This window comes from Polyodon spathula, chromosome 21, assembly GCF_017654505.1.
Source record: "Polyodon spathula isolate WHYD16114869_AA chromosome 21, ASM1765450v1, whole genome shotgun sequence".
NCBI lineage: Eukaryota > Metazoa > Chordata > Actinopteri > Acipenseriformes > Polyodontidae > Polyodon > Polyodon spathula.
The window spans coordinates 17,216,295-17,288,383 of NC_054554.1; the positions used below are offsets into that span (position 1 = coordinate 17,216,295).

A 72,089-nucleotide genomic window follows, 5' to 3' on the forward strand; every position below is an offset into this window, starting at 1 on the left:
TTTAGTCTTTACTTTTGGGGTTTTAAAAAACACTTCAAATGAGACCAGGTTGTGGTCTGAGTTTGCCAGTTGTTCTCTGACCTCTGTTTTAGTTATTCTGTCTTCGTTATTTGAAAAGACTAAATCAAGGCATGCCTCCCCTCTAGTCGGTGCCTTGACAAATTGTGTTAGGAAGCAGTCATTTGTCATTTCCACCATTTCAATTTCATCCTTCGTGCTACCCACCGGGTTTTCCCATTTTATATGGGGGAAGTTGAAATTAGTATGGCTTCTCCTTTGCTACACACATTTCTAATGTCATTGTATAACAGATTATTTTGCTCACCGTCTGAATCTGGCGGTCTATAGCATGCTCCTATTATTATGCCCTTTGAATTTTTGTCTGTTATTCTGACCCATATTGATTCGGCTTTATTTTCTTTGTCCAGGTTTAACTCCTGGTCTTCAAGACTGTTTCTTATGTATAGCGCTACCCCTCCTCCTCTTCTGTCCTGCCTGTCTTTCCTATACAGTGTATACCCACAAATATTATACTCGTCCCCATCACTCTCAGAAAACAAGTTTCTGTAACACCTATCACATCATAATTACTTGTTAGTGCAGTAGCTTCAAGTTCTTTAATAAAGGCTTTGCTCTCATCAAGAGTTTTTTTCTGGACTCTCTTTTTCATGTCTGCAGAGAGACTAGCTGAGGATATTTCTGTTCTGTGCACAGATACGGGAGTTTTCAGAATGATGTACCTCACTGCAGGTTTCTCCATCCTTGAGGGGTTAGGGCTGGCAATCGAGAGAGCAAAGCTTGGATTGTTCCTGATCTTTGCTTGATTGTAGATGAATTTAGTGAAGAAAGAGAATGGAGGGAAGGAGACACCATTTTCTTCCTTGTACCTAGAGCCTTGTGAAATCCACTTTTCTTGGAGACCGTAGGGAAGCTTCTCTACTACAGGGCTGATGCCACGAGCGGTGTCCAGGTAGGCAAGTCCAGGTAGGTATCAGTCTTCCTTTGCAGCCTGTAGCTCCATCAAAAGGTCTCCAAGATCCCTTAGGTTTAGATTATTTTTGATGGAGATCCTGGCGATTCTCTTTCGATGATTTCAGCTGTATCATTATTTCAGTCTGTCCCAGACCATTCTTGTGCTGTGGTAGGTTCATTCACATGCTCTGACCTGATCCTCCTTACATACGCAGATGATTCTCTGTCAAGCCATTTTGCTAGAAGATCCAGCTCCTCACTAGCAGTTAGATCAAGGTATCTGATTGAGTTAGTGAAAATTGACCTCCGCACGCGCTGCTTCTGCTCTGGCCCGAGCTCTGGCTGCTGCACCTACTGATAACCTACTTGATTTACATGAACTAGAGCAGAGAGAGCTGGTCTCAGATATTTGGTGAATTCAACGCGAAAACAAGGCTGGGTGGCAGATTGCAGATGTCAACAGCTCAACAACTAAACAACAATCAGAATGTGCTTCCCTGTGTTAATTAAGTGGAGGACTTCCTGTTGGGTTCAAAGGAAAAGCATTAGCCAATAAGCTTAAAACTGCCAGAAAGGCAATCTAAAAATCGGCCACCAGGGGGCTTTTCAAAAATATGAGCCAGAACAATAACAATAATATGAATTTACGATTGTAAAGTAAACTCAGGGATAGTATGTGCCTCCATGATACATCAACAGTCGCTTACACAGTTTGCATTTTTTTTTTTTTTTTGGCCGTCTGGGAATTTAACAAAGAAAATCCCAAGACCAGGAAGATTACAGTACGCAATGAGATTTGTCGTGTTAGTCTTACACAATGGACACAATTAATTCACCTCCTGCAGGACAATCCCAAGTTTCCTGCTTGCGTCCATCGGTTATTACTTGAATGTCGCACGTCTTTCCGGTTTCAAAGGGAAAAGCACATTTTTAGCCGGTGGCCCTAAAAGTGATGCAACTACGCGCGACCGATGGGAGCCCTTGTCAAAAATGATTGAGATTCTACTAAATGATGAACATTTCATTGTAAGTAAACTCAGGATACGTACTCCCATGAGCTTACTATGTAGTACCACATCTTGCGTTTTATCTTTTTCTTTTTTCAAAAGACAATCCCAAGGACACAGAGGGGGGGGGGTGTTTGTGGAGCCCAGTCCGCTCATACACTTACTTTAAGGTCCGGGTCCAGCTGCCGACCCCCCTGCGCCTTTACCGAGGCAAAAAAGCTCTCGTTCGTTGTTGTCGAGATGGTGAATGAAGAAATGTGCCCCCAGCTAACGAGCTGGAGCGGGGACGGACTGTGCTCAGTTTTTTCGAAATTCAAATTTAGTGTTAGCATATATATTTTGTATGTTTCAAACATATTCTACCATAGCACTTCTCTTACACTGTATTGTAGGACCTACACTAGGTATTCAGTACATATTTTACTGAAGCACTACAACCGCTATAGGTACCGCCCCAGTGCTTTGGATAATATACCCTGCTAGAGTTGCTACGTATAAGGATTTGGTTGGATTATAATACAACTTTTGTTTAAGTAATATTATACAAATAAAAAGATTGAATTGTGCATACAAGTGACATTTAATGTACAACATTTAATGGTATTCACACACTGCCAAACGATTTCTGTTAACAGAATAAAAAAGAAAAACATAGGCCTACTTTGCATGAGTGGCATCTGACAACCTTCGAAGGTTTAAAACAATCTTCGAATTCCTGGCTAGCGAACATTAGGTTATTACCATAACCCTGGTTCCCTGAAAGAGAAAGACAATAATTACCAAATGGGAAAGAGCCCTCTCTGCCCTTCAATCACTGAGCATATATAAAAAAGCTGCCCTATCAGGGCCCTGCTGTGAGAGGGAAGTCCCTCCCACCTCCTGCTGAAGAGGGATGACCTCGCAGTAACATATCACCATTTTCTTTCAAAATCAGAGGTCAGCCTGGGACACAACCTCGAAGGGTAATGGTTGTCATTCTCTTTCAGGGAACCAGGGTTATGGTACTAACCTAACATTCCCTTTCAATGGAATGACAACCATTACCGAATGGGAAGCTGTACCAAAGCTGTCGTGGCTCCAGATTACCGACAGTACAGCCCCATGGCGATAGCCACAGAGCCCACATGATGCCTAAGGACATGCTGCCTGCAACACCCTAGAGCCCAGAGAGGGTCTCTCTCGGTTTGCCACATCAAGGCTATAAAAACGCGCAAATGTCTGACTACCTGTTCATTTAGCAGCATTGCATAGCTCATCTAAGGAGGCGCCATGATGGAAAGCCCATGAAGTTGCCTGGCCCCTGGTAGAATGGGCCGTAATGTCCCCTGGTAAGGGGGAGTCCATCTGTTCATACACCAAGGGTATAGCATCTGCCACCAAGCGCCCTAGACGTTGCTTCGATAGGTACTGACCTCTAGAGAGGGACCCATAGCAGACAAACAGCTGGTTGGACTGTCTCCAGGACGCCATCCTATCCAGGTAACAGTGCAGAGCCCGAACTGGGCAGAGCGTGTGCAGTCTACGGTCCTCCTCTGACTGTGCGGGTGAGATCTGAAAGTTTTCAAAACCACTGATTGGTTAATAAATGGAATGGAGATACCACCTTTGGCAAAAAGGCTGGATTTGTTCTTAATGTTACCTGCAAGTCATTTCCAGTGAAAGACATACATGTGTCATCGATGGACAGCGCATGAAGCTCATTTACTCATCTGGCAGATGTAATGGCTATTAAAAACGTTACCTTCAAGGAGACATGGCACAGTATTGCTGATGCCATGGGCTCGAATGGGTGACCCATAAAGACCTGCAGTACCAGTTCTAGATCCCACTTGGGGACCATACTTTTACAAAAGCCCCTGTGGCCAGGGGAGAGCTAGCATGTCTACTCCCAGGGGGCCCCTGTCTCTCTCCATGGAGAACCATAGGGGGCAATGAGTGGACTCGGCTTTGGCAATGAGATCTACACGTGTAATACGGAATCTCTCCCAAATCTGTTGCACCTCTTGAATATACAGTCTCCATTCTAAGCCGTCTGGAGCTTTTCTGGACAGGAGGTCTGCTGCCTTGTTGTTCACATTGGGGAGGTGAACTGCCCTGATGGAACGCAAGTTTCTGTGCGTCCAGGACAAGAGTCTGTGTATTGCGTGGTGAAGGCTCGGCGAACACAGGTCGCCTTTGTGGTTTATGTAGGCTACCACAGTAGTATTGTCCGTCCGGACCAGTACGTGTTTTTGCGCTAATTGCTGGCGAAGATAAGATAACGCCAGGTTCACTGCTTGCAGCTCTTGCGCATTATGCCAATGTCCCTTCCACTGACCTCTTATTCCTCTCCCATTCCACACCGCTCACCAGCCGAGGCTGGAGGCGTCTGTAGTGATCACTTTCCTTCTGTGAGGGGATCCAAGGAGCAGATTGCCAGGACTGAGCCACCACTCCAATGTCTTCCGACATTGTCTGGACACTCTAACCAGCTGGTACCGATCTAAGACCGGGTGCACCTTGAGCGTATTTACCTAGGCTTAAAGTGGGTGCATTCTCAGCAGCCCTAGTGGAAGGATTGTCGAGGTGGCTGCCATCAGCCCCAACAACCTTTGATATATTTTGACCTGTAGGAGAGTGTCCTCGCTGAATAGGGAGAGTGTGGTCTCCAACGACCAAATCCTGCCTTCCGGCAGTGAGGCAAGCATGCTCAGAGTTCAGTTTGATCCCCAGGAACACTGTGGACTGAGACGGTACAAAGTTGCTCTTCTGTTGATGTATCGAGTGCCTTAACTTTGTCACATGATCTATGACCTGTTTTGTGTGCGCCTCTGCGCATGCTTTGGAATGCGCGCAAACTAGACAATCGTCCAGATAGTTCAGGACCCCCCAGCCTGAGTGGAGCCAGTGCTGCATCCTTGCACTTTGAAAATGCGAGGGGCGCCAGGAGGGGCCAAATGGCAGCGCACAGAATTTGTACACGTTGCCTTGAAAGGCGAAGAGCAGATATTTTTTGTGCGTGGGACGGATCGGGACATGGAAATAGGTGTCTTCCAGGTCGATCGAGTTGAACCAGTCATCCGGCTGCCGTCCTTCTTGGGCACCAGGAAATACCTGGAGTAAAAGCCACTAAGGGCATCGATTGAACTTACCAAGCGTACAGCGTTCTTCTGTTGAACATTGGCAATCTCCTGTTGAAGTATCATGCTCGCTTGTTCGATGGTGGTGAGGAGCACACCCTTGAACGGTGGCGGACCTAAGCGGAATTGTAGCGCGTATCCGTGTCTCATTGTTGATAGTACCCAGGAGTCCTGAGTGCAGCCTTGCCATGGGTAGTTGCCATTGGTCAGTCCAGTTGTGGGGGGGGGGGCAGCCGGGGCCCCTCAGGGGCAGTCTCACTTGGGCTTGGGCAGAGGTGGGTCTTTCTTAGGCCCCGGCCTTGTTTACCTCCTGGCCGCCGATGGTCCCTTGCTGCCAGCTCTTCCTCTGCCTGCTTGTCTGCTCTGGGGTGGAAGGCGTTGTTCAGGCCCTTTTGTGAATGCCACATTGGTTGATGACGGTAAGCCAGAAGGCGCAAGAATTTGGAGGCGACCTCCATGGCCATGTGGGACCTCTCAAGGCTCACATAAATGGTCTCCCCAAATGTCTGTCCCGGTGTAACAGGGACATCCAGTAACGCACCTTCTCGGTCTCCGCGACTTTTGTTTGAATCAACCACAAATGCTTTCTCCAGGAGGAGTGCACCAATTCCTGGAAGTCCTGGCACAAAGGGAGGGCTTGCTTTGGTTCCCTTTCTCTGGATCAAGTGGTTCTCCTTTCCCTCCCGTTCTGCTGGCCAGGGAACATCCGTGCCTGGAGTTGCATTCTGCATTATCGCCTGGAACTCTTCCCTCTGTGACACATGCGGCAGGGGCGGTATAGATCCCCCTGCTGTGGACTGCCTGAAGAAGGTGGCAGGGTCCGAGACGTCTGACCTTGACGCCGTGAAGGACAGCTCGTCTGGGCTAGGAGGTCTAGGTGCTGGGGATGGGGAATGAGAGTGTGGAAGTCGGGGCTGCCAGGTGGTAGGGGGCAGTCTGCCCTGCGACTTGAGTAGGGTCTAGCATCGTCTGCTGAGCCCTTGCAGTCTCCGTTAGCTCTGCAAAGTGCCACTCGGCTGAGCTTGGGCGCCTCCAAGGCGCCTCCTATGGGGATCATCTGTGCCTGCGCGGGGAAGGGGAGCAGTACCTGCGCGGTGACCGCCTGTCCCCTGGTGAGTGCCCAGCTGGGGATAGGGCTGCTCTCCTGCGCTTAGTTCTTTTGGAGAACTTCCTTCATGGAGAGCAGCGCAATATTCACCCGCCAGTGCTTTGGCCGCATGGTCTGGCCCTAAGCATCTGGTGCAGGATATGCGCTCGTCCTGTCTGGGCAGCTTCGCCGCGCACTGGTTGCACTGATGGAAACCAGCGGAGGACCCAGTTGACTACACTGACATGGCATCATAGGTGGGACTGCTGCGCTCGGTGCCGAGAACGAGTGGTCGGTGCCGAGTCAATCGGTGCCGAGGTTGGTGCCGATGAGTAGCTTGGACAGTGCTGGGCTGTAGATGGATCTGAAGCTGTTTACCGGTGCCGGGATCGGTGCCAAGGAGAGCTCTGTCAGTGCCGATCGTAGACGTGGTTGGCGTCGGGCTGTAGGGGGCACCGAAGATGGTTACACTGGTGCCGAGTCAATCGGTGCCAGGTAGGCGCTGATCCAAGCCTGTAGGCACGGCGGGAGAACATCGGTCGATGCTGGGGTATGCAACCGATTCAGTCAGAGTAGTCACCGAGGACAAGCGCAGTCGCGTTAGGTGAGCACGAGGCTTGACAGGGGCACTAGGCCCCAGCTGTTTTTTTTTCGGTCCTGTGGCTGATTAAATCGGTGTAGTGGACTACGTTTCTAGTCCGCTGGGTCTCCTTACAGCACCAGAGCAGCTCTCCACACAGTATCTGAAACTACACGAGCTTCGTGCAGTAGAAAAGAGTAATGGCCGCACGGCAATCTCGTAAGAGGGGTCGAAACCAGCTCTAGTCAGTAAACTGATGGGAGAATCAGGCAAGAGCACTCTTAATAACGCTTGAAAGCATGATTTTACCTTGGATGTCAAAAAATTTGAAGGTATAAACCAGCAGGGCCCTGATAGGGCAACATTTTTACAAACGAGAGGAGGCCATTCGGCCCATCTTGCTCGTTTGGTTGTTAGTAGCTTATTGATCCCAAAATCTCATCAAGCAGCTTCTTGAAGGATCCCAGGGTGTCACTCAAAACATTACTGGGGAGTTGATTCCAGATCAATTCTCTGTGTAAAAGAGTGTCTCTTATTTTTCTGCTCTGAAAGCCCCTTTTTCTAACTCCATTTGTGACCCTGGTCCTTGTTTCTTTTGTCAGGCTGAAAAATTTGAAGGTATAAACCTAGCAGGGCCCTGATAGGGCACGTACTTCTTTATATATGCTTAGTGATTGATGGTCAGAGAGGGCTTTCCCATCCGGTAGTGGTTGTTATTCCATTGATAGGGAACGAACCATTGAACCTTCTAATACAGTCCTAATAGAATTTACATTGTGCAGTTTGCAATGATTAGACTTCTAGAATCACTGTATATCGTAACTGCAGTTTAAGATCAACAGACTATAACTAGTTTTATTAGTGTTCTAAATGCAAAGGGAACATTTTAGATTTTTTTTCTTCTGTTTCCATTTGTGTTTTTCTTCCCTGAGCTGAAACAGAGCTCACTGTATATACCGCGTTCCTGTCATATCCCCCCCACCCCCCAGGTCACAGAAGGATGGATGACTGCCTGTCTGTCTGTCGGTCTAGTTCTCATTACACCGACATAAAGCTTCAAGGAGGAAGGAATCGCGTGTGCCTGCTTACAGTTAAAACTACCTGAGGGAATGGTAACAAACTGGAAAGCCAACGATGTATTTTCCAATAAAGCAGAGTGCACCTACAAAAAGCTAACCGAATTTCAGCTTCCAACCAGGAAATATGTCGTAAAGTTTGGGAGAAATCAAACATGATATTTTAGCGTTAAGACTTCTAAATTAACATAATGGGTTAATAAATAAATAAATAAATAAATAAATAAATAAAACATTGTACACCTTAGGGCGGCAACGGCACTGAGTAGGGTTGCCACCTGGCCCCATAATTCCGGAACACTTTGGGAGGGGGCATGGTTTTTAAGTTGCCCTTAAACTGAAAGCAATAAACACGTGAACTGAGCACTAAGCACTTGCTTAATTTATACTGCTTCTTAATTATCCAAATCATTGTGATAATGCAAATCTTACAAAATAAAAAAGCATCTTGAATAAACATGTGTGTAGGTTTATTCAAGATATTTATTTTTATTTTGTAGAAAATAATATTTCAGTTCTCAATATTTAAAAGATGCTATTTATATCCTATTAATTAGTAATATATAGCCCTAATCTACACTGACTCTCCCAATTAAATAGCAACACTGATCCAGTGTTCACGCTGTCTGGTGTCAGGAATAGTGAACAGCTGCCCAGTATAAATGATTTCGGTGGGAGAAGGTTATATACTATTACAAACTATAAAGAAACTTTAAAATATATATTTTTAAAACTATTAATAAAATAAATAAATATTGATGATGTACTTATTTATTTGTTTCATTGTATTTTCCTGCTGCCTATTATAAATAATAACTAGAATCAATTTAGCAAAGGTTTAGGGCTCAATTCACATGTTGATTTCCTTCAGTTTAAAGGCAACTTCAAAATCCTGTTCTGTCTCATAGTGTTCCAGAATTATGGGGCCAGGTGGCAACCCTAGCACTGAGTGAATTTCTGAAGAAAACATGACCGCATGTTTTGCTGTAATTTCCAGGAAGTAATTAAGTACACTTCCCAGCAATGGAGACGCCCATCAGTTTGTTTTACACTGAGCAAAAACGAAACTAAATTCACAGAACGCCATCTTAAATTTCCATAAACAACGTACAAAGGGCAGTGGTGAGGGGCAGCGAGGCCAACCAAATGTGTCGTCGGATTTTTTTTTAATCTTTTTTTTTTTTTTTTTTTAAGACAACCGAGATATAATTCAAACCCATTTTGTCTCTTTTCCGTGGTTGTGTAAAAACTCTGTCGAAACCTCTGATTTCTTTATATATATATATATATATATATATATATATATATATATATATATATATATATATATATATATATATATATATGTATGTATGTGACACACACACACAGACACACACACACCCCTAAGTAAAAAAAAAAAAAAAAAAAAGTAGCCTGTCGTGCGAGCAACATTATTAATTCAATCAAAATATAGATTTGACACAGATACAAAGTACCGGGTTATCTGTAATATATGACGCGTGACACTGAGTATCTTCTATCCGGGGCGGTAGACTTTGGAGTACTGGACCGGAATTTTTTATTTTTATTTTTATTTTTATGTCACCATGAAAGAATGCTGGATTAATAGGACGATACCACGTTTGAGATTACGGTGCTGATTTACAATCACTAGGAGGAAATACCCGTAAGTAGCTGTAACAAGAGTAATAGACAATATTTAAATTGTAAATAAATGTTAAAAAATGGCCGTATATTTACTTCCTTCTAATTCAGAAGTGTCAAAATATTAGCTGGTATTGTGCCAGATACTTGAGAAATGTATAGTTTTTTTTTTTTTTTTTTTTTTTTTTAAATTAGTTTTTATGTTTTTATTTTGTTTCAATATTTATGTATAACAATTTAATAGATTGATTTTAAGGTTTTTTTTTTTTTTCCGTTTTTCCTGCACTATACTCGCCAATACTGCAAGTCGTAGCAGGTTTATACCTGTTCTAGTCTTCTAATGAGCTCACAAGAGTGACTTACATACATCTGGGACAATATAAGCAAACTGCACTGTCAGAATTTTTCACTTTCTAATGGAATGTAAACAAACTGGAACGTGAAAGGGGTGTGTTTTGTCTGAAAGGTAGGCAGAATGTAGTAAACTAACACCAGGAAGAAATTATGTTATGGTGTCAAATTGAACTGGATCATTGTGGGGTACTGTCTGTTTGTCTGTCTGTCTGCAGCTTTAATGAAACGACCTCTGGAAGGATGTTGTAAACAGACCTGTGATACCCCCAGATGGGTGCATAGCCCTGCTAGGATATTGTGGAGATGAGTGTATGGGACACGTGTCTCTGGAGAATCGCTTGTTCAATTGGAATAACACTTACAAGTTATTAAGTCTCATAATCCATGTGGGTAGCATGTCTGTGTATGTGACTGGCTGTGCTGCATGTCCCCCAGACATTTGCACAACTATCCAGGGAACTGCTTATCTGATTTTGACGAAACTTGCTAAGGACATTCTGTAGTACAAAATATTGAGAATTTCAGTCTGGGTTTATATGGAGCTGTCCTGACTTAATGTATACAAGCATATTACTTATTTCTTTCTTTCATGTATGTATGTATGTATGGATGGATGGCTATTGCCAAAAGTTTTGCATCACCTAGAAGTTTAGGATTGAGTCATAATTTAAAAAAAACAAAACAAAAAAAACAAAACAATAACTATACAAACATAATTGAGCTCTTTTATTTAACATCATGTAATTTAAAAAAAACTACAAAATGAAATTGCAAAAGTCTACCGGAAACCATAATAGTAGAACAGTATGTCATGTTAAATTTCAAAATGTCACATTTCTCAATTTTGGTTAGTTTTGGAAAATTATAAAGTGGTGTGTAATTCAATATGTTAAGGTAACATTATTCAGTAGGTTTCATTCGACTTTATGAAGCTAAATTAGTTAAATCTATCGGGTGATGCTAAACCTTTGGCCAGAGCTGTATGTAGGTATGCATGTATGTACAGTCCTAGCGACAGTACAGTATGTTTGTGTGTTACTAACAGACTCCTTGTTTTTTTATTTTATTATTAATTAGCCCCCAGCAGACAAGTTTTTGTCTTGAAATGGATCCTTCGACATTGCCTTGTTGAGGCTGAAGTGTCTTGATCAACTACATCCTATCTGCCTCCCAGCCTCTCCCTCCTTCCCTCGCTCCCTCCCAGCCTCCATGATGTTTCGCTGTTTATCCATTCAGCTTTGCCTGTGGTTTTGGATTCTACTTGTAACTGAGGCAGCTCCTGGGCTGGTGAGTTGTAAATGAACCTGCAGGCTGCTGTCTGGCTCGAAGTGTAGATGCACGCACAGGTGTAGGTCCTGGCACAGAACAGGCCACGGGGAACAACAGTGACACAATAAAAACAGACTCTGCCCATAGGGGGTGCCCAGACTGAAGCTCATATCAGCTGATTAATGACCTCTGAGTGATATCAGTGAGCTGAGAACTCTCTCACACAACTTCAGAGCTGCTCACGGTTCATTAACCAGCGGATGATATTAATACGAGGGCTTCAACAGGCAGTGCCCTCTATGGGCAGTGCTTAGGTTTTATTTTTGCAAGAAAATTGCAGTTCACCAAGTGATTCTTGAATGATGAATAACTGTGTTGTAGCTGGTATGAATACATACTCTCCCTAACTCATTATATTTGTCTTTTAACAAAAAACAGTCCCATCGTTAAATGCTTGTTTGATCTTGTCATACGTGATACAAGCAGCCCATCAGGACGTCACGTGTATCGTGATGCATATCGTATCGTGACATTAGTGTGCTGTGACACCCCTACTATTTGGTTGTGTTGTCTGCTAAGCATTTCAAACTGTTCTAATTGAGAATCCAGTTTCAGCATTTTTCCATTTTGTTTGTGTTGCAGATTTTTCCGTATGTTCCAGAAAATGGTTATTGTACAGATTCCAGAACAGAATATCTCTCTGGTGGGGTTTGCTGCCAGAGGTGCCCTCCAGGTACTTGGTGTCATTCTTTAAACATTAAGTGTCGGGAAGAGAGAGGAGAGGATAGAAAGAAAGGAGGGCAGAGAGAAGAACAGTGGAGAGAAAGAAGAGATGAGAGAATAGAAAGAAAGTGGAGAGGACAGAAGAGGAAAATGGGAGTGAGGAGGAGAAAGAGAAGAGAAGAGTATATAAAAAAGGGGAGGGGAAGAGGAGAACAGGGGAGCGAGTAGGGGAAAGAGAGGAGATGATATAAAGAAGGGGGAAAGAGGAGGGGAAGAGAGAGGAGAGAATAGAGTGAAAGGGGAGGTGGAGAGCAGTGAAGAGGAGATCAGGGGAACAATGAGGGGAAAGAGGAGAGGACATAAAGAAAGGGGAGGGGGAAAGAAGAGGAGAACGGGAGCGAGGAGGGTAAGAGAGGGGAGGATAGAATGAAAGGGGAGGGGGAGGGCAGAACGATAGAGGAGAGAGGAATAATCATAGTGTTTTTGATCTTGATAAAAAAAATTGCTATTATTATTATTATTATTATACTTTTTACATACATCTAGACAACCACATATCTGATAGTGATGACATTTGCTAAGGACTTTCTTAAGCGCAAGTGTGACAGGGATGGCTGAAGTGGTGACGTCAGGCCAGGTGCTGGTGCCGTTTACTTAAACAAATAACAAAAATAAAATAAAAGGTTTTAACAAAAAAAAAACCACTTTGCTCAAAATTAAGAGATAAAGAAAAACAAATCTCACACACTAAAACAGTAGGTCAGGGTGGGCAGATTGCTTTCACTGATTCTATGTTTTTACTTGTTAAACTTGTTAATGTTGTTAAACTCACTCTGCTCTCTCTCTCTCTCTCTCTCTCTCTCTCTCTCTCTCTCTCTCTCTGTCTCTGACAGTATCTAGAGGACTAATCGTGTTCAATTAGTGATTAAGCCGGGATATGGCCCCTGTGTGACAAGTTTCAAAAGAGGCCGACGGAGAGTAGATGGGACTTCCCCATCCACGCTGCCAAACAATACAAAAATACACGGCTTTCGCCATCATATATACATTTTAAACTAAGTACCAAAACAAACAGTAACACGGCTGTGCTTTCATATTTAAAAATACAGTACATAAATTATAATAAAACAGATACAAAATAAAACTACACAAAACACAGGGGAGGAGGGGTACACCATTCTAAAATAACAGTACATTTTAAATCCTAATACAAAACAAATACATTTTATAGCAGGGCTTTGCCCCACCCGCTTTTAGCCCTGTCACCAATGTTTGCTCCAGGACTTACGGACTGAGGATCAATGTTGCCCTGTAACAGGGGAGACCTGTACTGACTGTCTGGTGCATGCATGGTACTGCATGTGGGGGTAGCAGTCTCATAGATCCGCTTGTCAGGCATGGCAGTGACAAGGAGAGGTGGGGAAAAGGGTGTGTGGCTTTCCCCCTCTGACTGGCTGAGCGGCGGGCCGTGGGGGATTGCTGGCCCTATAAAGATTATGCTCTGGGTTTTCTCAGGCTGCCCTCTCTAGATGAATACGAGTCAGCGGAAGCGCTACGGGTGAACCAAGCACGGCTGGATAAAACCACAGCATAGAAAGAAAGAAACGATTGTTTTTGCAGAAGAGAAAGAACTTGGGCAGACCATGCTAATTGAATAGGGTAGTGAGGGAATGTGTGAGTGTAGGATGGAGACCCGGGCCGTGTGGGTAGCGAGGGTCGGGGTGAACGCTGCAGAGTGCAGCACCTGTATTTTGTAGTTTTATTGATGAGTTTTATTTTCCCTTTTCCTTTTGTCTTTTGTCCTTTATGATTAATATTTACAGAGCACCTGCGAGTACACCTGCAGGGGACTGTACTTGGATTGGTACGACCGTGGACCAATCCAGTTGTCTGTGGTACTCAAGCCACAGACAACTGTGCCCTCTGTGGGCTAAAATCAGAATTACTGGGCACCTGTGCAGTGTTTCCAATTACATCTTTCTGTCTCCTGTGTTAGTGAATACCCACACCCTTCCACAGGCTCCCTCTTAAATGGTTAAGGGGACATTTCTTCTGTGAGGGGGTCAGTATGTTTGATTGAGAACAAACCACCATTTGTTATTTTGGTTTGTTTTAAATATGCCAGCAGAGTTTACTGACCTTTTGTTTCTGAAGAACAACAATAAAACTGTAAAGCTGTAGATAGAACCAAGGTGTCTCTACAATACTCACTGTCACTTTTGGGGAAAATATTGGGAAATTTGTCAGTGATGCTGGTGTATCACTGAGCAAAGGATATTCATTGTACCAAATCACTTTAGAACAGGGGTTTTCAATCTTGTGTGTTTTGGATACAATTATAAAAGTTACAGCATTATAACGGAAAATATATATATATATATATATATATATATATATATATATATATATATATATATATATATATATATATATATATATATATAGTTTACTTTTGGATAAAAATAGTCCCTCAAACAGGTTTCTAGTTGTTGGAAACATCAACATCATTTTATTTTAATTACTAATTAATTAAAATCAACAAAGCCTCTGTGCTAGCCTCAGTCACTCAGAAGTGACATAAGACTATTCCTTGATAGCAAATGGCAATCATGTAGTTTTTATTGATAATACAATTACTGAAAAGCAGGCAAAGAAAAGTTCACTATCCAGCATCTCTACAGCTGACCTTATTACAAAGACATGTTATTGGATTTTTTAATTCTTGGTGACTAAAATGTACAGTACTGATGCAAATTAAAAAATTATAATAAAACACTTACCTAGTATCAGTGTGAGATCCCTGCTTGTTTTTATATATATATATATATATATATATATATATATATATATATATATATATATATATATATATATATATATATAATCATGCCGTTATAGGCCTACTGGCGAAATGGCCAAGAGACAGTTGGTTAACATATAGTGAATTATTTTGGCCCTGAATTTTAGCATTTTTTGTCATAGAAAAGACACATTTCACATACTTTGTAACGTTACCGAAGGCTACTTTTTTTTAAATCAATGATGCGGTTTTCGTTTCACAAATCTACTGCACTTTGTCTGTAAACTACAAACTACAAACTATAAACTACACGTTTCTCCCATTCACTTGCTAGGTCATGCCATATCTCCAAACATCAGATAGATATTTTGTGTAGCAAACAGATACGTTTGCAGCGGATGGATTTCACAGTATTTTAAGCATAAATGTAATAGCCTACATTTCAACAGTCACTGCCGAAGCTGATTACATATTTTCCAGAAGTAATGGTCGGGTGTTGTTACCAAGCCTGATGTTGTCGCCCAGGCTTTACTGTGAAATTGACTGTAACCAGGGAGGGTGTGCGCGCATTCTACTGGACTGGAGAATAATGGCACAGGAGTTTAATTATGAAAACGCAAGTGTAAACAAACAAGTAAAAAAAGATTAGTCTATCGTCAGGCATGTCATGTTAATGCAAAATGCTTTAATTAACTGTGTATTGGTGTTGGTCTGGTCTGGGAAGAGGGACACACGGGCGCATTAAGGGAAATTCAGCGGGACATTTTTTATTTCAGGGGGCATTGGCACAAGGGTGCGGCCTAGCGCGAACACTGTGTCACAGCAAGCTACTGAGACTGTCAGATTCTGGGGGTGTGTGGAGGCTGTCTGTCTCTTTGTTCTGTATGTCTAACTAACATTTGTTTTTGTCCAAATGTGGTGAAACGTGCCAAGGACCTTCTCTAGTTCATGCTATTGACAGTATCACATGGATGACTCCCATTACATAACAGTGTGATCCATTTACTGTGAGCTTAATATGACACACTGGGGCTAATTAAGCTTGTAGTAAAATCTGGAATGGGTGAATATGCTGTGCATAGGAGTCTTTATCTGTCACTGGAGTATGGAGTGTGTCTTTCTGTCACACGTTAAGATTTTTTCAAATATCTAGAGAAGCGCTTGTCCGATTATGATGAAACTTGCTGAGGACCTTCTTTAGCTTATGCTGTTGAGAGTATCATTACCTGTGTGTGTGTGTGTGTGTGTGTGTGTGTGTGTGTGTGTGTGTGTCTCTCTCTCTCTCTCTAACAGCCTTGTCTGTATTCAGGTCAGTTTGCACTTCGCAAATGCACAGCCACATCCAATACTGATTGCAGCAGCTGTCCAGAGAATACTTTCACTGAACTATATAACTACGCACCCAACTGCATGCTGTGTAGAACTTGTGGTAAGAAGAAAATCCATGTTCTGTTCAACATCTGCCTGAAACTGCCTTTTTGGATTTCTGAAGTGAACAACAGGATATTTCAAAGCTCTGCATTGTGGATCCGCTCATGCGTCGTGGAGTAGAGCTGCATGAACCAATTATTTGATTATTGGGATCATGCTCTCCACAGAAACCCAGTGCTGACAAGCAGGTGAGGGTCATTGCTGTTGATCACCATTAATTTACCATTCATAGTGAAACAAGAGAAGAAAAAGCTGGTTGGGTTTATATGGATCGCTGTTCTCCACTGAGTAAGAAAAGCAACAATCACCACAAACCCAAGCACCTGTTTCTTCAATCGTTTCACTTTGAATTGTAAGTTAACCCGATCAACAGTAACGACCCTCACCTGATTGTCATAAACTGATTTCTGTGGTGAGTTCGATTTTGAATAATCAAATAATCGGTCCGTGCAGCATGAATGTTGAGCAATCAGCTGGGCTTCATAATGAGGGTTCACCCTATGGAGTGTTTCAAAGTTGTGGAAGATGAGTTTAAAATGGGACTGCCTGTGTTCTCATTTTGTTTCATTTTACTTTTATTTGTAATTTTAATATTTGATCATTTGACCTTATTAGGCATAGAGTTACCATATCTCCATGTGCACATGGACAGTTCAGTCTTTTCAGCTCACACCCTAGTGCATTCTGGGATGTTTGACATGTCTCAGGTACCTTTCACAGCAGGACTACACTTACCAGCATGCAGTTAGGTGTGAGTTGAAAAACCTGAGCTATCCAAACACTCCTAGAGTATATGGAGTCATATGGTAACCCACTTATACATTATACAAGCCCATCAGGCCTGTGACATTTATTGTATCGTGACAGTGCATCCGTCCACTCCTACTCATTTGTCTTGCAGAGTCTGGTCTGGTTATGTCTTCACCTTGCACCAAGACCAGGAAGAGTGTCTGTGTTTGTCCTAAAAACAGCATCTGTATTGGAGAGCCGCCCTCGAGATGTGAGTCCTGTGAAGATCACAATCCATGCCAGCCTGGCACCTATACATCACAACGAGGTAAAATCAAACAAAACAAAAAAAAACTACAGTAACGAGGCAAGCCTGCTGTAGGAAGTGACAGCCCGGTATCCACCATCTTGGCTCCAGTTTTGTTTCCAAGCACAGCCGACTCCCTGCCAGAGCCAAAATGGGCAACTGTTCTCTAACCACTAATCTACTCTAGACAGGTTGGAACCCTGAAAGTGTAATGCCCCAAATTAAACCTTTCTGAATAAAATACAGCTTCAGTGACAAACACAAAGACTGGCAGTACAATGCAATGGTTCTTTATAATTCTGAGGGTAACACAAGCATAGTGGCATTGTTAGAATATGACCACAGTATGCTTATTATACCCTTCTCAAATAATCTTCAGTAACTTACAGCAGCAATACAATATCAATGCAATAATGGGTCTATATTATACTTAGGGTATGAGGCATTTTCTCCTTGCAGTTTTTTCAGAATCAATTTTGAGTGAAATAGTTGTCAATAGTTGCGTACAACATGGATATAAATAGGCACAGTATAGAGGTAACAAGCTCAGGTGAGTCTAATTCATTGTCTTCATGATATGATGCATATCAAGGTACAGTAAGCTAAGTGTGAAACATCAAAATGACACAATTACTGTCCTAATGTTTGGAATAAAATGGGTTTTGATCAGATACGATCCTCAAGTTGCTTTGTTTTTGTTTTCCGATTAATCTTTCAAATAAAATTATTTAATGCAAAATTGCAAATACTGTCAATAATAATCAGGTTCTCGCCAGCACTGTTGAGCGTAATGGGGCCGCTGTGTTGTTACCTGGAAAAATGACGCTGTAATCAGGCCTCTACGCTGTTTTTGTGTAACGGACAAATATTATTATTATTATTATTATTATTATTATTATTATTATTATTATTATAACATTATTAGAATGTGAAACACTTCAGCTGTCAATACTCCTCAATGGGTTGGTTGTGACAGCATGTTTTTTAGTTTGGTGTGTGTAATGTATGCGACACGGAAACGAGATTGAACTGCACTTTACTTTATTAGCACATTCCCCCCTGTTGACAGATGAGACTAGATCCTGGGTGCGCCCCTGATACACTGTTGCAGATCTTTATTATTGTACCATAACTACGTTCCCTCTAAGACTTTCATTTAGTTAGCCACTGTGGCTAAAGTAACTTAACAATTTTTAGCTATACTGGAAAAACTTTAGACACAATACTATAAAGAAGTTATAAAGGTACTGTTTCAGCAAGGCAAAAATACATTTATTTGAAAACACGTAGATATTTGCCATAATGCCAGAACCTACCATTTACAATACACATAAATATTATATTTAATTTGCACTATAACTCTGATTCCTATTTAATAAATGCCAAACTTAGTCCCACGTGAAAAACCTTACAGATTTCCTAAATTCTGAATAGGTTTGCAGAGATATCTATGTACTGCATAATCCTTTGCATTATTTTGTCTGTGACGCGGTTCCCTTTCAATTCGAATGACAACCATTGCCTCTCTGACCCTCAATCACTGAACATATATACAAAAGCTGCCCTATCAGGGCCCTGCTGTGGGGGGGAAGTCCCTCCCACCTCTGCTGAAGAGGGACGTCCTCACAGTAGCACATCGCCGTTTTCTCTCTCATCTCACTGAGACACGCCATGGATAGCTTTTGCTTTCTGCTACCGAATTTGGCTGATTTGTTGGATTTTATCCGCAAATTTAAAACAACTTCCATGGTAAAATCGCGCTTCGAGCATGTCTAAAGAGTTTCGACCCCTCTTAAGGGATTAGCGAGCAGCCATTGCTCTTTTCACTGCACGAGGCCTTGTGTAGTTGATACAGCATGTGGAGAGCTGTTGTGGTGCTGTAAGGAGACTCCCGGGCTCGTGGCGACGTCCTCTACGCCAATTTAATCGTTGACGGCGACCAATAAAAAAAAAAAAAACAGCTCGGGCCTAGCGCCCCTCTCAATCCACGGGGTTTCTTAGCGCGGCTCCGCTTGCCCTCGGCGACCTTGCCAACTGAATCGGCTGCATACCACAGCATTAACCGCGTTTTTTCCCTCTGATCGTGAGGTTGAGAAAACAGCGCCTACCAGGTTGATTGACTTGCCACTGGCGTAAACATCTTCGGCGCCACCTACAGCCTGGTACAGACCGTGCCTACCATCGGCACCAACCTTGGAACAGGTCCACTCAACATCGACCGTTCGGCATCGATAGTGCTTTTCTCAGCGCCGTTCCCGGTACCGATTGATTCGGTACCGGTGAACCTCTTCGAGGCTGTCTACAGTCCGGCACAGACCGCGCTACATGTCGGCACCGACCTCTCGGTACCGACAGCGCTCACCTTGATGCCGATCCCGGCACAGACTGATTCAGCACCGGTGAATCGGTAAAAGCATTTACAGGCTGCTTCATCAAGTGCAGCAGCTTAACACCTGCAAAGCATGTCGCTCCAGTCGACTGGGTCCTCCGCTGGTTTTCATCAGTGTGACCGGTGCACGGCAAAGCTGCCCAGGCAGGACGAGCACCAATCCTGCGCCAGGTGCCTAGGGGCAGAACACGCGGCCAAAGCACTGGCAGGTGAGCTGGACTGCTCTCCCTGTCAGAAGTTTTCAAGAACTAAGCGACGGAGAGCAGCCCTATCCACAGCAGAGTCTCTCTCCTCAAGCCATGGGAGAATAAGATCGGTGGTCCAAGAGCCTCCACAAAGGTCGTCCAGGACGTCCCCCTGCTACAGTGACCAAGGGACTCTCCCGCACAACTGGTTTACCCTCCCCTTCCCCACCACCGGTACAGAGGCGCAGACTCCTCTCAGGGGAGGTGAGATGGTCACCGCTGAGGCGGTACCACTCGAGGGGACGCTTGCCAGGGGACAAACTGTCGCTGCGCAGGCACCGCTTCACTTCCCCAGGGGACACGAGGTTGCCATGCAGGCACCGCTCCACTTCCCCATGCAGGCGCAGACGATCACAGTCACAGTCTCCTCGAAGGTGCCCAAGCTCGGCCGAGCAGCGCTTCGCGGAGCTGGCGGAAACTGTAATTGCTCAGCAGACCATGCTGGAGACCCTATTGAAATCTCAGGGCAGGCTGCCCCCCCTACCACCAGGCAGCCCCAGCCCCCACAGTCTCGTTCCCCATCCCCTTTGCCTAGACCCCCTATCCCAGACGAGCTGGCCTTCAAGGCGTCCAGGTCGGACACTGGGGAGGACCCTGCCGCCATTGCCACGTGTCACAGAGGGAGGAATTCCGGGCGCTAATGCAGCGTGCAGCTGCGGCCACGGATGTCCCCTGGCCGGCAGAACAGGGGGGAAAGGGAAACCGCTTCCTCCAGCATTGAGGGCACCTATTGATGACCTCCTCTTATGCCAGGACTTCCTGGATTTGGTGCAGTAATCCTGGGGCAACCCAGCATCTGCACCCTCAGCCTCCAGAACTGTAGGAGCCCAAGAAGCGGGCCTAGGTGCATTCCCCACTATTAGGGACACTGTCACAGTGTTGGTGCAAGGTTCCACCTTTACCAAGGAGGATAAGGACCCAACCTGCCTGTCCAAGCCTTGCAGGACAATGGCAGCACTGTCAGTGCGAGCAGCGAACGCCATGGCCATACTGGTACTTTACCAAAACCAGTTGGCGGAGAGGTTGCAGGACAGAGCCACAGAGGCAGACACCGGGGAGCTCCAGACAGTGGCTAAGGCGTAGGTCAGGTATCAGGGAGGTCGCTGGCAGCGATGGTGGCCGCTCGCCGGCATTTGTGGCTGACGCAAGCCAAGGTAGTGAAGACCGAGAAGGTGGCAAGCTGGATGCTTCCATTACACTGGGGCAGGCTTTTGGGGCAACCATTGATTTGAGCCTGGAGTTGTCCCACAAGGCCACGGAAGTCGGCTCAAAGTTTTCACGCCTTCCAGCTTACAGTCAGCGCCCAAGGTGGCATGCGCAGCCTGCTAGGGTAAAAGGGTCTGAACACCGCCCTCCACCCCAGAGTAGGCAAGCAGGCAGAGGCAGAGGCAGGGCCAGCAGCAGGGGACCACCGCAGGCCAGGGGTAACCGGTTCTCCGACTGGAGACCGAGGCCGGAACCTAAGAAAGACCCGCCCCCTCCCAAGTCCAAGGGAGACCGTCCCTGAGGGGCCCTGGCTGCCACCAAACCCCCCCACAACCGGACTGACCAACGGCAGTGACCCATGGCAAGGCTGCATCCAGGACTCCTGGGTGCTATCGACTGAGACACTGATACGCTCTACAATTCCTTATAGGTCCGCCACCCTTCAAGGGTGTGCTCCTCGCCACCGTCCAACCAGCAAGGGCGATACTCCTTCAACAAGAGATCGTCAATCTTCAAAGGAAGAACGCTGTACGCTTGGTAAGTCCAAGTGATACCCTCAGCGGCTTCTACTCCAGGTACTTCCAGGTGCCCAAGATTGACGGCGGTTTCAGACCAGTTATGGACTTCAGGGTCCGCAACTTGTTCCTCAAGCAGAGGAAGTTCAACAACGCCTATCCTCCAGTCCATTCAGCCGGGTGACTGGTTTACATTGATCGACCTGCAAGACACCTACTTTAGCGTCCCGATCCATCCCACACATAGATAATATCTGCGCTTCGCCTTTCAAGGCAACGCGTATGAATTCTGCATGCTGCCATTTGGCCTCTCGCTGGCGCCCCGCACATTTTCAAAGTGTATGGATGCAGCACTGCCTCCACTCAGGCTGTGGGCTATTCGGATCCTAAACTATCTGGACAATTGGTTAGTTTGCTCGCAGTCAAAAGTACGCGCAGAGGCACACACAAAACAGGTCATAGATCATATGGCGAAGTTAGGGCTCTCAGTACATCAACAGAAGAGCAACTTTCTACCGTCTCAATCCACAGTGTTCCTGGGGATCAAACTGAACTCTGAGCATGCTTGCCTCACTGTCGGAAGACAGGATTCGGTATTTGGAGACCACACTCTCCCTATTCAGAGAGGATGCTCTCCTACATGTCAAAGTATTTCAAAGGTTGTTGGGGCTGATGGCAGCCACCTTGAGAATCCTTCCACTAGGGCTGCTGAGAATGCACCCACTTGAAGCCTGGGTAAATACGCTCAAGGTGCACCCAGTCCAAGATCGGTACCGGGTGGTGCGTGTGTCCAGACAATGCTGGAAGACACTGGAGTGGTGGCTCCATCCCGGCAATGTGCAGCTCGGGTCTCCCCTCGGATCCCCTCACAGAAGGGAAGTGATCACTACAGACGCCTCCAGCCTGGGCTGGGGAGCAGTCTGGAACAGAAGAGGAATAAGAGGTCAGTGGAAAGGACATTGGCAGCAAGCGCACATAAATGCGCAAGAGCTGCAAGCAGTGAGCCTGGCGTTATCCCATTTTCTCCAGCAATTAGCGCACAAACATGTGCTGGTCCAGACGGACAATACCACAGTGGTTGCCTACATAAATCACCAAGGCAACCTGCGCTTACCGGGCCTTCACCATAGACTATAGTGCACCATAGTGCATAGACTCCTGTCCTGGATGCACAGAAACTTGCGATCCATCAGGGCAGTTCACCTCCCCGGTGTGGACAACAAGGCAGCAGACCTCCTGTCCAGAAGAGCTCCAGACAGCTCGGAGTGCAGACTGCATCGTCAAGTGGTGAAACAGATCTGGGAGAGTTTTCGACCTACACAAGTCGACCTCTTTGCCAAAGCCGTGTCCACTCACTGCCCCCTATAGTTCTCCATGGACAGAGACGGGGGCCCCCTGGGAGTAGACGTGCTAACTCACCACTGGCCACAGGGGCTATTGTATGCGGTCCCTTCGCTACCATTACTACCCCTGACATTAGAAAGGATCAGGGTGGAGAGATGGAGAGAGCGCAGGTTTTGCTGGTTGCACTCAGATGGCCAAGACGCCCCTAGTTTACTCTCCTCTCCGACATGTTGTCGTATCAGCAGTGGCAGCTCCCGCTGCGGAAGGACCTCCTGAGCCAAGCGGAGGAGTTATTATGGCACCCGAACCCAGCCCAGCTTCAGCTCTAGGTCTGGCCGTTGAACGGAGCCATCTATTCAGACGAGGTTTGCCAGATGCAGTAGTAGAGACACTGCAGTCTGCTAGGGCACCAAGCACTAGAGCCCAGTACTCATATAAATGGAAAGTTTTCCAAGGCTGGTGCCGTAGACAACAAATGCTATTCCCAGTTCAGGCTCTGAGCTGTTATTTGGATAGGATAGCGTCCTGAAGACAGTCTAACCAGCTGTTTATCTGTTACGGGTCCCGCTCTAGAGGTCAGGCCCTATCGAAGCAACGTCTGGCTACTGGGTGACAGATGCGATACGCTTGGAGTATGAACAGATGGACTCCCCGTTACCGGGGGACATTACGGTCCATTCTACCAGGTGCCAGGCAACTTCGTGGACTTTTCTTCATGGTGCCTCCTTAGGTGAGTTATGCAATGCTGCTACATGGACAGGTAGTCAGACATGTGTGCGTTTTTACTGCCTTGATGTTACAAACCGAACGAGACCCTCTCTGGGCTCTAGAGTTTTGCAGACGGCATGCCCTTAGGCGTCATGTGGGCTCTGTTGCTATCGCCGTGGGGCTGTACCGTTGGTAATCTGGAGCCACAACAGCTTTGGTACAGCTTTCCCATTCGGTAATGGTTGTTATTTGAATTTAAAGGCAACGTTATTACCATAACCCTGGTTCCCTGAAAAGAGAATGATAACCATTACCCTTCGAGATCGTGTCCCCAGCTGACCTTTGTTTTCGAAAGAAAATGGTGATGTGCTACTTGAGGACGTCCCTCTTCAACAGGAGGTGGGAGGGACTTCCCCCTTACAGCAGGGCCCTGATAGGGCAGCTTTTTTATATATGCTCAGTAATTGATGGTCACAGAGGCTCTTCTCATTCGGTAACAGCTGTCATTCTCTTTTCAGGGAACCAGGGTAATGGTAATAACCTAACGTTTTCTTTCCACTACAGAATGCTAAAGCAAAATTGTGCCAGTAGACAGTGCTATTAGTGTATGTTAATATTAATCCTTCCTTGACCAACCGCAGCTCTAGTTTGTTTAAAAAAAACTTAATTTTTTTAAATGCAACTGTTCATTTTAACCATTTATTTTTAACACAACAGTAATATCTCACGTTTGGTCACCATCATAACCACGGTGTAGTAATCCAGTGGCGAGCGGCTAGCGGAAACGTAGCATAACAAGCTGGGTTAAGTAAATAAATCGTTCAGACGAATAACAGTAATGTGTATTCTAAACAGTTTTGAGATATTCAGTCTTTTTTATTTGTGGATTTCAAATCCACAATTTTACAATAATCATTTTGTATGACTTCAGTTTCCCATAGATAGATTTTTGTATAGTGTGTAGGCTTTACAATATAAAATGTGGGACACAGCACATGCCCAATTATACTTGTGATAAGTGGAAAAAACGTTTGTTGTATTTTCCTTAATTATGGAACAGTGACAGACGGGTTTTCCACTTATTCTTGCAAGCACATGTGTGATCAAGTGTAAGTTACGTCTTTTAATGTGCACCCACGTTATATTATATATATATATATATATATATATATATATATATATATATATATCTATATATAATTATATATATATATATATATCAGAACTTGTTGCATTAATTTTCGTTTTGAGTTTTTCAAATTTTTAAAAATCTAGTTTCCCCTCTGTGGAATGGCATCCATGCGTTGCTAGGGAGAACGTAATCCTATGCAGACTCTGCATCTGCATACTGACAACCATAGATCTAGAATATTATCTTGACAACTACTTCGTCAAAGGGTAAGCATGTGCATGACCTCTCCCGCCTCGTCTACAGGGGGTCATGAGGATCTCTGTTTCTTGCCCCGCCCCCGCGCCTCCCACCACCACGCTGTGAAAAATTCCTGGTGAGAACCTTAATAATAATAATAATAATAATAATAATCTATACAATTGCAAAGTTCTAGAAAAACGTTTACAAAAATGTATTATTTTTTTTTTATCAGTTTTGCAAAAAGAATCTAAATGACAGTTAAAAAAAAAAAAAAAAAAAAAAAGAAAGGGAGTCCTCTAAATGGAAATTCATTTGAAATCCTGTAGATGAATGCTCCCCTCTCTGGCTCTTGCTTGACCTCTTCTTTTACATACCGGTATAATTCAGGAATAGATTCACTAATATCAAGACTGCTAAGACGTGTGCACCTTGAATCTAAAGTATGTAATAAATTCCACAATAGTATAAGAACACATATGAAATGCACTAGGGTCTGCTAGTGTTGTTAGTGCTCACAGAGGCTTCAGATAGTTTTGAACGATTGAATGCTTCTAGTGTAGGTTATACATAGCGAGTCGTAGACGGTATCACCCCTGCAATGACTCATTCCTGACGCTGCCGTCTTCAACTGTAATGGAAATGAAGACCCTAAACAAATATACCATCTGTCTGGCGGTTGTTTAACATGAGATGTGTTGTATTCCCTGAGTATATGATTCCTACCTAGTTTATTTTAGCAAGAACTTAGGGTAACTCCTTACTGGTAAACAAAATCCATTAAAGACTGTTGACTAAACATGCCTGCACACAAGTTGAATGTTGCTCTGTTGCCCCAGCACTCAGTTAACTGTGATGATGAACATTAACCCGCCTCCACTTTGCTGGCAGCAAGCTGGATACAAACACCCTTTACACACATGGATTGAAAAGCTGGGGTGAGGCTGCTAGCGCATTTACTAATACGTTGTATTCTTGAGTTTTGATCACAGGCACTAACGAAATCTATGCATGAACATCATCGTTTGCAGAACATCTTTTTTTTTTCATTACAAATGTCACCAAATCGTCTCACACCAGTCTTGTTGGACTTGTAGTAAAACCAGGATTGGATGGATCAGATACGCAATGGGAGCCTCATTTCCATTCCTGTGATGTGTCTTGCAGGAGATTTGGTGCAGCACCCCCAGTGTTCCCCTTGCCCAGCCGGCACCTTCAATGACCTCCCCTCCATCACAGCACGCTGCTCCCGGCACAGAAAGTGAGTGGGACTGGCACTGCTAACACCAACCAAGCACTTCAAAGAAATATTTGAGTTTTTTTTTTATTGCATTGCCTGCTCAGATCTGAGAAATAATTATTTCTTCTTCTTCTTCTTCTTCTTCTTCTTCTTCTTCTTCTTCTTCTTCTTCTTCTTCATTTTTTATTTCTATTTAATGCATTTAAGCTGTACAGAATTGGGGAAGGTGCAGGCAAAATCAGGGACACTCAAATCAGACGCTGTGTGCAAGGACCCCAAGGTTGTCATGGATACAGGTAAAAGAGTTGTGTGTTTATTTTTTCTTTTTTTCTTTCGTTTTTTAAATTTTAAGACACAAAAACACATACATATTCATTTCAGTTTAAATTGACGGTTGACCACACATAAACACTACAGACATTAAAAAGGGGCTGCATTGAGGTGCTTCTTTGGTTGTATATGTCAGCTTTGTGTTTGTTTTTTATTGAATAAATTTAGGGCTTAATTCACTAAACGGAGGTAATTACCATGAGGCAGAATTACCCAATGAACCAGAATTACCAATAGGCAGGGGACTGAAGCAGCAGTCACTCTATTAGCTAATTATATGCACAAATAAAGCAAGCTAAATGATTAATTTGCAAGTTGCCACATCACACGAAATTATGCACAAGATTTACACAAAGTGTATTACAGTATATACAGGGCGATTAGAAAGTAAGTTTACCTCATTAGCTATGATGCGTTGGTGTGGTAAACTTTCCAATCATGCGCTCCCTAGGAGGAGGGTGGGGTCTTGTCCCAAATCATAGCGTCCCGCGAGACAGTCAAAGCAGAGAAAGTAATTGTTAATGGAACTGTTGCATATGACATGACAGGCACTGACTTGTAGCTTTGAGGATGGGGGTAAGTGCTCCTGGTAGTGCATTGTTGACAGCTGTTATGCAGAATGCAGCATGCAACAATGAGTGTAGATACTTTTCCATGGCTATACTGTTGCACACCACCAGATCTATCTAAACATCTGAAGCGACTCCAAATGTACTCTCAATAGCAGAGCGTGTAGCCGTGTGTGCTGTATTGAACCGAGTCTCTGTCTGTGTGTTGGGGTCCGACAGCTGTGTATAGCAGCCAGGGTCTGATCCTGTAACCAGCATCACCTGTGACACGCATTAACAATGTTAGCAAAGTGTCCGTGCTTCTATCAGCACTTTATGAAACATGTATACATTACTTACCAAGAAGCCAACCAGCTCCATGTACATATGCCTCATAATCTTCATATATCCCGGACTGTCTGAGGATGTATGAATCGTGTGCTGGGCCAGGATAGCTGGCGACAGCATCAAAAATGCTATTTTGCTGCCTTTAATCCCAAAATATTAAACACTGGAGAAACATTAGCTACAAACCTGAAATGACAAAATCGAAGCATTTGTGTTTCTCTTTATACCCACTGTATATTTCTAGTAGTAGGCAGAAATTATTTTTTAAAACCACAAATAATGTAAAATTATTAGTAGTAACATCATATATGCCATAGGAGCCTAGTAACCTAAAAAATAATATTTATATAGAAACATTGTATACGACTAAGTGTAGAATAAACAGCTGGTGTTTCGCCCTCTGTTACATTGTCTATTATTACAAAGACAGACACAATTGAAATCAGTGCCATTCTTCTTAATGACAGCCTGACCTGCTGTGTGGTTAACAGAGTCAATATGCAGTGTATCTACTAAACAAGCAGTAGCTTTAAGATTACAAGTTAAGCCAAACAAAATCCCACCATCTGCAGCAACGTCCCCTTTTTGTAGCTCTGAACGCGATCTACTGTTGAAATGAATTTAGCTTTTTTTTTTATTTGTCAGCTGTCTGTATTTTTAATGTTAATCATACACTGCAAGCTGATAAATCAACAATATCTAAATAACCATTTTAAACTTCCTGCCACTGACTTGCATGTCATTGTTCAGTATGAGGAATTCAGCAGTCATGAAGCCAGTGTTTGTTTGACCCTGTTTCCGTAGTAACCAAATGCATGGCATTGATGCTGGACTGTGTAATGCTACTGTAGCACTGCTTCTACTTGACGTGAACAGGGGAGGTGAAGACTAATGTAAATACTGTAAGGAAAAAAAAAATCATATTTTTCATGGTAGGCAGTCAAATAACAATTTCTATGAAATTTGTGATATCATGAATTTTCCGGGGCTCTACATAAGGCTAGTATTATCTGTGCTCAATCTGTATCTACTTATTACCCTCACACAGCTCTAGTAACCTCTGCCTGGTCAGAAACACTCTCTCCCTGACTCTTCTTTTCACTCTCCTGTGACACCGCCTGGTTTCAATAAGCGGTACTGTTAACACACGCTGAGGCATCTAGTAAAGCTAGCGCCCTTAAGTGAGTATAGTTTGCATAACAAATACCACTCTCGCAGTATTTTTTAATGTACTTAAATGATGCAAATGCGGTACTTTCCCAGGTTGCCTGCCACTGGTTAGTGAATACAGCAGGTGTACAGAGGGGCTTATTATGTGCAAAATATGTTACTGCTGTTTAGTGAATGAGGCCCTTAATGATTTATGATGTTTTTCTAAGTGTCTGGTGGCTCCATCCAATCAAGTTGAGAGTGTGTTTCATTCTTGCACACTCTTTGCTGTGTCAGGGGCTGTCATACAACAGAGTGTAAGAGAATGCCAACGTGATTAGCGGGAGCCAACGCACACTTAGAAACAGATTGTAAGTCATTAACTCATTAATAAAAAACAGACAATATTAAATATAAGTATTATAGTAACATATTGAATCTGTTTCTATTGAGCCTGTGGTTTAAATGTTTCGAATGCTTTGTCATTGACACTCGAGTGTGAGATCTGCACTCTCAGTGACATTATAAGTGTAGCTTCTAATAATCAGTTCTAATGAGGACGTGACTTATAAAGTGTAGATCATTTTTCAAAGAGGTTTGTTTTATGGCGTGAAGCCGTGTCATTAATGGAGCACGTCTTCTTTGTTCTCAGGCTATCTGGGGTCCTTGATTCTCCTGGCAGTCCTTGCCATGCTGGTCATTGGAGCCATCGCTGGTGCCCACTACTGTTTGAGAAGGAAACAGCAGCACAATGATAAAGGTAGAGGAGAAACTTGTTTGCAACATGTGATTCTGGTTTAAAGTGATTGGAACAAAATAATTCCAGAAAGCATACCTGTCCTGAAGGTCTCAAACATGCAGTTTAGAAAGAAACACACGGTATAGCTGTTAAATACAACTACTGTTAATACAGCTCTATTAATATAGCTCTATTAATACAGCTCTGTTAATTCAGCTCTGTTAATACAGCTCTATTAATACAGCTTTATTAATATAGCTCTATTAATACAGCTCTGTTAATACAACTACTGTTAATACAGCTCTGTTAATACAGCTCTGTTAATACAGCTCTATTTGCAAGCTATGCTTTCATAGTGTTGTACTTTCTTGGTTATTTCAGCTGGAGGGTGAAATTATCTCCACCCCTTCAATTGCTTCTTTCCTATCATTAACCAATCAGCTGCTTCTTCCCCTATTGACGTGTAACATGACACAGAAAACACTGCTTGGATGAAATGACCCAGGAAGTGCACGCATAACAAATGTTTTGAGAATAAGGCACAGCAACTGAACTTCCTTTAAGCTGTTGCAAGACCTTCATACCTGTGTGCTGTGACCTGTTTCTTTCAGAACTGCACTGTGCTGTAGCGTCTCGGGCCAGGCTGGTCTTCCCCTTCAGTCAGTGCCCAGACACTGAAACCACTTCAGTGCTTCTTTGGGTACTTTTATTATTTCCAAACAAAACAAAACACAGGAACAAAAACAAAAGCTTGAAATAAAACACTTCCAAATAAGCTTCATTATCTTGGTGCGTCTCCACAGCCAGCACAACCTGCGTCTCTCGCTCTCTCCACTCCACCCTCCCCAAACAAACATTTCATTATCTTGGTGCATCTCCACAGAGAGCACAACCTGCGGACTGTTCGTCCAGTGCTGAGCTAAGATATTTGTAAGTGTGCAGGTTCTGTGCTCTGCCACATGCACATTCCAGACCTGTGCAGTGACTGAAAGTGCTGAACAGGTAGGGTTTAGGGAATTCTACAAGGGAAATTATTAAAAATAAACCTGTTGCAATATTGTTTTATTAAAAATAGGCTTAACAATGCATTCTCTCTCTTCCCTCCCTTACAGACCACACCCCAGGCTCAGGCAGGGTAAGTGAGTTAATAAGCATCCTTACCCCCATCTCAGTTTTTCTCCCCGACTTTAGTCCAGTGATCCCTTTAATGAATCCCCTGCTTATTCTTAAAACTACCGTGTTTACAGGAACTACAGCTTCCAGCATGCCTTCACACTCACAGTAGCAAGTGAGGGATGATGAGAGCTGTAGTTCTTTTTTTACCACAGGCAGCAGGTCTGATTATTGTTCCAGGACTTACTTGGAGTTTCACTGTTGCCGATACTCTCTTGCTCGCAGCCAGATTGGAAATAAAAGCCCTTGTTGAAACTGGGCTAATTCAAACCCTAGAGGAGCTTGCATTGACAGCAGGATAAGGGTTAAACCTGCACACGCTTGTCTCTCTCCCCCTCAATATTTAATGTATTTGCCACAATGAGTTTTAGATGTAATCTCTCCAGAATGACTTCAAACCGGAACACACGCTTAGGACATTATTCTGTTTTTTGAATGTAGCTAAAAGTGGTAATTTTCAGATAGAATGTAATCCGTTACTGCATTTTGTTAACTGTCTGAAACAGGAACTATTATAGTTAGAAGTTTCTGAAAAAGTTAATCCGATTACAGTAGTGTGTTACTCTCCAACGCGGTAAAAGCTCTGTAGAATTTGCAGATTTCTGTGGTTTGTTGAACCCCCTGAATGATTCCTGTGATTTATGGAATCCCCTGATTCATTTTGTTTATTGAAATCCCTGATTGATTCCTGTGGTTTGTTGAACCCCCTGAATGATTCCTGTGGTTTATAGAATCCCCTGATTCATTTTGTTTATTGAAATCCCTGATTGATTCCTTTGGTTTATTGAAATCCCTGATTGATTCCTGTGGTTTATTGAATCCCCTGATTGATTCCTGTGATTTATAGAATCCCCTGATTTCATTTTGTTTATTGAAATCCCTGATTGATTCCTTTGGTTTATTGAAATCCCTGATTGATTCCTGTGGTTTATTGAATCCCCTGATTGATTCCTGTGGTTTATAGAATCCCCTGATTCCTTTGGTTTATTGAAATCCCTGATTGATTCCTGTGGTTTGTAGAATCCCCTGATTGATTCCTGTAATTTATAGAATCCCCTGATTCCTTTGGTTTATTGAAATCCCTGATTGATTCCTGTGATTTATAGAATCCCCTGATTCCTTTGGTTTATTGAATCCCCTGATTGATTTCTGTGGTTTATAGAATCCCCTGATTGATTCATGTGGTTTATAGAATCCCCTGATTCCTTTGGTTTATTGAAATCCCTGATTGATTCCTGTGGTTTATAGAATCCCCTGATTGATTCCTGTGGTTTATAGAATCCCCTGATTCCTTTGGTTTATTGAAATCCCTGATTTGATTCCTGTGTTTATAGAATCCCCTGATTCCTTTGGTTTATTGAAATCCCTGATTGATTCCTTTGGTTTATAGAATCCCCTGATTGATTCCTGTGGTTTATAGAATCCCCTGATTGATTCCTGTGGTTTATAGAATCCCCTGATTCCTTTGGTTTATTGAAATCCCTGATTGATTCCTGTTGTTTATATAATCCACTGATTGATTCCTGTGTTTATTGAATCCCCTGATTCCTTTGGTTTATTGAAATCCCTGATTGATTCCTTTGGTTCATTGAAATCCCTGAATGATTCATGTGGTTTATAGAATCCCCTGATTGATTCCTGTTGTTTATATAATCCCCTGATTGATTTATGTGATTTATAGAATCCCCTGATTCCTTTGGTTTATTGAAATCCCTGATTGATTCCTTTGGTTTATTGAAATCCTTGATTGATTCCTTTGGTTTATTGAAATCCCTGAATGATTTGTGTGGTTTATAGAATCCCCCGATTGATTCATGAGGTTTATAGAATCCCCTGATTGATTCATGTGGTTTAAAGAATCCCCTTATTCCTTTGGTTTATTGAAATCCCTGATTGATTCCTTTGGTTTATTGAAATCCTTGATTGATTCCTTTGGTTTATTGAAATCCCTGAATGATTTGTGTGGTTTATAGAATCCCCCGATTGATTCCTGTTGTTTATATAATCCCCTGATTGATTTATGTGATTTATAGAATCCCCTGATTCCTTTGGTTTATTGAAATCCCTGATTGATTCCTTTGGTTTATTGAAATCCTTGATTGATTCCTTTGGTTTATTGAAATCCCTGAATGATTCATGTGGTTTATAGAATCCCCTGATTGATTCCTGTTGTTTATATAATCCCCTGATTGATTTATGTGATTTATAGAATCCCCTGATTCCTTTGGTTTATTGAAATCCCTGATTGATTCCTTTGGTTTATTGAAATCCTTGATTGATTCCTTTGGTTTATTGAAATCCCTGAATGATTTGTGTGGTTTATAGAATCCCCCGATTGATTCATGAGGTTTATAGAATCCCCTGATTGATTCATGTGGTTTAAAGAATCCCCTTATTCCTTTGGTTTATTGAAATCCCTGATTGATTCCTGTGGTTTATAGGATCCCCTGATTGATTCCTGTGGCTTATAGAAATCCCTGATTGATTCCTTTGGTTTATATAATCCCCTGATTGATTCCTGTGATCTATAGAATCCCCTGATTCCTTTGGTTTATTGAAATCCCTGATTGATTTCTGTGTTATTTCTTTCCTCCAGGACACCGAGCAGTCCAGTTTACTGTCTCCAAGTGGAAGCATAATCTCCTCGACATCCAGCATCCCAAAGTCCCCTGCTCCCTCCGCAGGCTCCACCCCTCCCCTCATTGACGTCCCTCATTTGTTGACTGCTGTGCAGGGGGCGGAGCATGAGACACACAGCAGGGCTTCCAATGGTCTACAGTGTGGCAGGGAGGCGGGTCAACAGGAGAGGCTGTGTCAGGTTCCCTTCATTGGAGGTGATTCGCTTTGAAATAAATATTTAGATCATCTTATTGCCTCTCCAACTCTTGAAATGTTGGACTTGTAAGCAATATAATGTATGGTATGAATAGTTGGCAAATAGCATTTTCAATTCTAAGCTTTAATCATCCAACTGTAATAAATACAATTTCAATTTGGATGTTTAAAGAAAAAAATGGAAGAAAGGATACACCTTGGTTAAATTATATTAAACTATATTCATGTAAGATATGAAACCTATTTTGATATTTAGCTACTAGAAATGTGCATTTTGGTTAAGTTTCATGAACATTCTAAATCTAGACATTGTCCTAGTTTAAATTTGGGTTAAGTTAATACAATGATAAATGTTTGTTTATATATATTTATTTATACAGCTCTGGAAAAAATTTAAGCGTTATAGTTAAAGCGTTATAGTTTACTTCAGGAGTTGTTAGAGTTATTGGAGTTATTATTCTAATACTGATTTGCGCTTTGGTGTCATACTTACAGAATTCCTCATAAGGGTTACAACATCTAGACTGTCAAGGTTGTCATGGTGGACATGCATATGCATGCATGGTGGACATCTTTTTTGACTCATTGTGCTGTGTTACCAATTTTTAAGGTGTCTCAAACTCTGGTCTATTAATAACCATTAATAGCATTTTCTTCATATCTTTTGTTTAAAACATCTACACCCTCCATTAAAAAAGGCAACGGATACTGTAGGTTACAATTGCACTGCATATGTTAGAGAGGGGCTGCATGTATTGAAAATGAAATAAGTTTGTTATTGATTTTATCATAAAGATAATGACTAAAGTCAGATGGAGATTTTTTTGCAGTCAGTCAAGTCGAGTCACGAAAAAATTGCGACTTGATGTCGAGTCGAGTCATTGACTCGAGTCATTACAACTGTGGTTTGATTGTGATGTGATTACGAAATAGAAGACAGACAAAAAAGTTCACGATCCAAAGAGAAAAAGTTTATTTATAATCCTGGTCTGGCAACTGCAAAGAATAGTCCCAGGCAATACACAGCTATGTGTATACACTGTTCCAAATGATGGGTTACAGTCCCACAAGAATAAGCACATTTAAACATACACACGATCCAAGTGGGTGCTAAAGTGCTAGTGGTGAAATAGAATTTATTCGTGTACAGTTGTGAAGTGTTGTCCGGGTTTAGTGCTGGGCTTAAGACAGCTCTGGATCATGTTAGCACTTTAACAAGAACAAACAAGTATAATTAGACACGACAAACAAACAAAACATTCATGGTTATTTTACAGTTCTCCTTTCTTGGTTCAACCTTAACCATAACAAAAGGAACAGATCACCTAGCCATGTCCCCTTTTGTACCGTCAGTCACGCCCCCTTGGTTAGCGAGTGCAACCGTTTCTCCTGCAATCCAGTTCCACAGGGTCCAACATCAGACTGGAAAGGGAAAAATTGTAATGTCTTACCTGGTCCAACATAGGACAGCAAAGGGTTAAGAACATTTGGACTGTATAAATGCCCTTCTTTTGTCTTAATATTTCTGTTTTCTCCCTTTTCTTGTCTCGCTTTCTCACAGAGATGAAGGTCAGTGGAAATGTTTACATTTACAATGGTCCCGTCGTGAACCAGGCTTCTCCCAGCTCAGAACAGCCCAGGGACACCAGCCCCCTTCCCAGTTCCTCTCCTCCAGTTTCCCACTTCAGGCTCCCAGTGCAGGAGGATCGGTCTGCAGTACCAGTGCAGGAGCAGCAGGGGGCTCCACTGCAGGAGTCAGGGAAGGAGTCGCACATCACCATCGAGGAGACAAACTCATACTAACAGATCTCTAAGCTATCCCTGCCCCAGCTCGCTGTGTTCATGGGTCTCTGCAGCTGGTTCAGTGCAGCCACTGTGCTGATGGACAAACCCTCTGTCACCGAGATCCCTCATCTTTCCCGTGCTTGTTGAGAGTAGTTCCACGCACAGATATAGGTCTGGTAGTGAATCAGAGTAAGGCATCGCCTGACCACATACAGGTGTATGCAGTTCGTTTCAACGCTCTCCTTTTTTTAGGCCAGTTTGTTGAACGTGTTGAAGCATTATTGATCTCTAAAAAAAAAAAAACACTTCTGTGAGAAACTCGCACATTAGCCTTGCGGCATCCAGACCTGGTTTTCAGTTTAAAACTTGGATCTAGTGAGTCTGACAGGCTCGAAATCAGGTTCCTTCATTTCCATCAGCAGCAGATATGAGATCAAACACATTTCAATTGAGATTGTCTTTCTCTGTCTCTCTCTCTGTCTGCCTGTCTGTCAGCCCCAGTCAGGATTGCTAGAGAGAGGCTGGGTTTAAATCCTGGACTGCAAAAAAAAAAATGTAGGCTGAGAATATATGATACTGTCGGGAAAGTATTGGCGGCTGGTGAATGAATGTATACATTGGAATTCTACAGAAACAAGATTCATACAGGATGGAAATAAAACTCTCATTGCATAGCTGTAAGATCCATTCCTGGTTTTACTATGAGTTTATTAAGATACACTTGAGCTTGTTATCTCTACACTGGGGATAATCAAGCTCGGGGTAAAACCTGGAATGGTACGCAGTAAGAGTCTTATTTCCATGCCTGGACTTCTGTATAGTGTGTCTGGTTGCAGACTGCAGAAGGACCCAGCGGTAGGCAGCCCCAGTTTGATCCTGTGAATGAGAGGAGACCTGAGGTTTACAGACTGGAGTTTGTGATTCTTTCGTAAATATAAGCCCCCTTCAGAGGTTCAGTTTTCTAATCAAGCATTGTTTTACTGTATCAAGGCTGTAAAAGTACATTCAATACAGTAAATGTTTAAAGACCAGACTCAAGGCTAACTTTAGTATTTATAGATATCTACTTTTCTTTTTATTTCAAATTTCACATTGGTTTTCACACAAGGTATTTGATTACAGTGGTGTACACAATGCATCAAGATGTCAGAAAAAGCTTTTGAAAAAAACAAGAGTGACTGTAGGAAACACAAGATCTCTAGTTAAACGCTAAGTAAAATAATGCTGTGTTTAGTGTGTGCATTTCCTTTACCGTTAAAACCTTTTAATTGTGTTTGTGTGTATACACATGTATATAAGTATATTAAAAAGTTCTGGATAGATTTTGAAATACGGGTACAATATAGCGTTGCTATACTTGCACTGCTCGTAAATTATTTAATATACAGCTGTGGCCAAACTTTTTGCATCACGGAATAAAATAAAGCAATTTTACTTCATAAAGTCGAATGAAACCTGTTGAATAACTTTGTTAACATATTAGATTACATACCACTTTGTAGTTTTCCAAATACTTAACGAAAAACTGTTAATTGAATAATGTGAGATTTTGAAGTCTAATGTGAAATACTGTACTGCTATTATGGCTTCCGGTAGACTTTTGCGACATCATTTTGTAGTTTCTTAGATTAGGTGATGTTAAATAAAAGATATAAATGACATTTGTATAGTTTTTATTTTTTTTAATGATGTCTCATTCCTAAAATTCTAGATGATGAAAATGTTTGGCCATAGCTGTATGTACAGCATAAACAGTATGATGAATTCACTGCTGGTACTGTACACAGCTCCATCCTTACTCACTTGGACACAGAAATGCATGCCAGGTGCTTCATGTAAAGAGCAGTATAATACTCATAACTAAATGAATAATACTAATAACTAAATGAATTTGTTTTCCTATATTTAAAATGTGTTGAGATTAATCAAAATGCATTAAATGTATGTGTATACATATATAACGAAATAATAAGTCTGGCATTCCTTATAAAGCAGAGTTACGTTGTTTCTTGTAGTTCTCTGGTGTGACACCCATTTTAGTTATCTTCAGTCTCACTTCCATGTGCCATGCGTCGTGTTTGTATAACTCAGGGCTGGCCAAAGCTGGCGCTTGCACTCCTGGTCTTTGTTCCAACCCTGCTGTAAATTGTTTAATTGTGACAATTAAACTTCCATCCAGACCTTGAAATAGTTAATGATCTCATTTTACCTCCAGGACTGTGATTGGACAGTGATCCCTGTGATCCCTCCCTCACCCCCTTCCCTTCCTCACCTCGCCTTTCCTCACCCTCTTCACTCCTCCCCCCCCCCTCACTCTAATCCCTGTTCTTGACTGAGTCCAGGTTTATCCACAGTGGGCAGCCTGCCCATAGGCCCCACCCTTCCCTGCCGTTGCCTGCCACAGCACAGCCTCCCCGCGGCCTCCCTGAGTGCAGCCAGCAGCTCCCGGTCCCGGAGGAAGTAGAGCAGCGGGTTGGAGGCGGCGCTGAGCACGGCCGAGATGAGGGCGCTGGGGGGGAGCCAGTAGGGCAGTGGGCAGCCGGGGCAGTAGAGCAGCACAGCATTGGTCACGTTGAAGGGCAGGCGAGAGAGCATGTAGAGGCTAAAGAGGAGCCCAGTGCTCCAGACCACGCGCTGCTGCCGCTGGAGGAAGCCCTTCCCCAGGCAGCGGCCCCGGCCGTGCGCCCACAAGGCTCGGAAGATGAGGCAGTACAGCAGGGAGGTGATCACCATGGGCAGCAGCATGCAGCCAAAGAAGATGAAGTAGGTGAGGTACTGCAGAGAGAGCACATTCAGGTACAAGCAGGGGACGCGGCAGGCTGCTGGAGACAGTGCACAGCCCCCAGGGGAGGGGTGAGGCGAGAGCCCAGTGTTAAAGACCATGGGTGAGGGAGAAGGGGAGAGGCTGCTAGCCAGGGTGTAGTTTGTCGTAAGCTGAGCAGAGGCAGTCTGCAGGGAGGTGTAGTTGTTGTAGCCCAGATACGGGATGGAGCTCATTGCAAACCCAGCCAGCCAGCAGAGAGAGATGTGCAGGAGGATGTTGGGTTGGGTCAGTGAGGCTCTGTACCTGGGAAAGAAAAAAGGGAAGAAAGAAGACCTGTTATGGAGATTTGTAACTCCAATCCAAATTGATGCAGAACTTGATCTGTTGTGTGCTGCTGTGTGTTGGACTCGCCTCTGAACAAACCCCAAAGGAGCAAGAGGAAGCATATGCACTGCAGCACACTGAGAAACTGCAAACAATCAAAACAACCATTAATGAATAGTCTGAGGAAGGGGGTTAGTACAGCTGCTCAAGTACATTATTCAGATTGAGCTCTCCACAGAAATCAGGTGCTGTGGGTCATTGCTGTTGATCAGGCTAATTTACCATTTAGATTGAAATGATTGAACAGCTGCTTGAGTTTGTGGTGATTGCTGCTTTTCTTATTCTGTGGAGAACTGCAATCCACACAAACCCAAGCAGCTGTTTCACTCTGAATGGCAGCAATGACCCTCACCTGTGGAGAGCTTGATCTGAATAATCTGTTCCAGTATTGAGTGCAGAAAGGAGGGGGGGCGTTACCTGGTGGGGTGCACCACTATGTACCAGCGGTAGTAGGCAATGAGGATATGATGGAAAGAGGAGGTTATTGCCCAGCTCAGCACAGTGCAGGTCAGCACCAGGCAGGGGTAGAAGGGGGTCCACCACTGCAGGTCTGACAGCACCAGAGCCGGGCCTGCGGTGAGGCACAGCGCTGTGTCGGTTATCCCCATGGAAACCATCACCTGGGCTGTCACATGGACCCGGCGCGATGACCTCAGGATAGCGCGCAGGACTAAGATGTTGAAGATTCCCAGGACCAGCAGAAGCATGATTGACAGAGGCAGGCTGAGCCACAGGAAGAGTTGGAACCCTGGGGAGGGAGCGTGACTTTCGCCCCAGAATGTCTCGTTGTGATTAGTCGACCGTTCCAGGTGAGCTAAAATGGAGTCCATGTGTTTTTTTTTTTTTTACTCAAGACCTGAAATGAAAATGAAGTTGACATGCTGGGTGTCAGTAAATAGGCTTGGATTTGCATAAGGCAGGGAAAATAAGACTTAAATTGCATAGCAGTTTGAGCTATTCCTGGTTTTACTGTATGTTTAATAAGACACACCTGAGCTTCCTTACACACTAGGGCAAGTCAAGCTTGTGCTAAAACTTGGAATGTGTGCAACTGCTATGCAACACGAATCTTATGGTTTCTTTCTTTACAGTAAAACCTATCCACACAGCCCCAGGAATCTGCCCTGGCATGTGCTGTGGGTTCCCTTTCAATTCGAAGATGGCCACCAAACATTTATGGGATACACTCCTGCTTATTGGTAGGTGTCACTGAGCTCTTACTATCAAAGCTGCCAATAAGCCCCCCTTCCCTCGATGACCTCCTCGGTCCCGCCTACCGAGGGAATAAAACCGTCATGCAGGGAAGGATCAACCTCTTAGCCTAGTCGGTGAGCTGTTTTTTCTTTTTTGTTTAAAAAAAAAAAAAAAAAAAAAAAAAAACTTGCGCTGCCGTGGTTACTGCTATTTTACCCTCACAACCTTGCTGTTGTGTGTGTGTGTGTGTGTGTTTTCTTTACTGCCTTGCAGTTTAAAAAAATAAAGTGTAGTATGATTTCCACCGGAACCCAGCTATTTTCTCTATTAAATGTCATTTGCCATGTGTCTGCCCAGTTCTGAATCTTGTCTAGATCATTTTGAATGACCTTTGCTGCTACAACAGTGTTTGCCACTCCTCCTACTTTTGTGTCGTCTGCAAATTTAAATCATTAATGTAGATTAGGAATAGCAGAGGACCTAATACTGATCCCTGTGGTACACCACTGGTTACCACACTCCATTCTGAGGTTTCTCCTCTAATCAGTACTTTCTGTTTTCTACATGTTAACCACTCCCTAATCCATGTACATGTGTTTCCTTGAATCCCAACTGCGTTCAGTTTGAGAATTAATCTTTTGTGCGGGACTTTGTCAAAAGCTTTCTGGAAATCTAAATAAACCATGTCATATGCTTTGCAATTATCCATTATTGATGTTGCATCCTCAAAAAAAACAAGCAGGTTAGTTGGACAAGATCTTGTTTTTCACCTCTAGTACTACATTTTTGAAGAACAGCCATCCTTTTTCTGTGGATGTTTTCTCTGTTTTACTCCAATCTACTTCTGTTAGTCTGTGTTTCATATCTTCATAGTTTGCTTTTCTAAAATTGTAAACCTTAGCTTTAGTCATTACTTTAGGGGTTTTAAAAAGCACTTCAGATGAGACCATGTTGTGGTCTGAGTTTGCCAGTGGTTCTCTGACCTCTGTTTTAGTTATTCTGTCTTCGTTATTTGAAAAGACTAAATCAAGGCATGCCTCCCCTCTACTCTCAGACAACCAAGTTTCTGTAACACCTATCACATCATAGTTACTTGTTAGTGCAGTAGCTTCAAGTTCTAAAATGTTGTTTCTGATACTTCTAGCATAGGTAAATACATTTAATGGTTGTCTTACCTGAGTTGTTGTCCTTGTTTTGATGCGGTCTCCCTTCTGTTTTTTTGTTGATTTCTCCACCCTTCCTTTCTAGTTTAAATGCTTCTGAACCTGTTCAAGGATCTTTTCTCCAAGTAGATTGGTTCCCTTTTTATTTAAGTGCAGTCCATCCCCTCTATACAGATAGTTACCCGCTTTGCCATGGTGACTCTTATTTTTTTACCCACACAGCTTGCTGGGTTTGTGTGTGTGTGTGTGTATTTGTTTCTTTACTGCCTTCTAGTTAGAAATATGTAAATAATAAGCGTGATTCCTCCAAGGAAAACCAGCTCTGCTGTCCCGCTGTTGAGTTGAATCTGCCGGCTTGTTTCAGCCCGCCTACTCGGCGCACTGTTTATAAAAACAAAACAGTCGCACGTGCTGCTGTGGTGGCTGCTATTTTACCATCACAACTTGCTGTTGTCTGTGTCTATATGTGTTTTTCTTTACTGCCTTGCAGTTTAAAAAGAAAAAGTAATAGTAGCGTGATTCCTCTACCGCAGTGGTTTTAAAACTTTTTAGGCCCCGTACCCCTTTCCATAAAAATGTAGTCTACCGCGTACCCCCAACTCAGATAGGGTCATAATATACATAGGAAAACAGAAAAAAATTATTTTCTAATTACTAGGCTTAAGCACTTACTGATGTTAACTGAAAAAAAAAACAAAAAAAAAACAAAACATATATATAATTTAAATGCTTGCCTACAAATGTGATGGATGTGCCTGCTTTATATCACAGATTTCAATAAAACTACACCCTGATTAGTAAACATTGCAGCCCCTAGATAATGGTATGTTATTCTGTATTTTAAAATGAACGAATAGGACTTCGTTACAAAAAAAAATGAAGTGGGTCATTAAAAAGAAAATAAATAAACGGGACTCGATTTGCTGGCTAAGAAAGCACAGGGAAGGAGGAGGGGCTAGAGTTTAGCCAATTAAGGAAAAATGTGGTTAAACTAATTTAAATAAAATATAATTAAAACAAAAAATGTTATGTAAAATTATTTCAAAATCCAGAGCAATAACACCCCGTTCACACTTACTGAGTCGACCTTGGGCCACCTCTGGGCCGCCTCAAAATTTCTGTTCCCAGTTGAGGTTTTAGGGGGCCTAAGTGCGTTCACATATGTGGCTGAAAAGGAAGCCTAAATTGCGCCGAAGTCCTGGAGATCGCCATAGGTTCCATAAAATCCAAGATCCGTGGTGGGTTTATTTCTGGCCTGTTGCTCAGTATTTCCGAGAGTTCTCGGACAAACTTGCAGGTTTTCACCAGAGAACACGGACATAAAGGAGATAGCTGCTTCTGCATCCAGCGCTCAAAGAATATCACAGACATTTGCAGAGCTTTTTGAGATGTTATAGTAGTAAAATAATGACTTGGATCGCATTATTAAGGAGTTAAGGAGTGATAAAACGAGTGATTGGGAGAGTATCCACGTCTATAAAGAGGTATGTGAAAAATACAGAAAATAAGGGGTGAGGCGTGCCTGGAGATGCAGGACTGTCCTTTTGCGATACAACAATACATTTTAAACTTGTTTTACTCTGGGGGAAATTTTTTTTAAAAACAGCCCGTGTGAAAATAAATTGGACCTGACGCACCTGACAAGCGCTGAATAAATGGACCGCTAAGGGTTCATTTCTGCATCGTTCCAGGTGCTACCCCTTAAAACCTACACTGTTTTAATCTACTACGCTCGATCTAGTAGGGTAGTGGTTTGAGCTACGTCACCGCACTGACGCGTTAAGGTCAGCCCAGGGCCTGCGTTGGGTTCACACAGGCAGATAGGCCGGCCCTGAGACGGCATTGGTACTTTAGGCCGCATCAAAAAGGTGGTCTAAATTTCACCCGGCCCAGGGCCACCTTTTCATTTTTTGAGCGTTCACACCTGAGATAAGACAGCCCTGAGCTGGCCTAAACCGCAGATGTGAATTGGGTGTAAGTGGCGAAATGAGTCCAAAAACAGATTATGCTTTTGAAACAAAACTAGGGTTCTAATTTAAAACAAAATCAGAAAGCACTTTTCAACAAAACTTTTTGTTTGAAAGCATTTCTTCCAACTAATGCAGAAGTGTAGAGAGAAAACATTTAGTGAAAGCCTACTTTGGAGATTTGCAATTTGGTTTTTCAACTTCAGAATTCAGCACTACATGGCAATGCCTTGAAGTTGGAATAATGGCAGGATGTACCATTTCTCCACTGGCTTTTACCATAGCAATGGAAGTAATTATTAGGGCATGTCACAAAAACAGCCGGAGTGGGGGACATCAGACCAGAAACAGGAACCAGGAAATAAACGACAGAGAGGTGGAGTTGGGTGGAGTTGAGCGCATGCTTGCGCTCAGCATTTAATGAAAGAACAGAACAATAAATAAAAAGGTTGTAACAAACAATAACACACAGGACACGACACATTCGCCAAAACAAAGAGATGAACAAAACAAACTACACAGACAAACATGGTGAGCAGATATTTTTAATGATTATTATTATTACTATTATTATTACCTCCGTCTCCAATCCCGTTCTCCACTCCGCGAACACACAACCCCGAGTGAGTGAAAACATGCTGCTTTTATGCAGCTGTACCGAGACTCGATTGCTAATCAATCATTCAATTGGAGTTGTGGTACAACTGCACGTGAATTAATAAAGGGCAATCCCTGTGCTCAAATATTATTACTTTTAACTTGCACGTGAAGTGCTGTGCAATCCTCGTGCCTAAATACAAATATACATTTTGAACACTCGTCTTACACAGACCAGTTTATATCCCGTGCACCAAGACACCAACATTAACATATAACACAAAATACACACAGGGGCGGGCACTTTGCCACAGGGCATCAAAATGGGTAGTGGGTAGTGCGTACTGCTGTGACCAGTGACTGTGTATGCGGTTACCTTGACAAAAGTTGAGAAGCTGGAATTTTTAATCAGTTCATACGTCAGGAAATGGTTGGTAAAAGAATACTGCAGCTACCAATCTCTGCTCTAACAGGAGTTTAAGTGCGCCAAATTCCAACTGGAAATGACATTAGTAGATTCACGCAACAAATGCGTAAGGGAGGCAGCACCTGTGTTGAAAACTGGAAGAAAATGGACAGCAAAGAAAGCTGTGGAAGATGCTAAGGCTGCCCTTCGAATCGGAGATATTATTGCATCATCTGCAACATTAAGGCACATTTTGACAGGATGCTAGGTGGGTCTTAACCAAGGATGGTTTACTTGGTGCCATGACCAGGTACTGCAATGTTTGGCCTTAGCATTGGAAGACAAGAGTAACTAGACCAATAAGTTGCCACCAGTTCCATCAAAGCATTACACACAAAAGACCATATTTCTCCATCCAGGAGAGCAACCACCAAGAAAAGGTGTTAAAACCAAGCCTCGCCCAGGACAACTGGAAGCTCCTAGAGACTGGAAGATGCTGGCAGATGTTGGTCAACGGCTTATATTTCCACCTGAGATTGCCACCACTAACCTTCGACCAGACATTGTCTTGTGGTCTGGATTAGCACGCCTTGTTCATCTGGTAAAGTTAACAATGCCATGAGAAGATACTGTGGATGAGGCATATGAGAGGAAGAAGCTTCAGTATGCTCAACTAGCTGCTGAAGCAGAAGAGTGAGGGTGGAGAGTCTGTTTACCCAGTGGAGGTGGGTTGTTGAGGATTTGTGGCACACTGTACAACCCGGTTTCTCAGAGACGTCGGGTTCAGTGGTCAAGAGTTGTGTCGCACAGTGAAGAACTTATCTGAAGCAGGAGAAAGGAGCAGCAACTGGCTGTGGTTGAGACGGAAAGATTCTGGATGGGGATCTCAAGCACAATAGAAAGAAAGCAACGCTGATGTACAGGTAAGTAAGCTGGGCTGAGCTGAGTGGTGGATGGAGGGGGGTGATGCTGGGATGCCAGAATCACTGTTCTCTTGAGGTGTGGTGGGCTAGTCAATGAAACACCGAGAATGGAAGGTGCCCACTTGAAGACCCCAGAGATGTACCCTACTTAGATCAATCCAGACGGTTGTCATGCTGATGCGCTGGGGAGACCACACTGGGTTGATCCCTGGAGCCAGTATCACAGCCGTTGTGTATGCTGATGCACTGGGGAGGCAAAATGAGCTGATCCCTGCAGCCAGCATTACACTTCAGCAATCAACACTAGACAGAAGGATATCTGCATCATCAAATGGAAAACAACGCAAATGGATGGAGATGCAGATGGATCACATTAGTTTACTGCAAAGCTACATCTTAGTTGGTGCTTATCTCGGCGAGAGCCGAGTTCAAATCAGCATGAAGTTCAACATCTACTCTCATGTAATGGAAATCAAACCTGGTTCCCTTTCAATTCAAAGATGGCCACCAAACATAGTTTATGGGATATACGCCTGCCTATTGGTAGGTGTCACTGAGCTCTTGCTATCAAAGCTGCCGATTGGCCCTTTCCCCTTGGTAACGTCCTCAGTCCCACCTACCGAGGGTACGTAACCGTCACGCAGGGGAGACCAGGTTTATGCTAGGTAAACTAACATTTCCTTTCAATTCGAAGATGGCCACCAAAACATTGTTACGGGAAAATGAGTACCAAAGCCATCACGAGGGAGAGAAGAACGACGGCATATGAGGGACGCCTTAGCCCTGCCTGACCACGGTCAACGGTGCGAGCATGCAACCTCAGGACCCTTGTGCCCATTGAAGGCAATGAGGGATCTATCACATTCAGGCGATAGAACCTGGAAAAAGTGTCCGGGGTAGCCCAGCTAACCGCATTACAGATCTCAGCCATGGTGGCACCTCTAAAGAGACCCCATGACATAGCCACACCTCTCGTGGAAAGTGTGGCTGCCCGCCCAGGCGGGGTAAGCCAGCACCATCATACGCAGCCGAGACTGTGCCCTCAATCCAATACAAAAGTCTCTGCTTCGAAAAGTGCTGTCCCATGGTCCATGTCCCATGGCAGACGAAGAGCTGGTCAGACTGACGCAGCGCTCTCATCCTATCCACGTAACATCTCAATGCCCAAAGCGGGCAGAGAAAGTTCAACTTCCTATCCTCCTGCGAAGTAAACTGTGGTGGATGAAAGGACTCCAGTTCCACAGACTGATTAATGTGGAAGGCTGTAACCACCTTGGGGAGGAAAGGATGGTTTGCACGCAGTGACATTCTGCTACTATTATCCCAAATACGCATGCAGGAGCTATGCAGACAGAGCCTGCAGCTCACTAACCAGGTGAAAGCCAAGAGGAAGGCTGTCTTCATTGACAGACACTTCAACTCAATGGAGTATAGAGGTTCAAACGGGGCCTGCGTGAGATCCTCCAGTACAATCTCATGGCTCCATTCAGGGAGAGTAGCTCTCCTAGGAGGGCACAACCGCCAAGTGCCTCTGAGAAACCAGGTAGCCAGGAAATGTGTACCCGGGGAAACTGAGACAATGGGGGCATGGCAAGCAGAAATAGCCGCTAGGTATACCTTCAGGAAGACCTACCAGCCTCAAGCAGATCTTGCAGAAACTGCAAGATGACAGGCATGGGACAAGAGATTGAATAGTGACCATTAGTACGGCACCAATCTTGGAAATGTTTCCACTTATAGGCATACAATGACCAAGTGGAATGCACTCTAGCAATCTGCAGCCTACCCACGACCGTGTCTGACAGCCCTAAGGCTGACCAGCGGTCCCTTTCAGGGTCGTGACCCATAGCTGATGTCTGCCCGGCTGAAATGTGCTTCTCCCCCAACTGCGTAGATCCTGGCGAAGCGAGATCTCCCAGGGTGGGCAGTTCAATAGCAGGCACAGGGTCAAGAAACACCTTGGGGCCACTAGGAGAAGTGATGCCTTCTTTGACCAGACCTTTTCGAGAAAGGCCAGGAGTAATGGCAGAGGCGGGAACGCGTAAGAGCACTCTGGGCCATACGTGGGCTAGGGCATCGACACCGAGTGGACTGCCAAAGCAGTGAAGGGAGTACCACAGGGGCAAAGAGTCTTCTCTGCCGAGGCGAAGAGATCGACCTGCGCCCGAACTGTTCCCAAATGTGCTACACTACCTAAGGGTGGAGCCGCCATTCCGACCGATGCGGACCCTTCCGCAAGAAGAGGTCCGCCGCCCAATTGTCCACTGACATGCGTCGCCTGAAGGGACAGCAGGTTCCATTGGGCCCAAGTCAAAAGCCTGAAGGCAAGTAGATGTAACCCCAGGGATCGAAGGACACCCTGGTGGTTGACATACGCCACCACTGATGTGTTGTCTGTGTAGATCAACGCATGCTCGTTACGCACCACGGATAGAAAGCGATGGAGAGCAAGGAAACCCACCTGCAGCTCCAGCATATTGATATGCAGGGATGTCCAGTGGCCCGACCAAAACCAGCTGACTCCTCTGCCTTCGCAGAGGCATCCGTCATCACTACCCCACGGTTGGAAACTACTCCCATTCGGACTCCTTGGCACAGGTGAGAGGTAGCCCTCCACCAGCGCAGGGTCGCCGAGCACGCAAGACACACTGTTAGCCAACAGTGTCTCTCGCGCTTGGGATGCAGATGGAACACATTGAGCCACACTTGCAACGGGTGCATGTGCAGTAAGCGAGGATGGCATCCATGCACTTTGAAATGTGTGGGGGTAAGGAGAGTCTGACCACATGGAAAACTCAGGGCGTTCCCCTGTAAGGCGGAGCGGAGATACTTCCTGTGCGCTGGACCCATAGGAACGTGGAACACGTTCACTCAGTCAAGTATGATAACCCATTCGCCTGGCCAACAGCCTAGCGAGCTACTTCCGCGTACGGCTCAGCCGTGTATTGAAGCACTCAGGCACCAAGGGTGCAGACGCACTGAGGCACATACGCCACTGTTGCACCGAAGCATCGAAGACACCAAATGTTATTGACATGCTGTGGCGCTAAGCACCGAGGCATGGATGTGTGAAGTCAACACAACCCGGGGTACTGCATAGCATACACTGGCGTGGATACATAGCTCGAGTGACTGCAGTAGGCAATCAGGAGAGCAGTACAGGGGAGCATACGGTAGTGCACCATGGTGCAGAGCAGCGATAAGCTGGTCCTGGAATGCGTGCAGTCACACTACATGGCAGCACATATGGTGTGCTAGAGTGGAGCACAGGCTTAAGGAGCTGCAGCGTTTTAGGCAGGAATAAAAGTGTACTGCTTTTTTTTTTTTTTTTTTACTGCAAAGGCATTAATAGGAAGAAAATACATGCTGATACACACAGCCATTCGGCTATGGGAGAACACATTCACCATGCCAGGCGGGTGACCAAGCATGCCAAGTAGGCGGGCTAAAATAAGCCTGCTGATTCAACTCAACAGCGGGACCCTGCAGAGCTGGGTCGTGGTAGAAGAGTCACGCTGCTACTTTTTGTGTGAGTGTAAAATAGCAGTCACCATGGCAGCGTGTGCGACTGTTTGTTGTTTCTTGTTTTGTTTGTTGTTTTTTTTTTATTAACAGCGCACAGAGTACCGCATGTACCGAGCACCGGCTTACCGCTGGCACCAAGTACCATGCAGTGCCGTGAACCGTGCAGTGCAGTGCACCGAGTACCGTGCAGTGCAGTGCACTGTGCAGTGCAGTGCACCGAGTACCGTGCATTGTGCAGTGCAGTGCACCGAGTACCATGCAGTGCAGTGCACCATGCAGTGCAGTGCACCGAGTACCATGCAGTGCCGTGCACCGTGCAGTGCAGTGCAGTGCACCGTGCAGTGCAGTGCACCGAGTACCGTGCATTGTGCAGTGCAGTGCACCGAGTACCGTGCAGTACCGTGCATTGTGCAGTGCAGTGCACCGAGTACCGTGCAGTACCGTGCATTGTGCAGTGCAGTGCACCGAGCACCATGCAGGGCCGTGCACCGTGCAGTGTAGTGCACCGAGTACCATGCAGTCCCGTTCACCGTGTAGTGCACCGAGTACAGTGCAGTGCACCAAGTACCATGCAGTGCAGTGCACCGTGCAGTGCAGTGCACCGAGTACCGTGTGCACCGTGGTAACGAAGTAGCACGGGCACAGTCTTACACACCGCGGTATTTAATAAACACTGAGGCAGCTGTACAATGGTGTCTACCCTGACCGTGTGGTCACACACCTGAGCAGCGCGTAGCGTACAACAGGGGAACAGGGCCGAAGCTGCGGCGGACAATTAACTTGTACAACACAGGAAATCACAATACAATATTACAATACAGCAGTAGAGATGGGGGAGAGCACACTGTCTGTTGGATTGTAGCCTACACACATGGTGAAAGGCCATTGCAGCCTCCGTATGTCTCAACTTAACAACAGGGCAAGCCTCGGTGAGGAGTACATGGCTGGTCTGGCTGTAAACAGCCGTGCTGCAGCTAGTCCTCTGCTTAAGCATGGGGATGCACAGCTGCAATCAAAACAACAAGGCCCGACTGGCAGCCCACAGGCGGCTGGTGGGCTAACTCAACAGCGGGGACAAGGCAGACCCAGCCCCCTGGAGTACCAATGCTCTTCCAAGTAAGAAAGGGGTGAAAAACACAATAATAGTCTTAATATTAGTACTTGCCTGCAATCGACTAACAGATGGCAGGAGAGAAGCAGCCTGACGTGTGGAGTGAGCAGGTGCTAATAGTAAGAAACAGAAAAAAAAGACTACGAATTAAGAGTCACTGATTCCCGGAAAGCGACAAAGCCAGCTTTCAGCACAAAGTGCAAGGGAACTAGCAGTAAGTTCAATGCGGCACTTTTTAAGTAATAATAAGGGGTTAATGCATCACAGAGGTCTTACCGTACCAACTACAGAAGCGAAGAGAGCGAGTCTCCCCTGCGTGATGGTTATGGCAGGACCGAGAACGTCACCGAGGGGAGAAGGCCTATCCGCAGCTTTGATAGAAAGAGCTCAGTGACACCTACCATTAGGCAGGTGTATATCCCATAACGATATTTTGGTGGCCATCTTCGAATTGAAAGGGAACAGATGGAGCATTTTGCATAAAAACTATTTAAAATTTACAAATACAGGCATCTTTTGAAAAAATCTGGTAGCATCCAGAACTATGTGAATATTGAATAACACATTAAATATGTGTGTTTTGTTATTTATTTAACTCGAATGTAATGGTTTATCACTTGAGCTGGACATTTAAAATGCTATATGTGTCTTGTGCAGTATCGAATCCAGCCAGAATAAGCACATTTTTTGAAGTGAATATTTCCAAAAACTAAATTTGATTAAAGTAGGAAGGTGACATTTATATCAAGCAGTCAAAAATGACTTTTAGCAAAATGCTTACATGTTAGTGTTTAGTGCAGTCGTCTGTTCATGTTAATCAGCTGCCAGACAGCTTGTTGATGGGCAGTCGCTGTATGATATGAACACACTCAATAGGTCTGGAGTAGGAAATCCAATTCCAGACACTTCCCAATCCAGGAGTTCAGGATTGATTATTATTTTTATTTATTATTTTTTTAAATCCGTGATTCCATTTTTATTTTAATAATAATAATAATAATAATAATAATAATAATAATAATAATAATAATATTGTGCTTTTTGCTTTTATTAGCCTAATAATTAGCGGTGTATATGCGTAGGCTAATGCAATTACTCAGCAAAGGAGTTCTTCAACGAATTAGTCAAAAAACATATAAAGCATTGCAAGTAAAGATAACACAGTTGTGTACACTCCAGCTCCAGTGCAGTGATTTCACTGACTAAGTAGGGCTGCACAGCTGCCTGCTAAACTCAATAATGCTGTTAGTTAAAAACATAAACTTAGATAAAACACACTGAATTGATTAAACTAAACTACAAACACTGAACATTTAAACTCCAGAAAACAAACCTACCTAGTAAATACTACACATTTTTAAAAGAAGCAACATCATACAATGATATTTTTTTTTCTTTTTAGCCTAAAGACTGCAGAACCACCGCCCTGCTATTTAAATATGTAATTTAGCCATGTGTGCGCTCAACACTCACTCACTGTCAGCAGCCGCTTCGGTGTTTATAGTTAACCTCGCCCAACAGAAAGGAAACGTACACCAGTACGGCTGTGGTTTTATTTCAAAGGAGATTCAACATTGTTAATTCGATTGCTAAGTCGCAAAGTACTACAATGTGGTAATAAATAAATAAACCTGAGGGGCGCTGGAGTACCCTCATAGGTACACGTACCCCAGTTTGAAAGGACCTAGTTCTGCAGGGTCCCGCTGTTGAGTTGAATCAGCAGGCTTATTTTAGCCTGCCCATTTGGTGCGCTTTTTCACCCGCCTGGCATGGTGAATTTCTTCCATAGCTAAATGACTGCGTGCATCAGCCTGTATTTTTTTCCTATTATTGCCTTTGCAGTAAAAAAAAAAAAAAAAAAAAAAAAAAAAAAAAAGAAGCAGAACACTTTTATTCCTACCTAACATGCCGCAGCTCCTTGAGCCTGTGTTCCACTCTGGCATACGCTGTGCGCTGTCACATTTTGTGACTGCACGCGGTCCAGGACCAGGTTATCGCCACTCTGCACCATGGTGCAGCACCGTGCGCTCCCCTGTACTGCTCTCCTGATTGCCTACCACAGCCACTCGAGCCTGTGTATCCACCCCGGTATATGCTATGCGCTACCCTGGGTTGTGTTGACTTCACGCGGTTAAGGCTGGGCGCCTCTCAGTGCTTCGGCGCCCTCGGTGTTTAGATGCTCCATGCCTCGGTGCTTAGTGCCACAGCATGTCAGTAACACATGCACTCGATGCCCCCAATGCTTCGGTGCGCTATTAGTGTATTCTACCTCACTCAGTGTCCTCGGTGCATGAGTGCTTCACTACAGGGCTGAGCCGTACATGGCGTTGGGAGCCCTAACCAGGCAGCAAGCTCAAGCCCTCGCTGTGGTCACAGTTCAGCCGATAACACCGGGCCCAGAGCTGACCCCGCCTGTATTGGTGGTCATCCCGAATGTTACAGAACCGGATTTCAGCTTTGCTGAGGAGGACCTCATGCAACAGTGGCTCCTTCCTTCAATAGCAGCACCTACCTCCCTTGACCATTACATTGGACCAGCGATTGAGGAATTGCTGCAGCGCTCCCACTGAGAATGCAAGAAGAGAACAAGATGCTGGCGTCCGCTGTACTCACCAGGCTGTCTGGCCCGGTGAATGGTTTATCAGATTGGACCGAAAGAACGTGGATTCCACATTCCTATGGGCCCAGCTCACAGGAAGTATCTCCTCTCCACCTTACAGGGGAGTGTCACAAAGACGGCCGAAGTGGGCAGTGTCAGAACCAGGAAAGGAATACACACAGACAGGACGGATGAATTGAAATGATGAGATGCTTGCTTGCGTCGGTTTATTGTAAATAAAAGGGTTCTAAACAGACAAAAGGCAGGACACGGCACAATCGCCAAAATAAATAGATAAACAAAAAAACGGACTATACTTAACAACACGGCGCACAGACAGACACACTGACAAACACGATGAGTTTTAAATACACAAGTATCATGCTGGTCCCACCAGCACGCAAAGCAATTTTTATTAAATTTCTCCTCCTCTCTCTTCTCTCTCCAGTTCTCCACTCACCGAACACCCAACCCAGAGTGGGTGAAAACATGCTGCTTTTATGCAGCTGTTCCAAGACTCGATTGCTAATCAATCATTTAATTGGAGTCTCGGTACAACTGCACGTGAATTAATAAAGTGCAGTTCCCCGTGCTCACATATTATTACTTTTTACTTGCACGTGAAGTGCTGTGCAATCCTCATGCCTAAATACAAATATACATTTTAAACTCTCGTGTTATACAGATCCGTTTATATCCCGTGTACCAATGACTATACACCAACATTTAACACACCACACGCAACATATAACAGAAAAATACACACAGGGATGGGCACTTTGTTACAGGGAGATACTTGAGTTTTCAGTGCTGTGACTCAGCTTCTCCTTACCCCCATATCCCCCCAGCGACCCGCACATTTTCAAAGTGTACAGATGCCATCCTGGCTCCCTTGTAGCTGCAAGTGATCAGGGTGATGAATTATCTGGATGATTGGTTGATCTGCCCAATCGCAGGAAGGAGCTATTTGTGATGAAGCGTCTGTTTGAGGCTGGGTCTCGCCCTCAATGACGGCAGAGCCAATTAGTAGCAGCTCTCCAGCACCAACTCTCCCTGTTTCGACATGGATTGAGAGTGTCCCTTGTCTTGTGCCAGAAACTACTGGGACTGATGGCCGCAGCAATATCAGCCACCAAGCTGGGCTTACTGCGCATGTGCCCACTGCAAGCGTGGCTCAATGTGTTTCACCTGCATCTGTGATGGCATTTGTCAACCACCAGGGTGGCCTTCAGTCCCCGGGGTTGCTTCGCCTCGCCTTCAGGCTTTTGACTGGCCCAGAGGAACCTGCTGTCCCTTCAGGTGACGCATATCCCGGGCGTGGACAATTGGGCAGCAGACCTCCTCTCGAGGGAGGGTTCTCACCCGTCTACGAAGCCCCAGTCATAAAGACACGCTGCACACAGACCATGACCAGTACGGTAGCGATTGAGTAAAGTCCAATCTTGTCATGGCAGGTCAAAGCCGGGCGGGAGGTCTGTTGGGTCGGCAATGAGGAATTGGTTCCGAGTGTCACTCTAGAACCACTCCTCTTGCCACTGGGTTGTTGATGACCAATCAGGGTCAGGAAGTGACAGCCAGACTGGGCATCTAGATTCCAGACGCATCTTTGGTGGATGAAGGATAAAGTCATGCAATGGTAGTGCCAGGTTATTCTGGATCTTGTTGACGATTTTGACCACTGCTTCCTTGCGCCGAATGTGTGGAGGTGTGATGTTGCTCAGCACCGGTAGCCACTGGACCGGAGTTGAGTGAAAACTGCCGGAGATGGTCTGCATTACAGAGTTCAGCTGAGTGTCAATTTACTTTGCATGCGAACTGCGACTCCAGACTGGGGCACAGTACTCAGCTGTTGAGTAGCAGAGAGCAAGAGCTGTGGACCAGAGGACCGGTGTTCGTGCTCCCCACGATATGCCGGCCAATATACTCAGCAAGCTGTTTCATGCGCAGACATTCGCGGCTGTCTTTATCAGGTGGTCGTGGAATGTCAGTGAACGATCCAGGGTAACACTGAGGTAAACTGGGCTGTGATCACACTTAAGCCATTTACCATCTAGGACTACATTCAGTTCCCATGAAGCACTTGCACTGCTGAGACAGTTTTTGTGATGCTTGGTTGGAGTCGCCACGTTTTGCAGTAGTCTGATAAGACTTGATCATATGTACTAATGGGGGATTTCAACTTCCCCCAAATAAAATGGGAAAACCCGGTGGGTAGCGCGAAGGATGAAATAGAAATGGTGGAAATGACAAATGACTGCTTCCTAACACAATTTGTCAAGGCACCGACTAGAGGGGAGGCATGCCTTGATTTAGTCTTTTCAAATAACGAAGATAGAATAACTAAAACAGAGGTCAGAGAACCACTGGCAAACTCAGACCACAACATGGTCTCATTTGAAGTGTTTTTTAAATCATCAAAAGTAAAGACTAAAGCTAAGGTTTACAATTTTAGAAAAGCAAACTATGAAGGTATGAAACAGAGACTAACAGAAGTAGATTGGAGTAAAATAGAGAAAACACCCACAGAAGAAGGATGGTTGTTCTTCAAAAATGTAGTACTAGAGGCGCAAAACAATTATATCCCTAAAGTAGACAAATCTAAATGTAAAACTAAATTGCCAAAATGGTTTAATAGATCAATTAAAAAAAATATTCAGCGAAAAAAGGCACTTTACAGAGCATTAAAAAAAGGACCAAAAAGAAAGTACACAGAAAGAGTACACAGAACTGCAAATGCAAGTCAAAAAGGAAGTTAGAAAGGCCAAGAGAGAAATAGAAATGAACATTGCTAAGGGAGCTAAAACCAATTCCAAAATGTTTTTCCAATATTACAACAGCAAGAGAACATTCAAAGAGGAGATTAAATGTTTAAGAGATACAAATGGCAAAATCGTAGAGGAAGAAAAAAAAATAGCAAATATATTAAATGATTACTTTTCACAAGTTTTTACAAAGGAAGATACTGACAACATGCCCCACATGTCATCCAGTTCCTATCCAGTTTTAAATAACTTTAGCATAACTGAGGCAGAAGTGTTAAAGGGACTAGGAGCTCTTAAAATAAACAAATCCCCTGGGCCGGATGAGATCCTCCCAGTAGTACTCAAAGAAATGAAAGAAGTAATTTACAAACCGCTAACCAAGATCATGCAGCAGTCTCTTGACACAGGGGTTGTACCGACAGACTGGAAAATTGCAAACGTAATACCGATCCACAAAAAGGGAAACAAAACTGAACCAGGTAACTACAGACCAGTAAGCCTGACTTCTATTATATGCAAACTTATGGAAACTATAATAAGATCCAAAATGGAAAATTACCTATATGGTAACAGGGTACTGGGAGACAGTCAACATGGTTTTAGGAAAGGGAGATCGTGCCTAACTAACTTGCTTGATTTTTTTGAGGATGCAACATCGATAATGGATAATTGCAAAGCATATGACATGGTTTATTTAGATTTCCAGAAAGCTTTTGACAAAGTCCCGCACAAAAGATTAATTCTCAAACTGAACGCAGTTGGGATTCAAGGAAACACATGTACATGGATTAGGGAGTGGTTAACATGTAGAAAACAGAAAGTACTGATTAGAGGAAAAACCTCAGAATGGAGTGTGGTAACCAGCGGTGTACCACAGGGATCAGTATTAGGTCCTCTGCTATTCCTAATCTACATTAATGATTTAGATTCTGGTATAGTAAGCAAACTTGTTAAATTTGCAGACGACACAAAAGTAGGAGGAGTGGCAAACACTGTTGCAGCAGCAAAGGTCATTCAAAATGATCTAGACAAGATTCAGAACTGGGCAGACACATGGCAAATGACATTTAATAGAGAAAAGTGTAAGGTACTGCACGCAGAAAATAAAAAATGTGCATTATAAATATCATATGGGAGATACTGAAATTGGAGAAGGAATCTATGAAAAAGACCTAGGAGTTTTTGTTGACTCAGAAATGTCTTCATCTAGGCAATGTGGGGAAGCTATAAAAAAGGCTAACAAGATGCTCGGATACATTGTGAAAAGTGTTGAATTTAAATCAAGGGAAGTAATGTTAAAACTGTACAATGCACTTGTAAGACCTCATCTTGAATATTGTGTGCAGTTCTGGTCACCTCGCTATAAAAAAGATATTGCTGCTCTAGAAAGAGTGCAAAGAAGAGCGACCAGAATTATTCCGGGCTTAAAAGGCATGTCATATGCAGACAGGCTAAAAGAATTGAATCTGTTCAGTCTTGAACAAAGAAGACTACGTGGCGACCTAATTCAAGCATTCAAAATTCTAAAAGGTATTGACAGTGTCGACCCAAGGGACTTTTTCAGCCTGAAAAAAGAAACAAGGACCAGGGGTCACAAATGGAGTTTAGAAAAAGGGGCATTCAGAACAGAAAATAGGAGACACTTTTTTACACAGAGAATTGTGAGGGTCTGGAATCAACTCCCCAGTAATGTTGTTGAAGCTGACACCCTGGGATCCTTCAAGAAGCTGCTTGATGAGATTTGGGATCAATAAGCTACTAACAACCAAACGAGCAAGATGGGCCGAATGGCCTCCTCTCGTTTGTAAAATTTTTCTTATGTACTTCTTCCTGCTCTGAAACCTGCTTGTTCAATTGGGAGGATCCGCTCAACATTTGGGGTGATGCGTTTAAGGATCACCCGCTCCAGGACCTTGTAGCATACTGAAAGTAGTGATATAGGTCTGTAACTTGCTGTGACTCAATGGTCCTTACCCGGTTTCAGGATAGCGATGACTTTTGAGCATCGCCAAACTCGTGGCATGCGGCACTCTGACAGGACATGCATTAGAAACCCAGCCAGCCATGACCTTACCCGTGATCCTAAATGCTTCAGGAATTCTGGGGGAATGTTGTCATAGCCCATGGCGGTTCCAGATTTCATTCTATTCAGAGCTTCTGCCAATTCAGCAGGTGTGACTGGATTAACTGTGACCTGACCACTATTCCTTCGGTGGAGTTGGCGCCACTCGTCTCTTACACATCTCTTCCATTGTTTCTCGAGAGGTGCTTTGCCAACCTCTATCAGGTGAGTGGCCACCTGGTTTGCCGTCACTCCTGGTCGGCTACATGAAGGAGGTTTCTGGGATGCACCAAGTCGGCGGATCAAGTTCCATGCCTTCCTGCTTGAGTGGGTGAAATCGAGGTTACTTGTCGATTCCTCCCAACGCGCTGTTCTGGCTGCATCCAGTGATTCCAACAATTGGTCCGCAATCTCTGGGTTTCCTGAATCTTCGTACTCTTTCAACAGAGCCTCACATTCATCGTCCAGGCATGGGATGTACACGGGTCTTCGGCCTCTTGGAACTGATGAAGTTGCTGCTTTGAAGATTGCTTGACGGAAGTGGTTATACGCCTCTTCAACCGGAATGATGCTAAGTGGAATCGTTGGAATGCTGCAGTCGGCTATCTCACTAAACTTCTCCCAGTCTGCCTTTCTAAAGTTCCAACGAAGCTTGTTTGAGCTGAGGATTGTTCGTAGGCACAGACCGATATGTATCATTGATGGTCTGTGCTGGGAATGTGGAATGTCACTGAGGATCATTCTGGCAAAGGTTGGGAACGATCATTCATAGTGTTCGCCCAACATAAGTCCAGTGAGTAGTCTTTGGACCAGCGGGCTGAGTGGAAGGAACCTGGTTGTTTTGGGTCATATGACAGGATAAAGTCATTTCTGGCAGCCCAAGTAACAAGGCTGTCATTGTCATTGGATACGTCCTCATATCCCCAGTCTGAGTGGTGGCTGTTGAAATCCCCCACGTAGATAGCGGGGTGACGAAGCACCGGTAGAACTTGACTGTCCCAGTTGGCACTCGGAGGCTTGTAAACATTAGCAATTTGAAAACCTCAGACTTCGATGATGTCGCAAAAAGTGGTGAACGAAATGAACCGAACATCGGCGACGTCAGCAGAGTGTCACTGAATGCAAACCCTGCTTTCCTCTCCAAGGTATTTACAGCCTTCCACATGAATCAGTCTGTGTAACTGGAGTCCTTTCATCCACCATCGTACTTCGGAGGAGGATAGGAAGTTGAATTTCCTCTGCCCGGTTTGGACATTGAGATGCTACGTGGATAGGACGAGAGCATTTCGTCATTCTGACCAGCTCTTTGTCTACCACGGGACACGGACCCTGAGACAGCCCCTTCCGAAGCAGCGACTGTCGCATTGGATTGCGGACACTGTCTCGGCTGCGTATGATGGTGCGGGCTTACCCCCTCCTGGGCGGTTAGCCGCACATTCCACGAGAGGTGTGGCTACGTCATGGGCCCTCTTAGAGATATTTCTTATTACCTTCAATGGGCACAAGGGTCCTTGAGGTTGAACGCTCGCACCGCTGACCTTTGGTCAGACAGGGCTAAGGCGTCCCTCGTGTTCTTCCCATTCTTCCCTCCCTCGCGACGGCTCTGGTATTTGTTTTCCCATAAACGACGTTTGGTGGAACGTTAGTTTACCTACCATAAACCTGGTTCTCTGAAAGAGAAGATGGCCACCAACCGCAAGGTCGCGTCGTCGTCATCACGGTTTTGTCGCAAAAAAAGGTCGATCCTTCCCTGCATGACAGTTTTACTTCCTCAGTAGGCGGGACCGAGGAGGTCATCGAGGGAAGGGGGGCCTATCGGCGCTTTGATATACGAGCTCAGTGACTCCTACCAATAGGCAGATGTGTATTCCATAAACAATGTTTGGTGGCCATCTTCTCTTTCAGGGAACCAGGTTTACGGTAGGTAAACTAATGTTCTGCTCTGTTGTCAAAGAGACTGTACTAACCAGCCCTCAATCTCTGGTATTTACACAGCAATGCAGGGCTATATATTAAATACTCGTATATAAGATATTATATTTAGAGGGGAAAGGGTTTAATTGTATTTTAGGAAGTCTCTTGATTGGGAAAGCCGTATAAACAATTTTACAGTTATTAATCAATTATCTGATTAATGGAACGACCTCCCCCAGCCCCCATATTAAAGTGTACCAGAGAATGAAATACACTTTTAGCTTGATCAGAGGGAGCCACGTGACACAAGAAACCTGTAATGTATCACAGTAAAGATTAAGGTATCATTTATTCAAATATTGCACCTACCTTGACAATCCGGAAGCAGGTAGTCTTGTATTCCGAATCTTGACAGATACAATATTGTCCACAATAGCTGGGTCAGTCGTGTCTCCTGTGCTTTTCAGAATTATAACCCAAGCCAAACTATTCAGAGACCTTTTCTGAAATCTCCTGGGTTCGTGCAAACAGGTCGAGTTACTGAATAAAAAAGAAACGAAAATAAGTGTTGTAGTTTCCAAACGGTTTGAGAAATAAATAAATAAATAAATAAATATTTGACCCTTGCTTCAAACTAAATGTAACTAATGAACTGCTTCTTAAATCTTCTCTGAAATACAGCTGAATATTGTCAGATCTGTTTGAGGAGGATCTGGTACTATATAGGTGAGTTGTATTTATTTGTAGTAAGACGATTTGTAAAAAAAAAAAAAAAAAAAAAAAAAAAAAAAAAAAGGCTTAAAATGACGATTGTAGTTTAAATACAGTTTCAAAACGTGTTGGCAATTTCTTGCAAATAGTACATTTTTTTCAGTTATGAACAGCTTTCGAAAAAGTTTCTAGCTTCAATAGGAAAGACAAAAAAGCATCTTAACTAACGGATTTCTAATACTGCCTTTGTACCCACGAGCAGACTCACATCTGTGCAATCACAAAATGTACGACTTGTATATTTTTCTTGAGCTGCCAGCACGTCGCAAATGCAATGTCTATTTCTATCAAGCCTGTACCAGCAGTCAGGAGGAGGGACGATAGATGCTGGGAAGTGCGCTTCACGCAGCAATTTAAACACGAAGCGTCCATACAGTACACAGTACATATTATTTCATTGTAAGACGTGCTTGTGTGATTTATACAGTGAAAAGGACATTGTACTGTGTAATATAGACAGATACGCGTTAAACACACAAACACCGCAAACACACACACAGAAAAAAATACACGCTAACAGATACACACCTACTCAAGACAAAGACACTGACACAGTATCGTGTTTAATTTCAATAGGCTTGCTGTTGCTTGTTATTGTTTTAGTTCATGCACTGAGTATTTCTTTGAAATCATGTCATGTCATTTCCACTCCTCCATTGTGTCCCCTCTATCTGAAACTCGCTCAGTTTGCTTTGCAGATGTTTAACACTAGTATCAGTTGAATAGGTTGATGTTTTAGGCTTCACTGCGTGCGAATAAAGAAGTCGAGTCTTTCATGGTAAGCAGCGTAAATAAAATCCCATTATGGGATTTAAAAATAGCAAATAACATTATATCCAATGTGTATCTGAGTCTCCTGTGACCGCAAACCCGTCACAGGATATCATTATTTCAAATTAAAGGGCATTTTATTAAGCAACTGAGAAGTGTGTGTGTGTGTGTGTGTGTGTATATATATATATATATATATGTACAGTGCCTTGCAAAAGTATTCAGACCCCTGACCAATTCACTCATATTACTGAATTACAAATGGTGCATTGAAATTTCGTTCTGCAATATTTTATTTTAAAACACTTAAACTCAAAATCAATTATTGTAAGGTGACATTGGTTTTATGTTGGGAAATATTTTTAAGAAAAATAAATAACTGAAATATCATGTTTGCATAAGTATTCAACCCCCACACATTAATATTTGGTAGAGCCACCTTTCGCTGCAATAACAGCTTTAAGTCTTTTGGGGTAAGTATGTACCAGCTTTGCACACAGTGTCGGAGTGATTTTGGCCCATTCTTCTTGGCAGAGTTGCTCCAGGTAGTTCAGGTTGGTTGGACGACGCTTGTGGACCTCGATTTTCAAATAGTGCCACAGATTCTCAATGGGATTGAGATCAGGACTTTGACAGGGACTGTAGGACATTCACCTTTTTGTTTTTGAGCCACTCCAATATTGCTTTGGCCTTGTGCTTGGGATCAGAGTCCTGCTGAAAGGTAAATTTCCTCCCAAGCTTCAGTTTTTTAAAGGACTGAAGCAGATTCTCTTGCAGTATTTTCCTGTATTTTGCTCCATCCATTCTTCCTTCAATTGTAACAAGATGCCCAGTCCCTGCTGATGAGAAGCATCCCCACAGCATGATGATGTCACCTCCATACTTCACTATAGGGATGGTGTGTAAGGCAGTGTTAGGTTTGCGCCACACATAGCTCTGAGTTTTGGCCAAAAAGCTTTGTCTTGGTCTCATCTGACCACAAAACCTTTTCCCACATTGCAGCTGGGTCACTCTCATGCTTTCTGGCAAACTCCAGACGTGCTTTCTGATGGTACTTTTTGAGTAACGGCTTCTTTCTTGCCACCCTCCCATACAGGCCAGTGTTATGCAGAGCTCTTGATATGGTTGACTGGTGCACCATTACTCCACTCCCAGCCATTGAACTCTGTAGCTCCTTCAAAGTGATTGTTGGCCTCTCTGGCTTCTCTCACAAGTCTCCTTCTTGTTTGAGCACTGAGTTTTGAGGGGTGACCTTTTCTTGTCAGTGCCTGGGTGGTGTGATGCAGCTTCCATTTCATGATTATTGATCCAACTGTGCTCACTGGGATATCCAAACACTTGGATATTATTTTGTACCCTTTCCCTGATCTATGCATTTGTATTACTTTATCTCTAACTTCTGTAGAATGCTCTTTGGTCTTCATTTTCATTCAGATTCACAGCCTTACCAATGATCCTTCAACAGTGGGGTTTTTATCCAGAAAATGTGACAGAAACGATAATGGTTCACAGGTGAAGGCAATTGCAAGGTAATTGTGCCCTCATTAGGGCAACTTCTTTCATCAGTGCAAACTGGGAGCTTCCACAGCACATGGGATGAATACTTATGCAAGCAAGATATTTCAGTTTTTTATTTTTCTTAAAAATATTTCCCAACATAAAACCAATGTCACCTTACAATAATTGATTCTGAGTTTCAGTGTTTAAAAATAAAATATCAAACAGAACGAAATTTCAATATATCATTTGTAATTCGGTAATATGAGAGAATTGGTCAGGGGTCTGAATACTTTTGCAAGGCACTGTGTATGTATATATATATATATATATATATATATATATATATATATATATATATATATATATATATATATATATATATAGTGGAAAGATTGTCGCTACTCACGATGTTCGTTGCCCCTTTAAAAAATAGACCCAGGACTCAGAAATTGATTTTTAAAGCAATGACGCGCACTTTTTAATAAACACAAATGAAATTAAACAAACAGAAATAAAACACCTAGCTCTCTCTTGGAGCTGTAACTAACATTAACGGGAACCTAACTAAACATTCAGGACAGCTAAGCCGTTTACCTGACACACCAAAACTTAAACTCACGCTGGCTTCACTCAGTACTTCACCTTCACTACGACTGGACACACACGGACACGCAGTCGGGCTCTTCACCTAGCAGCCCCGATCAGTCTGGCTGCCTCTCTTAAATACCCTGCACCTGGCGCTAATTTATGATTAACACCAGGTGCAGGGGATTAACTAAATCATTAAACAATTAAAACAATTCAAAACCCTTAGCCCAATTCACCCACAGTGCATTCTCACATGGATTTAGCAGGGAGGAATTTTAACCCCCTCCCTGCTATCTTACAATATATATATATATATATATATATATATATATATATATATATATATATATATATAAATAATTACATGAGCTTCAGTGAGTTACAGGAAAATAATTTCATCCAGGATGCCTGTGACGTCATAAATTTCGACACCAAAGTTCGAGTAATTTATAAACTGTAACGTAAACCCGAGATAGAATTGTACAGGTTTTTTTTTTGTGTGTGTTTTTATTTTTTTTTTAAACAGTGTTTTTAGGGGCGTTTACATAGGAGCAGTTGTTTTCAATGTGATCACGCGCAGCGGCAGAGGGAAGCGGCGCGCAGGAGATAAAATATTTTCAACTTTTTCCGGCAGCGCTGTGACGTAGCCTATCAAGGGAAAGTAGGAGGCTCCTTTGCGAGGAAGAAAAAAAAAACAATATAAAAGGAGTAAAAGGTCGTGGTTATGATTTTTGATTTTCCAGAGTTGTATAATACAACGGTAAGTAGGTTTGAAATCTGCCTTCATCAAACCAGAGCTCCTGTATCAGCTGATGATATTCGCCATACCCTTTTCTTTTCTTGAGGATGTCATGGGCCCGGAGCAATCTTATTATTTTTTTTTCTCCGGTAGAGCAGGGTGTTCGAAATATATATTTAATATTGTATTACTTCAATTTGACACTGATGCTTTTATTTTAAATTGATAAAAAAAAAATGACTGTGGCTCTTAAGAGGGCGGCCGTTATACAAGGGGAACCTTTATTAATAATACTAGAATTTTCAAATGCTGCAATATTTCGCAGTTGCTTATTTTCTGTAATACGGTATCCTACAAGTATGTAGTATCATGTGTGGCTAACCTTCTTTGACTACAGTACATTTATTAGTGACAGTTACCGAGAGCCTATTAGGTGGGAGTTGGAAGGTCAGGGAGTACTGTACCAGCGAATCAGTAGTGTGTATTGGTTATTAAGGGGCGGGACAATGTTGGTGTGGCAGTTAAATTCAAGAGTGTGACATAGATGTTTTTTGCACCAAAAATTACCTCAGAATATCATTTTTATTTCTGTAAAAACAACAATATATCCTACGCAGTTGTTTTCTTTCTCACTGCAACTTGCTTGTTTGTAATTTCTCTGCAAGAGAAACCGAAACAAAATCTTCTCATAGATAGTAAGCACATTGTTTTTATTTGTAAGGGATTGACTACAGGAATTACAATTGAACTAAAAACAAAACAACAAAACCGCCTATAATAACTTCAGAATGACTGCTGTTCTGTAAGTAGTGTGAGCCGTTATATTGAAACTAGCAGTAAGTGCAATATTTTGTTAGTGTATGTATATTAATTTGTACCTTAATAGCTCTCATAGCTGGAGAGAGGAGAGAGAATGCTGGGAGAAAATGAGAGAGGAGTTGGGTTGCGCGGGAGACGTGGTAGAGCGCAGATCGTTCCAACTGCACCGTTACTTTTATTACTTTATTACTGTAATCATACCACAGTTTATATAGTATCTGCTGACCAATTACTTTGTGTGTTTCTACTGTTACTAAGCAGAGTCACTGTTCAATAAAAACTTACCAAGAATGTAAGAAAGATCAAGCGCATGGCCTGTTTCTTTTGTCCATGCTACTGTTCCCTGAAAACCAAAGGTAACCCACGGCCTTACAGTAGTTTATCTTACATTTTCTTTCAGAACTGTATGACTTAAAATGAAATGTGCTTAATATGTGTGTGTACATTAGTTTGTAATTTATACGCTAGATTGAGGCTCCCATCTCTTTGGGGGCGTTACATGTAAATAGTGTTGCGCGTTTAGTAAAAAATATTGTTTTTTTTTTTACATAGATAGCATACACGTTTACGAATGGGGCTTCCCCACTTAGTTTTTTTAGAATTACAAAGAATTTAATCTTTTTATAAATATATATATATATATATATATATATATATATATATATATATATATATATATATATATATATATATATATAGTGATGGAGTGTACATTCCAGAACAATCTTGGTCAGCTGTGAGGCCATGGCTGTGAGGAATGCACACTCCATCTGCGTAAAGGTTGTATGGATGGGATCAAAGGAAACTAAAACAATAAAATGTGAAGACAACATAAACCAACTGGCTAGTAAACAAACTAGGAAATAAACTAATGGGTTTAAAAGCAAAATTATAGTTAAATAAATTAATGCAAATTGGTTCCCACAGTGTGATGTTGTATGTTAAACTACAAATTTGGGTTTATGTTATGTTTTGTTAAAAGAGGAAAAAAGGTATTATGTTAGAAACGTTATATGAAGGTTTTAAGAACCTGGGAAACATACTGAGGTCAACAGGGATTAGCAATTGACCTTAATTGTGTAATTACCTGATTGCCTAGGAGTTAAAACTGGTAAAGCTGAGATGGTCTGGGAAAAGAGAGAGGAGAGATCAGGAGAAGACACCAAATGGTGAGGTAACGGAGAACTTTAAAGTGAGCGGCGACTTTATTTTCAGGGTAAGCAGAATTAGCCTGCCTCTGCTTAGTTTGGAGAGAGAAAAAATAAGTGTTTAGTTTAGGACCCGAAAACGGGGTAGGTTGTGTTTCTTTTTTTCTGATTGTTTTGTTTTCCAATAAAACCACGCTCCGGCCTGTTTCACTGTTAGAACAGCTTTTGTTTGGATTTATTCAAATATTCTACACAACACAATGTCTTTAACCTGGTAGACGACAGCGAATTCTTCACATATGGTACCAGAAGTGGGGCTTGCATAAAGCCCCAGAGAAATGGAAGAGATTCTACAGAGTTCTGCAGGCTACCACTGCACAGCAACAAGCCACAGCTGTTCTGCAAGAAAATAACCAAATTATGGCAGAACAAGCCGCACAGGATCGTCTCGAATGGCGTGCCGTGTTTCAACAGCTGGGTGCTTCTCAATTGACCAGAGAGCCAGCAGCTGCGGTCACGCCCCTGGTATGAGCCAGTCACTTTCTACAGAAAATGACTGCAGCGGATGACGTGGAAGCCTACCTGCTGGTGTTTGAGAGGACGGCTCAGCGAGAGACCTGGCCGGTCAGACAGTGAGCAGGTATCGTTGCCCCCTTCCTCAGTGGAGAAGCACAAAAAGCATACTTTGACCTCGAACCAAAGGACGCCGAGGATTACAAAGTTTTAAAAGAAGAGATTCTGGCAAGAGCGGGTGTAACCCCCGTTGTAAGAGCGCAAAGATTTCACGGCTGGGGGTATGAGGAAGGGAAAGCTCCCCAGTCACAGCTGTTTGACTTGATTCACCTGGCAAGGAGGTGGTTAAAACCTGAGGTGAACAATTTGGCACGAGTTGTTGAGCTGTTGGTCCTGGACAATTTTTTACAGAAACTACCACCCTATTTGAGGATGTGGGTGGCCCAAGGTGATCCACAATCTGCTGAGGAATTAATTACTTTGGTCGAACGTCATAGGGCCGCATTGGATATTGTTTGCCCCGTCTCACCCACCTCGTCCCGGAGGATCTGGTGACCACTGAACCAGAAGCCTCATCCTGAGCAAAATTCCGGTAAGACTGAGTTTGGGTCAGGGGACGCTGAAGAGCAGTCTGGAACCATGAAGGGACCTTGGGCTGGGGAAAGAAAACGAACTGATGATGTAAAAAGATTTAGTATAAACGGGGTTCAGTGTTATGAATATAATGGTTGGGGACTGTGACGGGGGTGGAACGGGTCGGAGCTGTGGTCGATCCTCCCGATCGCTGGTGGCGTTGCATAAAACGGGACGAAACCGGCGAAAAGACAAAAGTCGAACCGTCTGGAAATTCCAGAAAGATCGCTCGCTCCACCCGAACGCGGAAGTCCACGGCCACCGCGCCACGTACCTCAGTCGGAGTTACTATGTACGCCGATTGGGTACAGCGGCGACTGGGGCCGAGACTAAGGGCGGGGTTGAACAATATTTAAAGGACGGTACGATATAAGCTTGGTTGCTCAGTCCTGGGAAAGGTAAAAGGAGACGTGTTGCTGTATTGATTAAATAGTGTATTGTGTTTCAGAAATTGAAGAACGACTAGGACCTCGCTGCTAAAATCCTACCCAGGACCGGGAGCCCCCTAGAGAACAGCGCAGGAGCGTCCAAAAACTTATATCTATTTTTGTTTTAACCTCTTATTGTGTGCAGGACTTCATTAATTATATCTTTTTATTTTCACCTCCTCCTTTATCATTGTTGATATTGGTGGGGGAATTTATTTTGATTATTTTCATTTCATTATTTTTGTTTTATTTCCTTTTTGATTGGAATACTGGTAGGTGGCCATCTACAGCCAAATAAATAAAAAACCCTGCTGCGGGGAAAAACTACTCAAGCCTCCTGTGTGTTTTGCCAGTCCCTTTATCATCACTGTTTTGACTCAGCCCACTAACCTCCTACAGGGACATATAGCCCGCTCCTGTCCTCATAGGGAAAAAGTAGAGCAAATGGAGTGTCATATGGTCAACACGGTGAATAATTTGTTTACAGTTACTGATAGTACTGGGGAATACCTCATCCCGATAAAAAAAAATAAAAAAAAGGGAAAAAATACATTGGCCTTGATGGATTCAGGTTGTGGCCAAAGTTTAGTCTCAGCTGGGCTGGTTAAACACTGTAGGATATTAGATAACTCTGAAGTAAGGATTGTGTGCATACACAGAGATGTTAAGTCCTATCCCACTGCTCTAGTAGGGGTTAAATCCGGGTCACAAAAGGTGAAACTTAAAATGGGGGTGGTGGTCAGATTACCCTACCCTGTGATTATGGGACGTGACTATTGTGAGTTTGACAAACTAATTCAAGAGAGGGAGGTGTTGGTTTTTAATGAGGAGCAACCAGCGCCCTCTTCTGTAGAGTCTGATACAATGTAGGAGTTGTTTCCCTTTGACCGGGATGTATGTGGGGACCCAGGGAAAACTTGTAAATCACGTAGTCAAAAAATGGAGAGGTCAGGCCAAACCACAAAGACTTCCCGGGGGAAAGTGGACTGGGAAAAGTACTGACCGATCTCAGAGAACAGACAGAGAAACCGAGTGTGTAAAAGTTCCCCAAGATCTAGAACTGTGTCAAAGTAGGGAGTGTGAAGATTTACAGCTCTCTCCTTTAGATTTTAAACAGGAGCAGGCTGCAGATTCTAATTTACAGTTTGCCTACAGCCAGGTTGTGACTACCGATCTGAGTTATTGGGAAAATAGGGGTGATGTCAGTGTACCACATTTTATTATTAAAGATGGTTTACTTTACCGTGTAGATAAGTCTGTGGGGGGAGACTGGGTTGAACAGTTGTTGGTCCCCACGAAGTTTAAAGAGTTGGTGTTGTGCTTGTCTCATAACCACTTACTGGGGGGGGGGGGTATCTAGGGATAACCAAAACTAGGGAAAAGATATTAAAAAGGTTTTACTGGCCCGGGGAGTATAAAGAGATGGAACAGTTTTGCCAAGCCTGCCCCGATTGCCAGTTGGGATCAGGTCAAAGGCCCAAACCGGCTCCCCTAATTCCTTTGCCTGTGATCAGTGTTACTTTTGAAAGAATCGCCATGGATATAATTGGTCCCCTGGAAAAATCTAAAGTGGGTTACCAATATATTCTAGTAATTCTAGACTACGCCACTAGGTATCTCGAAGCCGTTCCTTTACGAAGTACCAGTAGTAAAACCATAGCTAAGGCACTCTTAGAACTGTTTGCAAGGGTGGGTATACCAAAAGAGATACTTACTGATCAAGGGACACAGTTCATGTCTACTATAATGAAAGAGCTCTGCCGTCTGTGTCATATAAAAAAATTAAATACTTCTGTTTATCACCCACAATCAGACGGGCTTGTTGAACGTTTTAATAAAACACTTTAAAGTATGTTAAGAAAGGTAATACAGCAGGATGGGAAAGATTGGACCCGAGACACTTCACCCTAACTCTCCACACCGCTCAGCTGCCAGCCACGCTGTCTTAGGATGCTGCACTGAGTAGTGACGGATCTATCCCTGTGTCTTTTATGTCTCTCACTGAGAGTTCTTTTATGTTTGTCTCCTCATTCTCCTTGTTCGACCAACAGCTAAGAGACGTCGCCTGGCTAACGACCTGGACTGAGAGCTTTGACTTTATTTGTTCTGTATCTCATTCTCAATAGCCGCTCAGTGCTGCTATGCTGCCTAACCTGGTGAGAGGTTAGGCAGCCTATTTTCTGTTCCGAATGCCCCTTTGTCTAATCTCCATTTGTGACCCCTGGTCCTTGTTTCTTTTTTTGAAAAAGTCCCTTGGGTCGACGTTGTCAATACCTTTTAGAATTTTGATTGCTTGAATTAGGTCACCGCGTAGTCTTCTTTGTTCAAGACTGACCAGATTCAACCTTTTAGCCTGTCTGCATAGGACATGTCTTTTAAACCCGGAATAATTCTGGTCACTCTTCTTTGCACTCTTTCCAGAGCAGCAATATCTTTTTATAGCGAGGTGACCGGAACTGAACACAATATTCAAGATGAGGTCTTACTAATGCATTGTACAATTTTAACATTACTTCCCTTGATTTAAATTCAACACTTTTCACAATGTATCCTAGCATCTTGTTGGCATTTTTTATAGCTTTCCCGCATTGTCTAGATGAAGACATTTCGGAGTCAACAAAAACTCCTAGGTCTTTTTCATAAATACCTTCTCCAATTTCAGTATCTCCCATATGATATTTATAATGCACATATTTATTTCCTGCATGCAGTACCTTACACTTTTCTCTATTAAATGTCATTTGCCATGTGTCTGCCCAGTTCTGAATCTTGTCTAGATCATTTTGAATGACCTTTGCTGCTGCAACAGTGTTTGCCACTGCTCCTACTTTTTGGTCATCTGCAAATTTAACAAGTTTGCTTACTATACCAGAATCTAAATCATTAATGTAGATTAGGAATAGCAGAGGACCTAATACTGATCCATGTGGTACTCCACTGGTTACCACACTCCATTCTGAGGTTTCTCCTCTAATCAGTACTTTCTGTTTTCTACATGTTAACCACTCCCTAATCCATGTACATGTGTTTCCTTGAATCCCTACTGCGTTCAGTTTGAGAATTAATCTTTTGTGTGGGACTTTGTCAAAAGCTTTCTGGAAATCTAAATTACAAAAAGGATAATTTCAAAACAGTAGTATTGATTTATAATATAATATAGGTACATGTGACAGGTTATAAGTAAATTGTGCAAACTACAAAAATGGCAACAGAGGAGCACTTATATTTTGACTAATGAAATAGCAGGAGCTAATATTAAGGTTGGCGAAAGAGTTTAACAACCGCAACAGCATATTTTCTAGCAGGAAGTTTGCGGCGCAGTGGATTACACTACTCTGTATTTACTAAATACTGGGTCATAGTGTTATTTTTTTGTGTTGCTGATTATGTTCTCATACTTGTTTTCATATTGTTTTAAAATAGGTAAATAATTCTAAATACTCTGCATTGTAAATGTGTATCACGGTCCTAAGTACTTCCCATCTCAGCATGATTATGTACAACATTAACATCAAGAAAAAGTTTAATAACTAACAATGAGAAACTTTGTATTAAAGCCAGCATAAACGTATCCTATTTTATCCAGCAGCCTGCAATATTTGTTCAGGGAAAAATAGCAACATATTGTGCAAGATATGGTTTGCTGTCAGTTTGTGCTAATGTTTGCTAGAAACCTCCAAAATAAACACAATAAAGAAGAGCTTTTTACATTCCAATACATGCAAGGATGTTGGTTGCTGATTTCTGGTTTCTGCACCCAATTGTATCACACTTTTAAACAGCTATTTTGTAATTCGCTTTACAATAAGTGTAACAGTGTGGTGTGAGAAATCTTGCAGAGGAAAGGTGAGATCTCATTTCTATATATAAAAATGAGGTGGTATTTTCCATGAAACATACTGTCAGCACAAACGCCTGTTTTAGTATGTTGCCTTGACACATTTCTCTAAATTTCGCTTTCTAGATGAAAGTTTTGCCTTGGAATTAAATAAGTGACGCTGCTTCACTCAGACAAAAGCTGCTCTGTAGCTGGTTTGTTCTGCACGCTTCTCAACAAGAAGATATTTTTTTGATCTCTGGGTGGTGTGTGGACATTTTCATTCTGAAAATCACAGGTTTTGCATGTCTATTCAGATCTATGTCAGTTCTTTCACCGGATGTCGACCTACTTAAACACCGTAAGTGCCGACAAGCTTGTGGTCCTCAAGGGGGTGGGGGATTTCAACTACACCCTTAAGGTCGTGGACAGGGTGGGTCAAGAACCCTACCTGCTCTCGTTGGCAGCTCTAAGTGAGCTGATCTGGCGGTGGCAACACCCGGATGCCTCGGCCTTGTCGGAGGACGAGCGCTTTGAGTGGTATTTCCTGGACTTTTTGGCAGGCAATCTTGCTTCCCCACGTGGTGTCAGTGGTTAGACATGGTGAAAGCGCAGATCAAGATCCTCTGTCAGGATTACACGAGAGGCGTGAGCAGGTGGAGGGACTCACGGATCGAGCGGCTGGAAAGGGAGCTTCTCAATTTGGAGAGCCGTCTGGCTCGCAGGGACTAAATCGAGCAGAGCGAGTACGGGAAAAAGAGTAGCACCTTTTGGGACCTGCAGCTCTACTGGTCCCAGGGAGCGTTTGTGCACTCGCAGGTCCAGTTCCTTTGGGAGATGGACCACGGCACACACTTCTTCTATGCCTTGGAGAAAAAGAAGGGAGATCTTAAAAACATCACCTGCCTCCTGGCGGATGACAGCTCTCTTCTGACGGATCTGGAGAGTGTGAACGAGAGGGCCAGAGCTTTCTACTTTGCTCTCTTCTCTCCGGATCCAGTCAAATCTGTCGCGAAAGAGTTCGGGAGCCACTTGATCCTGGCCCTCAGTCAGATGCCCTACAACAAATCAACGGGCATTGATGGGTTGACCGTGGAGTTCTATAAGAAATTATGGGACTTGCTGGGGCCCGCCTTTGTGCGGGTCCTGGCGGAAGCCTACGAAACCGGGAGATGTCCCTTTCAATGAGGCTAGCGGAAATTACACTGCTGCCCAAGAAAGAGGATCTGCACTGCCTCAAACTCGCGCCATGTCTCATTGCTGGTCACAGACTACCAAGGTCATGGCCAAGGTCATCTCTCTGAGGCTCAAGTCCATGCTGGCAGACGTGATCCACCCTGAACCGGAAGATATTTGACAACATCTTCCTGATTCGGGACCTTCTGCACTACTGTTCCCAAGTCACTGGTTGCCAGGGCGGCTCGGGGGACCGTCAGAACAACCCGCCGAGCGATCCAGGAGTGCAAAGCAGCATTGCACCCAGACTCTGTCAAGTATCTCGATAGGGTCTCAGGACCAGACAGAAAACTTCCTGCTTTTAAAGAACATTCTGCTGCAGTTCCAGTTGCATTTGTCCCCTACCATACTCATCTTTGGGCACCCTGTTCGTGGCCCCACCAAGTAAATTTGGAGCGCGCTCAGGCAGAGTTGCTGGTGATATGTTGGCCTTTGTCGATCAGTGCGCTCTGGGTGGTGTGCTCTGTACCACCCCCACCCCTCCTTTGTTTTGCACTTTTAATTTACAGTCCTTTTGTGAAATGAGTTAGTTGCCAGTCTTTGTTAGCACCCCCTTTTGTTTAGGGGGTGCTAAACTGAATTTTTGTCTGCCTGCCCTTGGGCAGCCGGTGCACCTGACTACCACTGGGTGGGCGGTGTAGTCCCCCTACTGGCACTAAATAGAACTAAATAGGACTGTCAGGTCGCACTTTTTTGAGCTCCTCCAGTGGTAAAAACAAAACAATTAAAAC

At 43.5% G+C, this 72,089-nt stretch overlaps 2 protein-coding genes across 6 annotated transcripts; one reads left to right on the forward strand and one right to left on the reverse strand.

The window, feature by feature from the left end:
- The first annotated feature begins 9,201 nt into the window (after positions 1-9,201).
- Positions 9,202-36,473, forward strand: LOC121296380 (tumor necrosis factor receptor superfamily member 3-like). 5 transcript variants are annotated; one of them, XM_041221873.1, is made up of 11 exons: positions 9,202-9,510; positions 10,920-11,129; positions 11,754-11,844; positions 15,944-16,063; positions 16,967-17,122; positions 26,045-26,138; positions 26,325-26,413; positions 29,145-29,252; positions 30,344-30,366; positions 33,001-33,238; positions 34,801-36,473. In XM_041221873.1, the coding sequence occupies exons 2-11, from the start codon at positions 11,052-11,054 to the stop codon at positions 35,040-35,042; spliced, it is 1,239 nt and encodes a 412-aa protein (XP_041077807.1). In that variant the 5' UTR covers positions 9,202-9,510; positions 10,920-11,051; the 3' UTR covers positions 35,043-36,473. The 5 variants fall into 5 exon arrangements, with proteins under 5 accessions (XP_041077807.1, XP_041077811.1, XP_041077812.1 ...); XM_041221876.1 differs by lacking the exon at positions 9,202-9,510 and adding an exon at positions 9,881-9,954; XM_041221874.1 differs by lacking the exon at positions 9,202-9,510 and adding an exon at positions 10,210-10,228.
- Positions 36,474-36,690: 217 nt separating this feature from the next.
- Positions 36,691-59,164, reverse strand: LOC121295990 (adenosine receptor A2b-like). The gene is made up of 3 exons (XM_041221102.1): positions 58,765-59,164; positions 38,590-39,028; positions 36,691-38,091 (listed from the first exon to the last, which is right to left on the reverse strand). The coding sequence occupies exons 2-3, from the start codon at positions 39,000-39,002 to the stop codon at positions 37,335-37,337; spliced, it is 1,170 nt and encodes a 389-aa protein (XP_041077036.1). The 5' UTR covers positions 39,003-39,028; positions 58,765-59,164; the 3' UTR covers positions 36,691-37,334.
- Positions 59,165-72,089: the final 12,925 nt, after the last annotated feature.

What these genes read in the sequence shown, in the direction of transcription:
- LOC121296380 (XM_041221873.1), top strand. Translation starts at nt 11,052, where the DNA reads ATGATGTTTCGCTGTTTATCCATTCAGCTTTGCCTGTGGTTTTGGATT. An exon ending in CTGCCAGAGGTGCCCTCCAG is followed by an intron (nt 11,845 to 15,943) that starts GTACTTGGTGTC and finishes GTCTGTATTCAG; the next exon opens with GTCAGTTTGCACTTCGCAAA. An exon ending in ACAGCAGCACAATGATAAAG is followed by an intron (nt 29,253 to 30,343) that starts GTAGAGGAGAAA and finishes CCTCCCTTACAG; the next exon opens with ACCACACCCCAGGCTCAGGC.
- LOC121295990 (XM_041221102.1), bottom strand. Translation starts at nt 39,002, where the DNA reads ATGGACTCCATTTTAGCTCACCTGGAACGGTCGACTAATCACAACGAG. An exon ending in ATAGTGGTGCACCCCACCAG is followed by an intron (nt 38,092 to 38,589) that starts GTAACGCCCCCC and finishes TTTCTTTCCCAG; the next exon opens with GTACAGAGCCTCACTGACCC.